The sequence below is a fragment of the Sorex fumeus genome, unplaced genomic scaffold, assembly GCF_029834395.1.
Source record: "Sorex fumeus unplaced genomic scaffold, SorFum_2.1 ptg000086l, whole genome shotgun sequence".
In the NCBI taxonomy this organism is placed as follows: domain Eukaryota; kingdom Metazoa; phylum Chordata; class Mammalia; order Eulipotyphla; family Soricidae; genus Sorex; species Sorex fumeus.
Window position 1 is genome coordinate 29,175,146 of NW_026606143.1, and position 72,089 is coordinate 29,247,234.

Here is a 72,089-nt window from a genome sequence, read left to right on the forward strand (position 1 = left end):
AACATTAGTCTATGTGTTTGATACTGTTAATTAGTTCAATATCAACTGAAGTAACACGGGAAAGAAATGACATCTCTCTCTCTCTACATAAATGCATATACACAGATATTTATAACATTTCTGCTAGTAAATGGAGCGATAGCACAGCAGTAGGGCGTTTGCCTTGTGCACTGCTGGCCCGGCCGACCCCGGTTCTATTCCTCCGCCCCTCTCGAAGACCCCAGCAAGCTACCCAGAGTATTCTGCCCACACTGCAAAGCCTGGCAAGCTACCCGTGATGTAGTCAATGTGCCAAACACAGTAACAACAAGTCTCACAATGGAGATGGTACTGGGCCCGCTCGAGCAAATCGATGAGCAACAGGAAGACAGTGACAGTGAGAGACAGTGTTAATAAATATATAGGTGGGTGATGTTATGCCTTTAATGATTCATGAGTCTTTGTTTAAGGCCTTAAGATCTTACTATGCTGGATTAAATTAGCAAGATACATGTTTGATTTATTAAAATTAGTCAATAAATTTAACTCAACTCTGGGAAAATGTTCAATCCCTAAGAATGAAAATTCTCAAAGCAGCTGTTGTGACAAGTTAGATCATTTGGAAAATGAGGGATTGAATGGGTAAAGAAGCCGAATTTCAGAGACACGCCCAAACTTGACAGCTCACATGTATCAGGCTGTCATTCAAAATGTTAACTGAGAAAAGCAATTAACACTTCACCTGTATGCTAACATGTTTATTCATTAGTAAGGTTAAAAACCCATTTTGTATTTTATGGAAAATTTATGCAAATAATAGAAAGCAATTAAGATGTTTCTTGCCCAGATGTCGCTATCAATTACAAGACAGATTCCTATAGATTGAAGATGAGCATGGAACTTGGAGGAAATGTGAAAGAAATAATTTCTATACCGGTGACAGAAATGTACTGTTTTCAGAATTAAAAAGGGAGAGAAGGAAACCAAAACTCTGAATGGCCTGAAAAGTCTATAGAAAACTACTTCTTCTTTTGTGATAAGGTAAAGCACATCAGACTTGGGAGAAGAACCAAGGAAATAGGCAGGGAATCCTAGACGCTGGCTGAAGGCATGAACCTCCAGGTGAATTTGAATGAGGGCTAGGTAAAGTGAGACTTTGAGAAGCTTTGGAAGGAAAGTGCTGAAGTGCAAAGATAGGAAAGAAAAACGTGTGAAGGGAAAGTTGTAGATAGCAGTTGCAGGAGTGATTCTGAGAACTCTTGAATCAAGGCAAAAACGTCCCTGTCTCTACAACCATAGCTTTAAGAAAAAGCTGGGGACAGTTATCTGACGACTTCCTGAAGTGCCCATGGAGAGAGAGAGAGGAGCACTTGGACATGAGGACCAATAGTGAAGGTGATGCCAAGTCAAATGGAGCAAAAGTCCCATCTCAAAGTTAGGCTTTCTTTTTAGTGTTCAAAAATGTTGAATGAAATTACACAATCATGTCATCATCCATTTTCCAGGAGTGCTATTTTTTTCCCACAAAGACATTTGAATCCTCTTCACTTCTAATTGAGAATGCCCCAGATCCTTTCCTTCAGTTCATTATTTTCATATTAGTGGGTCTGAAAAGCTAGCAACTTTGCCACTGGGAGCACTGGAGATCGATTCTGCCAGTTCCCTAACTTAATTTTGTTTTCTCTTTTCTGGGAAGTATGAAAGGTTATATTCAAACTCTTGAAATACGCTTTATAAATACAGATTAGTTCTGTCGTGGTTTCTGATTCTCTACTTGGACTACACATTAGAATCAGTGGAGGAGATTTTACTCATGATTCCTTCCCGGCTAAATTTTCATTTTCTTACTGTGGTGTGGTACTGGGACTTTGGCACTTTTGAAAAATTCACAGATGATTTGAATATGCAGCTAGCTGGGGGCAAGAAGCACTGGCTTATGACTGGTGGTTATACTTTAAAGTCAGTGTACAATATATGTTTTAAGAAAGAGAAAGATTAAAATTATAGGCATAAACTATAATAATAATACTCCTGTATGAGTACTAGTAAGAGCAATGAGCAAGTTCTGAGAAAAAGATTATTCTTGGGGCTGTAGAGATAGCATAGGAGATAGAGTGCTGCCGGCCTTGCATGTGGCCCATCTGGATTTTATACCCAGCAATGTATATGATTCCTGAGTCCTACCAGGAATGACCCCTCAGTTCAGAATCAGGAGTAAGCCCGGAGCACTGCCACCATATATGACCCCAAAGCAAAACAGAAAGAAAGATAATTTTGATAGAAAGTATACATAATTAGAGTTAGTGCTCATGAAGAGAAGCAAGGATTTAACTATTTTTTATAGGTCCCACTGTAATACTGTTAAAAAATTGTCTTTTCAATATGATCAGTCAGTTAATGAAAAGGAATCAGGAATACTCTCTTATTAATTAGCATATTTCAGTACTGGTAGAGAGAAAGTAAAAGATTGATTCTTTTCTGTGAAAGTATATTTTAAGCATTTGAGGTCTGGTTTCGTTTGGCCAGTCCTGCAGAACGTCTCTGCCATTTGTCACCAGATATGGTATGATGCCACCTTCATCATATAAATCATAGACCAACAGAATTTTCCTATATGGAGCCAGATAGAAAGTACGTGAGTCTTTGTGAGCTATGTAACCTCCATTGTGACTAAATTCTGCCACTGCAGCCTTAGGAAATATATTAATCTATTGCTGTGGCTGTTTTCCCAAAGACTTCATTTACAGAATGAAATGGTAAGCTACTTACAAGTGGTAGGTTGCTTGTTTTCACTGGCTAGTTTATCATCTCCTAATATAAACATGTAAACTCTTTTTGTCTTTGTTATTGAGGTTACTACTCAATTTACTGTGATTTCAGGATTTAGAGTAAAGACATTTACTTTGAATTTCAAATGATCGGTGCAGCATTGTGCTGAAAATAATAACATGCCCCAGTCAGGGAAACTTTGTGACTGAGATAGACCTTTGAATGAAATAATTTCAATCGAATATGTTTTTATAGGAAGAACATTTCAATATCACATTCTTTTACTCATGCCATTTCCTCACATCTAGATACTAACTGGGTTAAATATTTTTTAAAATGGTGTTCTAAATCCTAACATCAGTTACTTTTTGATCAAAGTAATTTTGTCCCCAAAACTTGAAATATAAAATGCGCTAAAATATGACAACACAAAATAGAAAATTTTAATATAGAATTCAGGGCCAAAGCAAGTGGGGCACTATCCTTGCATGCAACCAACGCAGATTTGACCCCAGTGTCACATTGTATATCTCCTGAGTCCCTCCAGGAGTGCTCACTGAGTGTAGAGTCAGGAATAAGCCTTGAGCACAGCAGGGTGTGGCCCTAAAACAAATTCAAGATATACATATACACACGCCCACATATATAATTCCAAGAGTAGCTTCACCCCTACTCTCAATTACTTTACCTGCTGCTAATTTCAGTTTCTGTTCTCTCTACGCATTAAGAGAGATGTCAATTACATATTATACCAAATTATTTTGAAAGCCAGAAGTCCATTTGCTCTACAGGTATATGCAGCAAACATATTTGGTTCTCACTGTTTGGAACTTTAAAGTTCTTGGCATTTACTTTTTTTATGTTTTCCTGTATTCTACTGCCTATTTGAAGTTATCACAAAGAAGATATTACATTTCCGTAGTGCTCCCAGTAGCTTTTAAAACATTTATTATAGTTAAGATAATGCGTTTATAATAGTGTTGACATTTATGGTCTCAGTGTACACAGTTAACTCACCTCAACAACACCAAAGAACCCACAGCATCCTCCCTTTTATACCTCTGAGTCACTTCCTGTCTACCTGCTCCTGCCTAATCTGGTGCTCACAGTTTGCCTTCTGGTACCCTGGATTTGTTATCAGTAGATATTGTCTGTATTCCCAGTAGCATTGGAAACAGTGGATATTGGTTCTGCATTCTGAACACCTCTTTTGATTCCCATTCATTTTTCCTGCCCAATGGCTAAACTTAGGTAGAAAGCCCTATGGACGCATGAGTTTACATAAAAATCCTGTAATGTTTTTCCCTACTGGTGGGTGTGCCTCTCCCTCCACCGGAAGCAAATGTTTACATTTGGAATAAAGCAGATTGTTCTCCTTAAAGTGGCTGCTCCTCATCCAATTGTTTGAAAACCTAAAAAGAACAAAAGTTACCTCCCCCAGGCAAGAGAAATTTGATACCAAACAGCCTTCAGACTTAAACTGCTAATAGTCTCCCTTCAGATTTTGGATTTAGCAAACCTTCACAATTACAGGAGCCAATTTCTCTTCAAAATTACAAATACTCATATATCCACATCCTGTAGATTCTGTTTCTTTGGAGAGCCCTGACTAATACAGTTGACTTACAAGGAAAAGTTCATTAATATTAAATTATACCAGTCAATAAACAAGCATGTGCTTTAGGATATCAAGGGCACACTTGTCCCTTGATATCCTAAAGTACATAAAATATAATCTGGTGATGAGCAACTTATTAAAGGGAGGATTCCATATGGGAAAATGAAATGTGCAACTGAAGGCATTTTTCTGTAATTTTGAGTTTCATCTGGAAATGAGTTTCTTTGAATCAGAAAAGTTCAGGATGAGATTGGGCAACCTCAGTGATGCTTTTTAGGATTCCTGAACCCCACTTGTCTTTGAATATTCTGCATTACTATAGGACTGAAATACATGACTGCAAAAACAGGAGCTCAGGGATCAGGGACTAGGTAAAAGAAAAATTCTGGAAGTAAATAAATTCTGCAGTGAATTGGAAAAATCTCTCTCTCTCTCTCTCTCTTACACACACACACACACACACACACACACACACACACACACACACACGAGATAGAAAGGCAGACGAGTTCAGCTCAGACCAGAAATGCCAGAAGTGTGGCTAAGTTCCCAGTGCTTTACACCAAAGTCTCAGTTATCTCATTCAACGCAGGCCATGGAGTAGAAGGGAACTGTGCAGTCACTAACGGGATGAGCAGAAAAACCTCTCTTGAAAAGCACAGTAAGTCTCAGCTTTCAACACTGTGGCAGAGCTGTGGACTCTCCAGAGAAAACGACAGCCAACAGATCTACCCAGCAAAGAGCAATTAGGGCTCCTGAGAAATAACTCATAGGTGCCTCTGAGGCAACGGGAGACACCAGAGTACCAAATTTCATAACCCCCGTATGGAAAACCAAAGCCAAGGCCTTCTTTTCATGTGGCGGACTTGGGCCTCCAGGCCCACACTGGCCTTTCCCCCTAGTGATTAGAAACAGGAGATGCTGATGTAAAGGTCAGCAGCATGCAGAGCTTGTTTCTACCCTGGTGAGGAGAGTTTTCCCCGACTGAAGGCATCTAATTGGTTGCTGATGAGTCACAGATGCTGAGGTCCACAGGGCGAAGCTTCTGATTGGCTGACACCCTGTTGCAGCATTTCCAGCCACCAGATCTGTGATGAATGGTACAGAGGGAGCAGAAGCTATCATTTGGATCAATTAATGTGATGAGACGGAGAAGGGAGCTACCTTCTCCCACGTACCCAAACTAATTGCTGTTCCTGCTGCTTCATTTCCTCCCAGCTTGTTAGGGAGAGGATGTCTTAAAAAAGGTAGTTCAGTAGATAGGAAACTTTTGAATGCTAAAGGAATGTCAACTGCGTTTTTATTGTTTTTCTTCTGCTTGTGTCAGTGACGTGAGGGTTATAAGCAGCAGGACAAATTCAGAGACAGTCGTGACAAAAAGCCTAAGCTTTCCGGCCAACATAAAGGCTGGAGAATAAGAGATCCTTTGCGACCCAATTCTAATATTAGACTATTTGGACACTTGTCTCTGAAACCTGGAAGAGTCATACTCAGGAGAGAGTTTATTTTTTTTCTCTCTCTCTTTCTCTCTTCTCTTTCTCTCACTATAATGCTGTTTATTTTCAGGGGCCTTGACTCTGAAACCACAGGGTGGGTTTTTTTCCATACATACACTGCCTTCCAAATGGTTAATTGCTACATCGTAAGAAAAGGAATTGGTATCTGTCTAGAGCTTTACATTCTATATTCATTTCGTATTCATGGCAACGCTGCAAGTCCACATTCTTCTTCCTTTTTGTAAGATGAAAAGACTGACAATCAGAATGTTAAGTAACCTTCCCTAAGTTTGGGGGAGGCGGCAATCCTAAAGCTTGCCTCCGGATGGGGGCTGGGAAGGAGGGATAACCCCAAATGGGCAGAAGTCAGTTCTCTGAGTTCCCATTAGTGGATGACTGAATTTGGTCGAGTTTGTCAAACACTTATGGAGGCTTCTTTGTGCCAGATCTTTTGCGTGCTAGAGCTATAAACAGAATTGAGATGTACATTTTGGCCTTCAAGGGCTCATAGTCCGGTGGAGAAAGAAACCAGGGTCCAGTGGAGGATAAAGAAAAAGCAAAGAGGGTAACGAGGGAGCCCAAAGAGGGAGCAGCTCATCTGCTGTGCAGTTGAAGCTTTCCAAACCATTTTGCCTTTGTGGATTCCAGCCTTATCACCTTTATTTGACATATTTGGCTCAGGTAAAGATCCATAAAATGTTATTCCTGGAGAGTTATAGGGAGACTTTGAAGTTCTGAACATGTCTATAAAATTGATATGCGTGTATGCATCTTAGATAAGGGAAGGGCTAAATTCTAAAGATATTTCTTGACCAACAAAAAACTAAAACCTCTGATGAGGTCTCTTTGTCATCTATGAACTCTTCAACCTCTAACAACTAGATGTTTCACTCAGAATCCAGCCAAAAGAGGTCGAAATGAAGTCATGAAATATTAATGGCACTTTCTGGAAAAGTAACTAATATAAAAGTGGTGCATATTTGCAATAACAATTTTTAACAATCTAGGTAACCTTTTAGAAGCCTTTAATTCAAAGCTGTCATGGCTCCCGAGAAGTCATAAAATCTAAAGTTCCTAGTACACAGAGGCTGTGCCTTTGGGAAGGTTTACTTTAGAACTGGAAAAAAAAATGCCCTGGAAAATCCCTGAGGGCCACACCTGGGATCTTTGTATCACTTTCTTTCTGGTAAAAGATATTAAAGACTTCTATTTATTTTGGAGAAGGCAGTTAACCCCACAGAACCATCAGGGCCAATCAGCCATTGAATATAGATGAATCACCCCAGTGAAAGTTAAAGAATGCTCCGAGGGAGGTTATAGAGCATCTTGGCCAAGAACCCTTTTCTAACTCAGAATTCCAGCCAGTCCCTAGTCTCTTTTCGGCAGTCATCCAGCCCTCACAGTTGGAGCCTCCTAACCCTCACCTACAGATTCAGCCAAGCCTGGGCATCTTGGAGACTCACAGCAAAATGATCTCAAGTCAGGGACAAATGAAAGCTCCCAGATCCTGAGTTTGGAAGCACGATGTTTTTTTGACCTTGTGCACCACTATCACCTTGGATCAGCTTATGAGAATCTTGGCTTTGGACCATTCTTTGATTAATAAAGGCTGGTTTTGTCCTTTGATGTGTAAAGTTCTGCTTTGTTTCTGTTGATTTTTCCTAGCAGTATTCTTGAGTGCTTTGTTGATTTTCCGTTTCCTCGTTGACCCTGGGGGTCTGTGAGAGGAACCCCTTACTGCTGGCCTCTCTGAATTCTCTGCTGTAAGAACAGAGACTTATTTTGACATGCTGACACCAGTGGCATGTGTCACCAGTGGTGCGCACTTGAATGTGGCTTAATTAACACAAATTGCAGTGCCCGAATGAATGTGCTAAACTCGCCCTTCTTCCTTACTTTGACCCTCCCCATCACCCTGCCCTCTAATTATGCAACTTAACTGCTCTTGGCTGGACCCTGATTGGTTTGTTACATATCTTGGTTATTTCTTGTGTAGCCCTTTCTTGAGCTGCCTAATTAGTCCTTCTGGCCCACAGGAGGTCAGATGTGTGTCTGAGCTGTAAAACTGAGACACAGTACGAGCCAAACAGTGCGTGATAGAACAATATGTTATGAGAAAGGGCTAGAATTTATCGCATTAAACAAAGGTCAAAAGCATATTTGTGACGTTTAGAGATCAGAAGATCCATTTTAAACCATGAAGAGATGTGAAGGAGTGTTCAGGGAAAGGATTATGCAGCGTTAGAAATGCATAATGGCTAACAAGTCATTACTGACTTATAAAAAGAAGTCCCAACTTGATAAGCATGTGTTATTTTAATAAGTACAATGCAAGAAGCAAGATTAAAGCAAATTAAGGGACCTCATTTATTTCCCCTAAAAGCTTAATGCCATTCCACCCCAAAGATTAATATGTGATGACAATCGTACACATTTACATGGTGTTAAATAAATGGCTTGACAGCAATTACCAGGTTGAAAACCAAGAATGATGGACAGAAATCACTGTCAGATGATGCAGGCTGAGGAATTGGATGCTGAAAATACCATTATTTGTTGGCAGCTCTGCATGTATTGGCTGAATAATGACAGAATATGTGACTTTGCAGATAGTTAAATATTTGCAGTTGGGAGCCAGGAGAGTGTGGCTTATTCCTAGGGTTTCATAACAGCGGCATTTGAAAATTGACACCCTCTATTTAATCTATTTAGACAGAAAACTAAAGAAAGTATGTGCCCTCTACTAGCATTAGGGAGGAGGCATGAATTTGTCGATGAAGAATTGATGGCATTCATTAAGAAAGGCCATACAGGACATAGCATCTACTATTCTGTAGCAAAGGGGGAGAATGAAAAAAACAGATTCTGGGACCAAATATACATAACTGTGTGGTGTTGAGGTACCTCAAGTCCCAGTTTCCTGACCTTTAAAAAGAGATCCTTGGTCAGTATTCTCTCTAAGAAACTCCTGCCTCTTAACAGTTTGTTGTTGATGCCAGGGTAATAGAACATGGGCTAAGGAGCTTGCCTTGACTAACCCAGGATGGATCCCAAGCACCACATATGGTGTCCAGAGCCTTTGGGCATGGCCTCCCCAAAATATAACAAAAAATATTAAAATAAGAACTGATTGTTAAGTTGCTCTAACTTTTAGTCCTTGCTGCTCAGTCTTGGGATGTTCCCTCCCTCAACATCAGGACAAAATTGAAACATACATTTTCTGGTTTTCCTTGTTCTCAATTCTGTTTCCTCCATTTTAGTAACTACTTTTCCCATTCTGGCACCCCTGCTTTGTGTCTAGTAGAAGTATAATTCACATGGAGAAATGAACTATTGGACAAATGAGTCACCCTTCCATGGGCATTGATTTTTTTCCAAAAAAGATTAGAAAGAAAGGCAATGCATAATACCAAGAAGTAGTCAGGGCAAGAAATTCAGGGATAGGAGAAAGTTGGTTGAAAAATGTTTTTGACAGGGAAAACTTCCGGAAGACATGTCTACTACCATAAATCTCTATGCCCCTATTTCTTTTATGTCATAACTTACTTTTGAAAGAATTTATGTTACTTTTGAATTGAGATTCCATGGTTTACAATACTAATAATAATGGTTTCTCATGAACATTTTAATGTTCTGTTGAGTATAAATAATAGTGTTATTCATTATTTCAACTGTGACCAATATTTACACAGTTGTAATAGTTCAAATAGTGGGAAAGCAGAATGCTGAAAAAGAATTGAAATTTCATCTACTATATTAGAAAGCCAAGCAATTAAATTTAATAAATATATTTATAGCACAGCGGTAGGGCATTTGCCTTGCATGCAGCCAACATGGCCGACCCGAGTTCGATTCCTCCATCCCTCTCGGAGAGTCCAGCAAGCTACCGAGAGTATCTTGCTCGCGCGGCAGAGCCTGGCAAGCTACCCGTGATGTATTCAATATGCCAAACACAGTAACAACAAAGTCTTCAATGGAGACATTACTGGGCCCACTCGAGCAAATCGATGAACAATGGGAGGACAGTGACAGTGATATAATTACATTTAATAAGTATATTTATAAATATAAATGTATACATATATCACAGTATTACAAGCATCCTGTTGTTCATCAATTTCCTCGAGCAGGTACCAGTAACGTCTCCTTTGTCCTAGCCCTGAGATTTTAAAAGAGCCATTTCAATGCTCTTTCAGGATTAGGAGAATGAGACCCATCATTGTTACTGGTATTTGGCATATTGAGTACGACACGGGGAGTTTGCCAGACTCTGCCGTGCAGGCAGGATACTTTTGGTACTTTTGGTATGCATATATATCACACATAAATTATAACAACATTTTAAAATCAATTGAACAGGCTAAGTATCATATATTATAGTATTAAGACAGTCTGTTGCAAGGTTCCAAGTGAAGGAAATAAATGGGGTTCTACCATTTTGAAAGTTATACATGATTATAGGAAAGAGATTCAAGAAAAGTAAAAGACAGTAAGACTGTGTTAGATAGTGACAGTGCAGGAAATTTTTTTTAAAAAATGGAGGTGCAGTCTCAGTACAGGCTGATCATTCAACTTGAAATGGTGATTTTGGGGTACAGGTCAAGGGTATTTCATCTAGTACTTGGAAGAGCATTCCAAACACAGGGAACAGTACAAAGATTCTGAGGAGAGATCATCCTGGTACATTTCAGTCTGTTTGAATACCATTCCTCCTGGGTGTAAGGACCAAGGAAACCATTACACTGAAGAATATTGAGTTAAGGGGAGAAATGGGTATAGAAGGTAGAGAAGTAAGGATCCTTGTATGATTTCAAAATATGAAAGTAAAAACCAAGAAAAACTTCTAAGAATTGAATGTAGTGGTATACAGAGTACAGAATAATTAGATGGGGAAAGGAAAAGTGTGGCATTCAGCACTAAAATTAAATGACTGATTAAAAGTTGAAATCAGGGGATGGAGCAATAGTACAGCTGGTAAGGGGGTTGCCTTGCATGCAGCCGACTCAGGTTCAGTCCCCAGATTCCCATATGTTCCCTAGAGTACTGCCATGAGTGATCCCTGAGCACTACTGAGTGTGACCCCCCCCCCAACCAAAATAAATGAAAATTAGAAATCAAAGGACCAAGGATATAGCTCAAAGGGGAGAGTACATGCTTTGCAGTGGGAGTCCTAGGTTTAACCCCTACACTGCGTCACCCCCCAGTGTCCATCAGGTGTGGCCCTATGCCTGGAATAGTTCCTGAACACTACCAAATGTGCCCATTCAATGCAAAATAATCCTCTCACTCCTCTCCTCAAATCTTTGATTTCTTTAGCTGCTCCTCTTGCCCTAGGCTCTCCAGCCCATTACTGCACAGGATACATAGACATTGATTTAAGAATTGTCTCATCTTCTGGTTATTAGTTCTTTATTTCTTTCAGTCCTTTCCTCTTCCCCTCCTTTTGTAATGGAGGATGTGTCAATCTGATTCCATCCTTTCCTGTGGGACTTCTGAGAATTTACTTTTAATGGCTGCTTTTTTCTCAATTTCCCTTTTGCGCCAAGCTTTATCAATACATTTCTATTTGTTGATCTTTTCAGGGCTTTAGTTGGGCCGCTTTTGTGTTCTTTCTTGGTCCCCATTGGCAAGCTCCCTGAAAACACAGTTTTATCATTCATGCTGTTAACTTCTAAATCCATAGCTCCAATTATTTTTATTTTCTTCAGAAGTGTGTGAACTATCACATAGCAAATACCTACCTGTTCTTTTTTTGAAATTACAGTTTTTATTTGGGAGTTTTGAAGGGAAGGAAGGAGAGAAAGTAGGAGAGAGTAACCTGCTCAAGAGAGAGCCCCTACACAGATCACAGCATTAGGCATGAAAGCATGAAAGTACGCATCTCAAGAGGGAAGATGCGGGCAACACATGTGCTTGGGCACCACATGTGCTCGGCCACATGGGCTCAGGCAGCATATGTGCAACCTACCTGTTTTTGATCCATAGGAAACACCAGATCACGGTCACGGTCACGGTCCTCCCCTTGTTCATCGATTTGCTCCAGCGGGCCCAGTAACGTCTCCATCATGAGACTTGTTACTGTGTTTGACATATCGAATACGTCACGGGTAGCTTGCCGGGCTCTGCTGTGCAGGTGAGATACTCTCGGTAGCTTGCCGGGCTCTCTGAGAGGGGCGGAGGAATCGAACTCGGGTCAGTCATGTTGGCCGCTTGTAAGGCAAACGCCCTACCGCTGTGCTATCGCTCCAGCCCCAACACCAGATAAGTGTAATAAAATTATAATCAGCTCTTTTGCAGATGCTTCTCTTCCTGTTACCAATTACAGATAGGTACTGTGATACCGGCGTTTACAGATTCTCAAGTGAAGAGAGAGACAGAGGCACACACATGACAATGTAAAGACAAAAGGAGTTTTATTCCAGTTAACTGGCATTAACTATCTCACCCACAGAGTGGTCTCTTGATAGTGACCCCAACTTCAAGTAGCAAGCACTTTATATAGTGTTTGATTGCATAAGCAGTACATACCTTATTGTTTCAGAAAAATCTTAGTTACCAAACAAAGGTGTTTTGGCAAGTGTCTAGGGTTAACAGTGGTCAGGCAATAGTTAAACACTAATTTCAAGTAACAGTTTATGGTTACATAAGTTACTCATTCTTTCAGAGTTAACAAAAGACAATTCCTGTGGCATTGTGATTGATTGATTGAGCCCACTTGCTGAGCCCAGGAACTTTCCCAGGTGGGTTCAGGTTGGCTATGTACACATTGTTTCATTGCTGGGAAACTGAATGTTTCAGTTCCAGAAACTGAACCTGTGGCCTACCTGATTTTTCTCATTTCTGCTGCCTGTCATGGCGTCAGTTTCACCCTCCCAGTACCACTGTTTGTATAATGGCTAAAATCAGAAAACTAAATCATCTGAGATTGCTTCTTCACCCTTCCATCCATCCATCCATCCATCCATCCATCCATCCATCCATCCATCCATCCATTCAGCACAGTCCATTCTTTATTTTTGTTGTTGGGGGTGTGATTAGGTTTAGTATTTTTTTTGTATTTTGGGGGCCATTTTTAAAATTAAGAGAACTGTGGTTTACAAAGTTATTGATAATTGAGTTTTAGGTACATAATTTTTCCACAGCAATCCTACCACCAGTGTCAACTTCCCTCCACTTGTATTCCCGTAATGCCTTCCCTCTCTCAACCACCACCCCGTCCCTGTCTGTCAACTCGACAGGCACATTACAACGTTTCAGTGGTTGCAGCTTAGGTCTCATATTTTCAGTGTTGTTGAGTCTGTATGCACAGTCCGTTCTCTTTCCCACACATCTTTCACTCCCACCACTACCCTCTTTGCCATTAAACTAGTTCAGACTTTGAGCTCTTTTCACCTGGATCACAACCATATTCTCCTCATAGATCACGGCACCTTGGCTTTGGACCTCTCTATGAGAAAAATAATTGCTCTATTTATGTCAGGTATAAAAGATTTTGATGTAGGAAACAACACTACGTAACTGCTAGATGAATTATAAGCAAAGGATTAGGAAGTTATTAAAGATCATGGGCGCTGACACCGAAAGCGCAAGTCTAACACACAGAAGTGAATGGTTCTCAGTAGCTCAGCAGGAAGCTGCTCAGAGTATCTCATTTTCCCTTTGGTCTTACTGCAACTGCTTTCAGAATGGCTGCTATGCTTTCTTTTATGTGTTCCAAAAGCTTGGACAACTGCTTCTCGTTAACAAACTGTAACATGAAATTATCAGAAAAGTACTCCAAGAATGTACTGATGGGAAAGAGACTTATGAAAAAGTTGTCTTGATATTGAGTTGTCAACAGATAATCCATCTTATTCTTCAAATCTGTTCTCTAAAATGCAGTCAGATCTTTCTATAAATTATGGTATAATAATCACTTTCCTGCTTAATACTTTTCAATAGTCTCCCATTTCTTTTTGGATAAAAAAGAAATACCTTAATATCACTCAAATGATCCTTTTATGATCTTTTTTTACAGATTATTTCTCTGACTTTTTTTTATCTCTTAGATCCCTAACAATCTATTTTTGAATAAATCTTCAAGTGGGGAACCCTAAGTGAAAAAAGTTGTATTATTGCATAGAGAAAATCAGGTTTGGTCAGAGAGGGAAAGTGTTTTGAATAACATTAAAACTAAACAGTGCTGGGTTCTGCATTAAATCTTTGTGCCTCTGGAGCTATGGCTGTGCCAGAGAGCTGCTCACGGGGGGCAACTCGTGACCTCGGTAGGGCATGAAGGACAAGCCATAAGGCCTCCCTTCCCATGAGGTTGTAGTTGCCCCGTCACCGCCGGCTCATACCTGGCTTTCTAATAAGCTCTGAGGTGGCAGCCACCTTGCTGCCAGGGGTGGGGGGAAGGAAGGTGGAAAGGAGCGACACCCTTTCCCTCCCAGGGAGGCATGGTACTGTGGATTAATGCATAGTCCATTCACTTTTCTGCCGCAAGCTGCCAGGCTCTGCATTAAGTCCTTGTGCCTCTGGAGCCATTTTGCCTCCCCCCCCCCCCCCCCCCCAGCAGCAAGGTGGCCACCGCCTCAGAGCTTATTGGTAAGCCAGGTATGAGCTGGCAGTGACAGGGCAACTGCAACCTCATGGGAAGGGAGGCATTCCCGGCTCGTCCTTCACGCCCTACCAAGGTCACGAGTTGCCCCCCCCACAAGCGGCTCTCCCGCATGGCCATGGCTCCAGAGGCACAGAAACCAATCTCATAATTATCTGGTTCTTGGCAGAAATCCCTCCAGACTTACCTAATAAAATATCAGAAATCTAAAATCGCGCAGCCACTATTGCGGCCGTGCGACATCAAATGGTCCTCATACCCAGCTATAGAAAACAAATCATTTCACTATGCCTTTTCAGCAGTTCTGATTGTTGGGTGGAAACTCTAAACATAATGGTGCATCTTTTGTCGAAGTGATGAATGTAATCAAAGTAGATAGAGAGTTAAGTAGAAATCATCTGCCTCACAAGCATTGGGAAGGGTAGGAAGGGGGGTGTATTGGGGTTCTTGGTGGTGAAAAATACTGGTGAAGGGAAAGGTGTTTGATCATTGTATGACCGAGACTTAAACCTGAAAGCTTTGTAACTCTTCCAACAGTGATTCAACAAAAAAAATAAAAAATAAAAAAAAAAACTAAACAGTGCTGGGGCTGGAGCAATAGCACAGGGGGTAGGGAGTTTGCCTTGCACACTGCCAACCCAGGTTCGATTCCCAGCATCCCATATGGTCCTCTCAGCACCACCAGGGGTAATTCCTAAGTACATCGCCAGGTGTGACCCAAAAAGCCAAAAAAAAAAAAAAACCAAACAGTGCTAAACAGTGCTAAACAGTGCTAAAAACTAAATAGTGCTAATAAATAGGTGTGTGATGAAGTGATTATAATGAAAAGAATGCTTTTGAAATTTGGTCTTGGGATACCATGAAGCTACGGTAGGAACTGAAAGAGACATCTAGCTAGGACTTGAAAACTATAAGAGTTATGCAAAGTTTGATGTAAGACAGGCAGTGGTGGGAACCAGGAAATGGAAGCAAATGGGTAAACTCCTCATCAACCTTTCGATGGCAGAATTATGCCTGTAAGTAAAATATACAGAAGAGAAAAAAATTTAGATATGCAAGCTATTAATATTACTGATTTTCTAAGTATGTGTTTTGGAGAAAAATTATAAATGTGTGATATTTGAAGGGATATTGGAACAGATCCAATTATTCAACTTGGTAAATGGTCCAAAGATAGCAGCTATGTATGCAAACACTATCTAGTTACTCTGAATTATTCATATCATTGTGCCAATTCACATCCTAACTTTGCCCACATTAAAATCACCTCATAACTGAATATACTTTATTTTACTCTGTGCCAATACCAAAACATCTTGTTAAGCAGAAAACATTCCCCAGGGCATCAGAGTTTAAGTTCAGTGCTCTTTTCTTTTATGGAACGTGCACTCTTGAGTACTGGTGCTGTCAAATGCCAAAGAGAAGGTTACCTGGATTTGTGTGTCAGGATTTCTCTTTTTGAACACTTTCTCTCCATATTTCAGTATTGCCTGTAATAGAATCAGCAGTTCAAAACAAAAAGTGCAGGCTTAGGAAAATGGGATTTCCAGTTGACAGAAAGCTAATCTGTTTTTTAAGTAAGTGCTAATTAAATCTATAGCAACACTAAAATGGGACATTCTAAAGGAATAAAATTCTCTAACATTTGTTTATGAGATTGGATTAGTTTCATATAAAAACTAAGGGAATCAACCTCTGCACTGTCTATTTCAGAATTTTGCATTATTCTTATTCAGTACTTGAAAGGGATATACATTATTTTCTTTCTCAAATAATCTTTCGGGTCCAACAGTCTTTGAGGAGGGAGGAAGATTTGATGCCTTTTGTCCAAAAAGAGAGCTTCCTGAGAAAGTGAGGGGGAAATGAAGGAAGCAAAAGTCAATTCCCTCTCACAGGTTGTTTTTGTATGGCTTCTGGAACTCATCATAAAGTTCCACGGTACTGTAGCACTATCCTCCTGTTGTTCATCAATTTGCTGAGCGGGCCCAGTAACGTCTCCATTGTGAGACTTGTTGTTACTGTTTTTGCCCTATCAAATACATCATGGGTAGCTTGCCAGGCTCTGCCATGCAGGCTGGATACTCTTGGTAGCTTGCTGGGCTCTCCAAGAGGGGCGGAGCAATCAAACCCAGGTCGGCTGCATGCAAGGCAAATGCCTTACCCACTATGCTATCGCTCTGGCCCATCATAAAGTACTGAACACTATATATGATGAGGTCACCAGAAACTCATAAGGAGAACTTCTTCTGAAGAGTCTCCCTGGCTCGGGAGATGCAGATCTAAACAACAATGAGATATCACCTCACACCACAGAGACTGGCCCACATCCAAAATAAACAAGCAACCGATGTTGGCATGGATGTGGCATGAAAGGGACTCTCCTTCACTGCTGGTGGGAATGCCAACTGGTCCAGCACTTTTGGAAAACAGTATGGACAATTCTCAAAAAATTAGAAATTGAGCTCCCATTTGACCCAGCAATACCACTCCTGGGAGGCAAAAAAGTATAGTCAAAGTGACATCTGCACTTATTTGTTCATTGCAGCACTTTTTACAATAGCCAGAATCTGGAAAAAACCTGAGTGCCCGAGAACAGATGACTGGTTAAAGAAACTTTGGTACATCTATACAATGGAGTACTATGCAGCTTTTAGAAAAGATGAAGTCATGAAATTTACATACATGTGGTACTACACAGAAAGTATCATGTTAAGTAAAATGAGTTAGAAAGAGAGGGACAGACATAGAAAGATTGCATTCATCTAGGGGAATATAAAGGTAAAGGTAAAGGTAAAGGCCCTCCCGTTGATCGTCAATTTGCTCGAGCGGGCCCAGTAACGTCTCCATTGGAGACTTTGTTGTTACTGTGTCTGGCATACCGAATACTCTCGGTAGCTTGCCGGGTTCTCCGAGAGGTGCGGAGGAATCAAACTCAGGTCGGCCATGTTGGCTGCTTGTAAGGCGAACGCCCTACCCGCTGTGCTATCGCTCCAGCTAGAGGAATATAAAGTAACAAAATAGGAGACTAACATCCAAGAATAGTCTAGATAAGTACTACGAGGTTCACTCCATGGCTTGAAGGGCAGCCACACATGCCTGGGGAAAGGGCAGCTCTGACAGAGAACAGAACACCAAGTAAAGGGTGTTGGGAGGATCCTCCCAGGATGGGAGATGCATGCTGAAAGTAGACTATAGACAGAACATGATTTCCAATCAATGCCTCTTTTGCAAACCTCAGCAACCAAAAGGAGAGAGAACAAAAGGGAATGCCCTGCCACAGAGGCGGGATGGGATGGGAGGGGTGGGAGGGATACTGGGATTATTGGTGGTGGAGAATGGGCACTAGTGGAGGGATGGGTACTCGATCATTGTATAACTGAAACCCAAGCACAAAAACTTGTAAGGTCCACAACTGTACCTCATGGTGTTTCACTAATAAAAAAATAAAGGCCCTCCCATTGATCATCGATTTGCTTGAGCGGGCCCAGTAACGTCTCCATTGGAGACTTTGTTGTTACTGTGTTTGGCATATCGAATACGTCACGGGGAGCTTGCCAGGCCCTGCCATGTGGGCGAGATACTCTCGGTAGTTTGCCGGGCTCTCTGAGAGGGGCGGAGGAATAGAACTCGGGTCAGCCATGTTGGCTGCGTGCAAGGCAAACGCCCTACCGCTGTGCTATCGCTCCAGCCCAGTAATAAAAAAATAAAAATAAAAGAGTCTCCCTGTCTCTGCATGGCTTGAGGCCAAGCCAGAGAAGTTACTCCAGGTACCAGCCTGATGATACCTTAGTATACATCAGATGTTTGCATCTGATGTTTTATTTAGAGAGTCAGCTTTAGAAAGGTATTCACAAAATGACAATGAGTATCACCTTATGGCAGTGGGAATAGTATAAATCAAAATCCAGAAAACAAGTTTTGGCAGGGGTGTGTGAAAGACAACTTTTAGTCACTGTTGCAATGTCACCTTACTTTTGTGGAAACAGTATGGATATTTCTCAAGAAAGGAAGCATGGAGGCCCCATCTGGCACAGATATCCCATTTCTAGATATATACTCCCAAACAAAAATTAATTCTGAAAAATATGTATGCACACTTATGTTCATTGCAGCTAGGATACAATAGCTAGAATATTAAGCTCCCCAAATATTCAACAACAGAGGAATGTATAAATCTGTTGTGGTAGATATACATAATGGAATACTCCACAGTGACTAGAAAAATATATGTAAAATCATGCAGTTTTCAGCAACTTGTAAGGAACTGGAGGGTCTCGTGCTGAGCAAATAAACCAGAGGCAGAAGGATAAATAAAGGATGATCTCACTCACCTGTGCTATATAGAGAAATAAAAATCAAGGGTTTGGACAATATTAATTGATAATAAACCCTGAATACTTTTATACAGACCTAAGAGAGCCAAGTTTGGAGTGTGGGATTGAGGAGACTGATAGGTTGCCAAGAAGTAACATAGGAATATTAGTGGAGGGTCTCAAGCACATGGGTGGTGCTACGGGATGTAACACTATGAACTGACACCATAACTGTCAATTAATAGATAACAGGGGAAGGTGGGAAGAAAGGAATTTTGGACCTGAGGTAATACAGGGATTGGAGGGTGGGAATGGGGGTGTAGGGAAATAATGGGTACTTCAGTGCCAGGGGTGGGCAATAACTTTGTACATCAGTACCAGAAACTTGAACGCTATTGCAGTCCTATTATCTAAATGATAATAAAATTTTTTAAATTTTATTTATTATTTTTTATTTTTTATTTATTTTATTTTTTCAAATACCCATCTCTCCACCAGAGCCCACCACCACAGATCCCAGTATCCCTCCCACCCCCCATCCCCCCCATCCCACCCTGCCTCTGTGGCAGGGCATTCCCCTTTGTTCTCTCTCTCCTTTTGGGTGTTGTGGTTTGCAAAAGAGTTAAGCCTGACTTTCAGGGAGAAATGTTGGATGATTTACTTTCCATTGATCACTTTGTATATAAGGAGATGTCACGCGGTCGCATAAGCCACCATGCGGTTCAGAAAAAATGTCCTGGTACCCGCATGCCAGAGCTATGCTTGTAGGAGCTCATGGTCACCGGGGTTTCCTCTGGAGAAGGCGGGATGGCAGCACCTACCCCATCTGGGTCCTCCTAGTGATATCGGCTCTGTTTGGGACCTGGAGTATTCTCCGGGAGCTGTGGGGCCCCCCAGCTGGTTTTCTTCTTTGTTGCTGTGTGCTGTAAGATGGCGCTGGGGGGCAATAAATTATTTTTAAATGGGGATTCATACCCGCAAAAGCACACTCTTTCCTAGATTATAATGAGGCTGCCAATGATGGAGAGTATGCCAACAGTTACTCAAGTAGCTCATGAGGAAGGAATTAATATTAACTATGGTAATTAAAATGATAGTATCTTGCTATTTAGATTTCTATCACATTATGAAGTTGCTTTCTTACTCATTTGTATGATTTTTACAATACTAAGCTTTAGGTTTCCATGTCATCTACACTCAGTATGGAAAAAATGTCTTGGGACTTAGAGCCACGTGATCAGTAAAGGAGTATAAAACCATACATCTGTACTGTTTCTTTAGAGAATGTAGTTGCTCAGTTCCCTTTATGGGTGGAGATGGAATTGGTAATGTAGTCTGGGATGGTGGGTGGGGCTGCTGCCAATCCCAGTATTGAACACATTAGTACTGGCAGAAACATATTTGTATAAAATATATGAATATGTTTTCATATTTATATGTTGGGCTGGAGCAATAGCACAGCACATAGGGTGTTTGCCTTGCAAGCAGCCAACCCCAGCTCGACTCCTCTGCCCCTCTTGGAGAGTTCGGCAAGCTACCGAGAGAATCTTGCCTGCATGGCAAAGCCTGGCAAGCTACCCGTGGCGTATTTGATATGCCACAAACAGTAACAACAAGTCTCACAATTTGTTGTGAGACGTTACTGGTGCCCACTTGAGCAAATCAATGAACAACGGGATGACAGTGCTACATTTATATGTTAATATATAATTGCAGGTATATGATACAACATATACATAAATGTGTATACATACACATATACCTTAAATACAGTTGAAGTTTTGCTAAATTACTAAAGCATATTCCTACATAAGAATTTAAAGAAACAAAAAATATTGTAATTGTAGATTAATGTATTTCAATTCAGTTACAAATTCTCAAACCAGGTGTCTGACTTAATATGACTTGTTAAAAAAAATCAAGAAAATAAACACTTAAACACCAAGCTAATCCCAATGCATCGTCAGCACTCCATATTTTCAATAAACATTATTTTGTGAATTTATTTATAGTTCCTGCTTTTATCCAAGAATTTAATATAGAGCCTTAAGTGGCTGAAAGGCACCCGAGATGCTTGGTAGCAGAGAGTAAGCCAGAGTGCATTGTGCCTGGATCAGGTACTTAAAGACCTAATTAGCTCAGTCGCTTGATAGTATATAACAGATAGACCCAGGGCCCTGTCCAGGTAACCTGGCTCTTACCACCTTGGTACACAGCCTTGACTTTAGCGGCCAGCATCTGTACCTCTGTGTTTGAGAGAATCCTAGTGCTGCTGGACTTCATCTCCTTGCCAATGTCAAAGGCTGGAAATGCTGAGGTCTTACTGTCTCCCAGGAGCAGCCCAAAACTCAAACAATGAGGATATAAAATTCTCAGCTCCTCACCTCTGAGGCATTTATTTTATACTGGTGCTAGGAGTTGTCCCCACAGAATTAAGCTCCAGTCTCCCACACTGACAGTTGCCTTGATAATGTCAACTATATGGACTCTTGCCCTTCCTTGTCTCATTTTCCCTTTTCTTATTGAGTCACTTTCACTTCCTGAGAAATAACGTGACCCTAGGAAGGTCAGCCAGCCACTCAGTATCTATGTAATGAATGACAGAATTTAGTCAAGATTTCTACAATTATAAAATTCTCTAATTTCCCCCTGCTTTCCTTCTGGGCCATGCAAAGATTTTATGGCATTTTTTAACTGAAAATGGTAACTGATTTGTACTTTTGTTATTTTTGTTATCAATCTTCCAATGGGTACAAAATAGGGCAGAATCTCCACTTAGCAGAAATACTTAAAAACTATAGTAATGGCAATTACATATCATATTCTTTCCCGGTTTATGTTTTGATTTTTGTATTTATTGATACCCAAGTTAAAAAGCAAATTTTCAGGGACCAGAGATAGCAGAGTAAGTAAAGAATTTTCCTTGGCATGCAACTGACAATGGGTAAATCTCATCTATGGTGCCCCAAGCACAGCCCGGTGGGTACTCTGAGCTCAGAGCCAGACGTATGCCTTGAGCACCACTGGTATGGCCTCAACACCCAAAGAAAAAGGGAAAAAAAGGCAATTAACCCAGATAGACCTTGAAAAGTCTTTAAATAACTGTGTCTAGAGAACATAATAGATATATACAATATGTAGTCTTTATACAATTTGCATTTTAATCATTTAATTAATCACATCCTTGCAATATGTGAGGGAACAAGGGCTAGGTTGTATAGCCCCAATATCTGGATGAGAAAACTGAAATCTCAAACTGTCAAGCAGCCATTTAGTACATTGAACCTTTCATGTAAGGAATCTGTGAGAAGTTTTGTTGCCATGTTACCACATTCTATTTCATTTTGTTATACAACTGTGTTGTTATATGCTGGAGTTGTCTGTGTTCTCTCTTCAGGATTACTTTTTTCTGGACTGTGGCAATAAGAATGTTGAAAATCTATTTTGTGCAAAGGTCACTTCCCACTCGGAAGATTGGGCTAGAAATGAATGCCTATTACAGATTCCTTTGACACTCCCTGGGTCATTATAGTAAATATCTTCTTAGCCGCAGAATCTCTTAGCACTACTGTTTAAGCTTATTATGCCTACAGTTGGGCAACATACTTAGAGAAGAATTTAGTAAGTAGAGAAAGTAGAGACATATGAAGAATCCCATTTACCTCACTTTCTTCCCTACTATGGATTTATGAACTGTTACATTCTTATTTGTCATTTTGATTCCTGCTAAAATAAAAATATCTTTGATATGTGTCATAGTAGAAGCTGTTTTTGAATGATTTCAAAATAGGAAGGGAAGTTTCCATATATTGTCTCAATTGAAATGGAGGTAGAGGAAACAAGACAATGATAGAAACAAGAGGATGTGAAGTAATACTACGGAATATCTGACTTTACTATTTGCCCGAGTCTAGACAAACTGTCACAGAATAATTTATTGGGCCCGTTGTCATAGTAAAGTCACTTCTTCTCCTAAGATTTTTCCTATATATAAATAATTGGTAAGGAATACATGATCTCCAGGTTCTTTTTAGTTCAGAATCTTATTGATTGATATTTTTTTTTACATACTCCCATGAACATGGTAAAAAATGTGAGTAATAAAATCCAGTTGTTTTTTTTTCTAGAATATTAGCTAGAAAACCCTAAAGTGGTATGATATATTTGGTTTTTGAGCATGTAATCCACGAGAGTTTTCAAAATGAGAAATGAGGAAAGGCAAACGAGCAAGCTAGCCTTTTGTATTATTCATAAACAGCCTTGTATACATGCTTATATTGGACCCATAGAAATTTGATGAGATAGAGAAATTATAAAGGGTCTATCCAGTGTGTTCTGCCTGATTTATCTGTTTCTAACCTAGAGGCAATTGAAGGAGGGTTTGAGACATCTAGCCAGAAGGGAACAAGGTTTGGTTCTTCTAGCACATACTTCTTTCCACTATTTTAAGTGTGATGGACACTGTGATTGATATGCCCTGGATTTTTCTAGTCACAGAAACTGGAAGAAGGAATATTTTTTGAGGGAGGCATATCTGGGGATGTTTAGGGGCTACTCCTAGCTCTGAGCTCAGGAATTAGTACTGGCTGTGCTCAGGGGATCATTGAGAATGCACAGGATCAAACCCAGGTCAGCTGCATGCAAGGTGAGTGCCCTACCCACTATACTCTCTCAAATCCAAACATGAAAGAAGGATTTAAGTGCCAGTAGTTTGGAAGACTTGGATAATATTAGTAGGGAGTTAGGGTCTGGTAAAGAGACAACGGCTAATACAATATGGCATGATAAAGCTAACTAAACTCTATAGATAACTGGAGCTTAATCTGGCAAAGAATACCTAAATAACTATATAAAACATACATCTGTTTCATCTAAGTACTTAGGGTTTAAGTTACATCTTTAATTGTTTGTAGATATCCCTGTGAGTTGTTAATTAGATAGCACTTCTGGTTTATATTTGGACGAACAAGGTAGCACTGCCTAACAACCAGAAAAAGCAACTCCTGCCAAGCAAAAAACTCACCTTAGAAGTTCAACCATTCATGAGCAAATGTGGGTAGGTTGTCAGTGACTTCACTAGGCAGAATCATTTTGCTGAATTTTACGGCATCCTTGAGTTGGATACTATTTCTATATCTTAATAGACACAGATAAATGAGAAGGCTAAAGGAAGAAGAGAGATTATAAGTGTCTGATATGGAAGGGGCAGAGTGCATTGATATTAGATGTTTGGACAAAAATGTGTTGTATTATTCAACCCTGAATATTTCCTTCGGCAAAAAGTAGGAGGAAATGTGTCACCTGTGGCAAACTTGAACTGTATTTCTCAGCAACATTATGACACATCATTGTCATCAATTGTTTATATTCACCCTTGCTCAATAAGTTTCTTGGGTTGTAGATAACTTTGGTCTTTCATTGTTGTATCCACTCCCCCCTCGCCCCCCCACACACAGAACAGACACATGAAACTAACCCCTTTAACAGTGGGTTATGATCCTATATCAGATTATATAACTGAATGTGGGGGTTGTAAAACAATTGTTTTAAAATAATTAATGATTTGTTGTCAGTAATTGATTTATGCAGCCATTTTATGTATCTGGGGTCACATAAATATTTCTTAGGAGAGGGTTTGGAGAGATAGTATAGCGGGTAGGGCACTTGCCTTGCATGCAACCTCCCTGGATTCTATCCCAGGCATGCCTTATGGTCCCTCTAGCACTGCCAGGAGTAATTCTGAGTGCAAAGCCAGGAGTCAGCCCTGAGCACTGCCTGATGAGGCCCCAAAACAAAACAAACAAAAATTCTCAGGTGAGAAGGGTGAGTGGAAATAGTTTAAGAAGCTCTCGACAGAGAAAACTGTCAATGTTAAGGAATTGCTGAGTTGTTTTGTTGAGGTTTTAATTAACAGTAATTCACCCACTCAATGTCTCTGATATTAGAAATTCTACCATGGGCTAAGGAAGCAATAGATACAGAGATGAAAGAAGGGAAATAAATGCTATTCAAAAGCATAGTTATATATGTAATCTTTTATATTTCCAAATATTTCTACCTAATCCACACAAGTTTGGTTAGCTTTTCTGGGTGGTGAGAAAAAGTGATCTTTCTTTTTTAGCTCATTTTACTCATGTGTGATAAAATGCTAAGAAAAATGTAAATGATGACATCTATATAATTGATTTCCTAGTCTCCGAGTGTCTGTCATCTGAATACCTGGTTCTAAGATGGTACATTTTGTGTAACTATTTCTTTGTGGTGTCAAAATGAACCTGCGTCAAATACACATGAAATGTTATTTCTGGTTTGTGGTTTATGCTTTTTTGTGACTGCTCGTGCACCTCATCAGTACAGCCAGGTGAGCAGTAATTTTCTTCGAATTTCTTCTGCATAGCAGAAAGCAGTTAATTTTTAAGCACAAATTGCTTTAATTTCCCCCCCCCCATTTTTAAAAAACAATGACAGGGTCCTCCTGTCAGGGGCTATAATTTTATAAGAGCAAAACTCTTGAAAGTGTGTAGAAGAGATTAGTGGCTGTGCCCAAAATACTTCTCTTAGTACTTTGCACTGCACAAGCCTTAGGCGAAGCTTCAGGAGGTGGTTTCCTTTGAAGACATGGATGGATTTGTGATGAACTCTAGAGAAAACCTCAGATTTTTCTTGGTGTTTTCTCACTGGACTTGGGAAAAGGTTTCCTGTACCTGAGATGATATTTTTACAGAAGAACATACAGACCCCCATCTGGAACCATTTTGTTCTGTGCTTTTCTAAAAGCCATACAAAGTAAATGGCTTTATTTCATTCCAGTCAGAATCTCCCATACAGACCCAAAGAGAAACAAGAGTCATTTCACTGTCCTAGGAAAACAAAGAAACAAAAAAGCCTAATGCATCTACAGGACAAAGCACTTACAGTTGGCCCAGAACCCAAATGGCTTTTTGTAGCTGGCCGTGTGGACACTGTGGCATCACAGCAGCAGGCCAGTGTGTAATGACACTTGCTGAAATTATAAGTGGGTTGTCAGAGTCTGTAGTTTATTTCTGCCGTGTGGTTTATAGAAAAGGACACATCTTAAATACAAAATGACCTACAGTCCAAGTTACAAAGTGGGAAATGCATATCTCATTTGTCTCATGCTTTTTGGCAGAAACATTGCTGGGAAGGTAATAGAGGGGACTTATGAAGAAAATATCCACATCACAGGTACTCAAGCAGCAAATATGCAGTGCCTACTCTTGGATTTCACAGTGATTTTCACTATATAAGACTGAGGTCAAACCCATTAGTGGGTTGTGAAATCAATTTTGGGGGTAGCAACTGGAGTTTCAATGATAGGAAATTAAAAAAGAGTAGACAAAAGTGAAAAGAAATAAAGCACATTGCAACTTGCATTGGAAAAGTTATTTCATGAAATATGTGCCTACATAAGAATATGTTTATAAGTATATATCCATATCCATATATACATATAGATGCATACTTTTATGTAGGAGGTGAAAGGAGTGGACAAATACATGATATTTAGGCACATTTTACTATTTTCTTATTTTTATTTTTAATATTATTTTCAAATATCATTAAAATAGTTTAAATGACCTTGTGTTAGGTCCTAATATAGATACTGTCCTCCTGTTGTTCATCAATTTGCTCAAGCGGGCCCAGTAACATCTCCTTTTTTTGAGACTTGTTGTTACTGTATTTGGCATATTGAATATGTCGCGGGTAGCTTGCCAGGCTTTGCCGTGCAGGCAAGATACTCTTGGTAGCTTGCTGGGCTCTCCGAGAGGGGCGAAGGAATCAAACCTGGCTAGGCCGGGCTGGCTGTACACAGGGCAAATGCCCTACCACAGTGCTATCGCTCCAAATAAACATAAATCATAAACAATCCTTGACCTTCCATATCTTACCAATCTAGTTTGAAATACTATACACAGGAGAAAAAGGAACAAATTGCTTTATTCATCAGTCATCATGGTTGAGGTATAAATATTATCCAAGCTAATCTCAGATACTGTGTTATCGCTATCATCAACTTACAGAATAAGAAATAAAATACTAAAATACCTTGACCAAGATATGCAAGATAGGGCTCACTCTTCAATTACCTTCAGATCTTTACTCAAATATCTCCCTCCCAAATTCACTAAAGTTACAGTAGTTCCCAGTTACCTTTGCTACTCCTTATTGCTACATGGTCTCGTCTGCTTAGCACACATTGTTTGTAGGTACACTTTGAATTTCAATATATTATGTTTTCACCTTTTTTCTGTTGTTATGATGCCTGGAGATCACACACTTTGTGCTAAGAATTGCATATTTTTTTTTTTTTGCTTTTTGGGTCACACCCTATGATGCGCAGGGGTTACACCTGGCTCAGGCACTCAGGAATTACTCCTGGCGGTGCTTGGGGGACCATATGGGATGCTTGAAATCAAACCTGTCGACCGCATGCAAGGCAAACGCCCTACCCGCTGTGCTATCGCTCCAGCCCAAGAATTGCATGCATTTTTTTTTAAAAAAACTGGGATCATAATCAATAACATGGGCCTGTGCTGGTGATCAAAACTGCAGTCCTTATAGACCAAACATGATTGCCACTCAATGCCTCTTTCGCAAACCACAACACCCAAAAGGAGAGAAAGAATAAAAGGGAATGCCCTGTCACAGAGGTAGGGTGGGATGGGGGGTATGGGGGTTGGGAGGGATACTGGAACCCATGGTGGTAGAAAAAGGGCACTGGTGGAGGGATGGGTACTTGATCATTGTATAACTGAAACCCAAGCACAAAAATTTGTAAGTCTACAACTGTACCTCATGGTGTTTCATTAATAAAAATTAAAAAAAAATAAACTGCAGTCTTAATCATGGAAGGCACACATTCTACCACTGACCACATCACATCACCTACTTTCTTATGTATTTATGGACCTTCTCCATCACTTGTTTCTTTATACTCCATGAGTGTAGGAAGTTTCTGGCCTCTTTTGTTTCCTACAGCATCTGTATTATCTACAACACCTCATCACACGACACAATAATTGTTCCTTGAATTTGTGAATAAATTCTAGACAATATAATCCAGAGGTAACACTTTTAGCTATTATGTTAAATGTCTCTTACAAATAAGTTTCATTTATAATTCTTGGATGGAGATTCTTTGAAAACATTTGCCCATTATTCTGTCAAGTTTAACTAGAGTGCAAGTATTTCTGGGCAATTTTGAAGGCTCAGTGCAGAAAAATCACACATGATGTGGTATTTCTTTTTGTTTTGAAGGGAAATTTATATTTTATAATTGTAAAAATGCAAATTATCTGGTTTATCTTGTCAGGACTGCAAAATTTTCATGACAATTTTGTTTCTCCCTGTTTCTCGAAATGTACTGCTATGGAGCATATGTGTGATAGGTGAGATAAATATATCATTTAAATTAGAATATGTTATTTAGTTTTTATTTCATTATTGATTTTTAATACTATATATTTCCTAGAATTTCTTGGTATTAACATTCGTTGCAGTTGGGAAGACAAGTTGAAGTTAATTTGAACTTACTGTCATGGTTTTGGCATATGTGTACTTAAAATAATTGCCCAATCCCTTTATTTTATTTTATTTTATTTTTGTTTTGAGGCTACTCCTGACAATGTTTTAGGCTCACTCCTGATGCTGTGCTCAAGCATCACTGCCAGTCATCTCTTGGGATGATATGGGATGCCAGGAATCGAACCTGGGTATACCATATGCAAGACAAGCGCCTTACCACTATTTTATTACTCTGGTCCCTCAATTCTTTAAAGAAATATATTATTGGACCAGAGATATAGTAAATCAGGTAGTTCACTTGCCAGTCAGCAAGATGATGATCCCTGGGACCATAGTTTCGATTCCTGGCACAATCTAGACTCAGGCGTAAGCCTTGAACACAAGGGGGTATGGCCCCCGAACCAATAAAACAGTGAATGCATTCTTTACATTTAAATTTTGAATACTCTATCTCAGTACATATTCTGAAAATTTTCAGTGTATGTTAAAAATGCTACTTTTGGAAATTTTCCTTTTAATGGTGTTTAAGTGTTCAGAATCCTGCCCAATTTAGACATCTCATAAAAATATTGAAAGGCTGTGTATATTTGGTAGATCTTAAAATGTGCAGAAAATTACAATCTACAGTTGTCCTTAACCCAGTGTCTCATTATCCAAATGACAAGCTAGAATGTTAATAACATTAATCTCTGTCCTTATTAGTGCATTTGTACTTGGTGCTAATAAGTACCTTTTTTAGAACAATAAGTTTTATTTGATGAAGATGTTCATTAAAAATTAGCCCAGGGCAAGTTTATTAATCTAAGTCCTTATACATGGAAGCAACAAACTTTTTAAAATAATCAATCTTTGAATAAAGCAGTTCAAATACCGCCTTCTTAGTTCTTCTAACATTTAAAATGATTGATTTAATTGTGTTTGATAATTCCAAGTTTCTTGATACGTGTTGAAAGGACTTATGTTCTGGCTTAGGTTAAAGCAGCGTTCCCCAAAGTGCATTTCACAGAATACTAATTCTACTAGTGTTAATTGGTGATGTTCTGGGGAAGAAAAAACAGTCCCCATAGTCAAATAAATTCTCGAAATGCTTGGTTAGATCAAGAACAAAGTTTGACAAGTTGCTTATTTGGAGACTTTTTAAACCTTTAATAATGTAAATGATGAATTCCAAGAAGAGAGATATAACATTCAGGCATCTAAAACTTCTTTCACCGTGGAAAATATCTTTTGCTATCTTACCTAGCTGTGATATATTCCATTGGTCAGAGTATGGGAAGTAGTGGATTAAAACCTTAGCAAGTGTATAAGTATTAATAACAGGAAAAATATTTGCAAAGCACTTTAAGTTCCTGTTATTTAGCATTGATATTTCTGTTGTGTATGCCTGTAGTGATACACTCAACTTGAAATTTTAAATATTTGAAATTCTCTTGGAGGGAAGGATGACCTAGCTGTGATAAAGTGAGAGACTATACAGGACAACGACAAAGCATTTTTTGCATACTGATTATTCTTTTAAATAATCTTCTGATGTCTTGATGTCTGTGCATTTTTTTCTCTGTGAGTTAAAGGTGGTGAATTCTGATGAGGCATATCTCAATCTCGTCATGTAGGAACTTCCCAATTCAGTTCTTCTGCTTAGTTACCAGAGTGATTATGCCATGGTATGCCCAGTCAAATCCATATTGTACCCAGTCAAAGGTACAATAAAATGTCTACCTTTATTTCTGCATATTAGCTAATATTATTCCCACTCCAGCCTAAAATTAAGTACAATTTAGGGTGATAAATGATATGGCCATCTTCCCAATTACCCATGTGTGGCAGAGTATGTCTTCCAAAGGAATTGTAGCAATCTCTCCTATTCCTATATCACTCTTCTATTGAAAGATGGGATCTAATATATTTTTCTCAGAATCTGGGAGGGTCGATGATACACTTCAAAGCGATAAATGACAATAGAAGTGAGATTGCCTGACTTGCCAGTTGAAGACATCAAAAGAAATTTGGCTGAAGTGTCAGTGAAAAGCCCACGCTTCAGCCTAGGCTGCCTGCATGCCCACTCATCTTCCTTCTTTCTCTTGGCTTCAGTTATTTGGATGCCAAGTGACTGATTTAGTCAGACAGAAAAGTTGGAAGAAGTTATTAACCCTTTTCCAAAACCTCACTATAGAAATCCTCCCATGAAAATCCGTATACAAGGCCATGTTTTGAGACAAAAAGAACCTGGATCCCAAAGTTATACCATCAGGGTAGATGCCAAAGAAATTCATTTGTCTAACTGTGATGTAACAAAGAAATAAATATTCTTCTAGCAAATCACTTAGTTGTGGATTGGTTCTGTTCTTAGTGAAACAAGGTAGATTTTATTGAATAAAACTTGCTTAGAAAGCTGGGGGAGGGAAGAGCCAAAGAGGGGAAATACGTCCTAGAGAGAACACAAAAATCTGCAGAGGAAATATGCAAGAGACAGACAAACAATTGAGATCCATGTTCAAAGGTGAACAGGGGCTTGAAGAACAAGAGCAAGTCACTTGATTTTAGAGTAGCATGTCAGCAACTTAGTCTATTCTGACCCCAAAATACAATATAGGTTCCCAAGGACATTACTTTGACATTTTCTTTTTTCTTTATTTTTAATTGTATTTTTCATAAAGTATCAGAATTTTTTTGCAAAAAGATAATGCAAGGCAAAACTCTAAAAAGAACAACAAATATTATTGATTAAATCATTATTCAATGTTTATGTATCTGACAATGTACATATTACCTAACAGTGTACCAAACAATATATGAGCAATGTAGACTGGATTGCTAATATCAACCCAGGAAATAGGTTCTATCTCATCATCCCCCTAAACTTGTGAAGAACTTGAATTCTAGATATGAGAAGAAACGTATTCAAGATTCTAGAGCCAGTAAAATTCATAGCTATACTTGAATTCAGGCCCTTCATTTTCCAAACATTGCACTGTGAAAAGTGGTGCTTAACTCAACTCTCAAAGATTTTTAGGACTAATCAATCAAAAGTATTTTTAAAAAAGAAGCAGAGAATGGTAATAAAGAAAAATGGTTATTCTAACTTGAAAAGTGGTTAGGTGCCTATCTCACAGTGATTCAATAAAAAATTAAAACAAAGGTAAAGGTAAAGGCCCTCCCGTTGATCATCGATTTGCTCGAGCGGGCCCAGTAACGTCTCCATTGGAGACTTTGTTGTTACTGTGTCTGGCACATCGAATACTCTCGGTAGCTTGCCGGGCTCTCCGAGAGGGACGGAGGAATCGAACTTGGGTCGGCCATGTTGGCCGCGTGCAAGGCAAACGCCCTACCCGCTGTGCTATCGCTCCAGAACGCGCCGGATCTCCGCTGATCTCGGAAGCTAAGCAGGGTCGGGCCTGGTTACTGCTTGGATGGGTTAAAACAAACAAAATAGAATGAAAAAGGAAAAGAAGGGAAGAAACAGTGATTGAAAATATTCTTGTATTTTCCTGCCATATTTCCCACATTTTTGTTTCCACACAGAGAGTAGGTATAGTGAGGTTATATCTGTGTTAAATTCAAAAGTCCACTGCCGTGTTGTAGGCGATAATTTGAAATGACTGAAAAGAGTTGTTGAGACATTGTAGTTATTTAGGTATTCCAAATTACATATGGAAGTTGATATGTGATTTCACTTACTTGAATTTTCAAATTACATTCATTAGCTTTTGATTAATCTCAAAAGATGGAGTGGTTCAGATAACTTCAGAGAATCTGAAATTCATTTATATTGTAAACCTACTGGGTTTTTAAAATGTTGCTTCTAAGTAGAATATTTTCATGTCGTCTTCTGAATGTGGAGATTTTTTGTTTATAAAAGCATCTTTTAATAAATTAGAGGACAACAGGACCAGTCTGTATGGAAAAGAATATAGCGTGTAAGAAGCCTTTCAGAATACTGTAATACAGTATCAAAAGAATAAATTATGAAAGTTAAATGGAAGAGTATAGAGATCATCAGAAATAAAGGCAGAATGAAAGTTTACATTTAGTAAGGAAATCATAAAGAAAGGATTGTTTAAAAGGACCATTATCAACTAAATTTCTGTAAAGAAATATTTTAGGAATAGCTTTGAAATTTCTCTATTATTGAGGGTTTAAAGAAACAGTATGTAAATGTTTTTCTTACCTGAGGGAACAATATAGATTAATAATTCAACCTCCCCAAAGAATAATCTAAAACCATAGATAATCCTAAATCTGTTATTTTTTACTTACCCTTGGGATTCATTTAGAGGTCACTGTCTCTGACACATGCACACACAAACACATGTGTTTTGCCTCTCATTTTTTTGCCTATTGGAAATAAATGGGTGTGTAAGGAAGAATCTACCCCCACTGACATCCACTATCAATACAGATAAATCACTTAAGAAGGATGGAATTAATATGGTTGCTTTATAATCCTCTGTAAGCTATAAAGGTTTTCCTTTTGAAAAGCAGATGGGATAATATGCCTATGGTATCAGGATGATGTTCCCTGTCAGCAGAGGGAGAAGGGAGAGAAGAGATAAAGTAGAAGTCCCTTTAATCTGAATTACTTTGTGACTGGAAATTCACAAGTGCAGCCTGAAAGGTCTGGACAGCTACTGTACTGCTGCACACTCAGGGCTGATAAGCTCTGCAGTTTATTTCCATCATCTGGGGTTTACCTTAGGAAGGCCACCCACAGGCATAGGTGCAGGAAGGAAGGAAGGAAGGACAGGAAGGCTCAGAGACTATCTCTTCTGATAATCTGGATTGGATTTACCATTCATTGCTATCTTTGTCTTTATTCCTAACACACCCCACCAAGTCATCATCTGCACCACCCACCTTAGTGCACAAATGAAAGAGTTAGTATAGCTGACTGGGGAAAATTGGGGTGAGGCACTTAATAGCAGTCATTGACTCCAAAATCTGCCCTTGGGTTTATGCCTCTGTCTAGCAGAACTGCAAGGATGCAGTTCACACACAATAAGAGTTAAGTTTTCTTTCTCATTGCCTCTGCTCATTCTAGTCTCCAGTTTACTAGTTTGGTTATTTAAGGCTGACACAGAGGGATAGGTTAACTAAATGTCTGGATCGAAAATTGAGATCTTGCTTCCCAATGAAGCAGGATATAAACACCAAGAGTTTGAAAACCACAAACCCATGATACATGCAATGAAATATCAAAACCAAGATTAGTCATTTGGACCACTGTTCTTTCTCTTACCATTTTAAAGAATGAGAAGGAATATGTCTTTTGTTTTTCCAAACTAAATTCTAATAAAAGTATCTTTATTGTGATAGTCTATCCCATACTTTGTTGCCTTATATTTTTCTAGAAATAAACCGACATTAACAGTGACAAAAGCAGTCATGCTTGTACATTGAAAAATTATAGCCTTTGGTCAATAACAAGTAATTTTTTACATATAATTTATATTGTACACACCACAACTTTTAAAGCAGTTAGTATTATCCTTAACTTAAGACTTTCATATTATAATTAGATAAACTGAGTAAGGGCATTGTTAAATTATCAGAAACAAGTTTAGTATATTTACTAGACCTTACTGGAGTTTCCATTGATCTTTGCTGAAAAGTAACTCAGAGATTGCACTGTTGCCTTAATAAGCACAAGCCATGGGGCCAAAGAGTCAGCGCAGCAGACTTGCCTTGCATGCAGTCAAACCTGGTTTGATTCCTGGCATCCCATATGGTCCCCTGAGTACTGCTAGGAGTGATTCCTGAGTGTAGAAGGATGAGTAACCCCTAAGCAGTGCTCTGTGCCCCCACCCACAAAAATGGCTTGAGCTAACCATAATATAACTGAGCTGGAGAATATAGATGACTCATCTTTAAAAGAATTTATTATAACCCTTTGATTTACCAAATTGTTCATAATATAGTTGTTTTAGGCATTAAATATTCCAACACCAATCCCACCACCAGGTGCTCTTCCCTTCACCAGTGTCCCCAATTTCCCACCCACTACCCCAACCTGCCCCCCTTATAGGCACAATCAAATTTACTTCATATTGTTTGTTACAACACAAAGGCAAATGAAATGATCAGATCTTAGATCAATTAGAATTCATTTGTGATCATTGTTTGTGTCTCACCATGTTGTTACTAAAGTCACAGAGGAATTACCCTGCTGCTTAGTGCTAGTTGAGCCTTCTATGTGATTGTTTAGGCTCATTGAACTTGGTAGGCTTCTATGCAACTTTACAGTCAGATTTGCTGTGATCCTACTGGGCCGATAGTACTACCAAAATTGGAGGTGTCACTATGGAGAAGCTTTGGATCTGGAATGGTTTGGTGGTGTCGCAGTTTAATGAGGTTCAGTTGTGGACCTGGGCTATTTCTAAGTTGGAGTGTGTTGGGCATTACTACAGGCTGCTAGGCCTTCAGGCAGAATGGGGAATCTATCTGTTCTTATTTCAAGAAGGCCCCAGAGTTCTCACCCTGGACCAGTCTACCTGGGAAGATTAAGTGGCATCCATGTTCTCTGAGAATGTTACACTGGGTCTTTTCTCTGCAGCAACATGGCAGATGTGTTTAAGGGTGGGGGGTTGCTGGCGGGTCTCCTTATGGTAGAGGTTGTGTGGTGGGATTCAGCCCACACCCAATCTAAGGATATATCAGATATTTCAGTCCATATACTGGTCCCACCTGGAAATATTCAGCTGCTCATAGATGACTCATTTTTATGCTCACCCCACCTTTGCCTGCCTGTAGCTAACACTATCAAGAACTTCCTTATGTTACCATTTAAACTCATCCAAATAAATTAATTGATGGAAAGATATTGGAGATTATGTAATTACTTCCTCTGGCTCTGGTGGTGTTGCCATCTGACTTCCAGGCAGCAAGATGAGATCTAAATTAAATGCAAATAATTGTTAACAATTAGGAAATGAAATGCCTGGAGAACCCCATGGTATTTTAAACAAGCTGATGTACTTTCCATCGATCAACAGTTGAGGCTTTCTAGCATGTACTTGGCTTGTATCCCAATGATGACTTTGTACATAGCAACAAGTTCCTATTCTGCATCAAGGTAAATAATTCCCAAGGATGCATCCTTCTGGAAGAGATAAGATTTTCCACGCATATGTGCATATGAAGTATTCTATTTGTGAGGGTTTCTAAGGGTTGATTTCATGTCATAATGTGACTTATATGTTTACCTAGATAATAATTTTAATTAATCATCCTGGACTTCTTTGGCATGCTAGAGAATCTTGTAAGGGAAAAATATGCCTAGTTTTCTTTCAGGTTGTTTAGTTGCTCAGGACCCTTGATGGAGACCTTGATATCCATAGGTATCTTTGATACCCAACCAAAGGATCTAACCATACCTATGGTAACCACATCTAACCAATTTGAAGACGTCGTTGTCTACAAGCACGCCAGAAAAAAAGCTTGTTTTTCAAAAGAGTCAGGAGCAGAATTTGGAAGGGAAAACAAACCAGAAAGAAGAAAATGTTTCCAAAGAAAATGACCTTAATAAGCTAACAGCTTAGATGGGCACATAGGTTTTTATAAACACTATTAGTATTCATTTAGTATAGGTAGCAGACAGCAATAATCATTGGAAAGTAACTTGAATGTGAACAGTGAAGAAATAGAGAGAGGTAAAAAAAAATAAGCTTCTTCCTGACAGCAAATCTTAGAGTCACCAGAGAGCACAGTTGGAGTGTTCTCCTCTCCTGATTAGCAACAATCTAATCAAGGACATGGAGTGTCTTCCAGATCTGTATATATGTCATGCTGAAAAACAGAATGTTCCAAGCCATGTATTCAACCTATTTTATATACCTGGTTAAGAAAAAATTTTAAAAGCAATTATCTGAGAAAAATTGGGGAGGTCTTTTTTATATGAAGAGAAAGCCTTTTCAGAATTATTTTAAAAATCCAAAACCTCAACATTTATTTGCTGTAGTTAAAGAAGGGAGGCATAACTATAAGACAAAGGGAAATATAGATATATAGATAGATAGATATACTTCAACTGCTTTATCCATATATTTGTATATATTAAATGGAAGTTTAGTATATACTTAAAGAATATTTGGGGAATTTTTTTTCTTTACTAATGGATAATTATCTCTTTTTGAGAAATTCCAAAGGAAAAAAAAGAAGCAAAAGGGTTGGTTTGGATTAGTAGGGTCCAACAACAATAATGAAATAAGACTTTTGGAAAGGTTGTGTTTGTCTTTTGCGCAGTGATAATATAATTAAAACTGTGTTCTTTACATTCAAATAAGTATAGGTCAAAATTAGAATGATCTTTCTAAAATGAAAACTTACAATATTCCTCTTCATAGTAAAACTTGCTATTGTCCAAACTTCTTAACTCCCTACCCCAAACATATTTTATCTTTCTCTACTTTTTTTTGCCACATTTCCCTTCTTATCCCCTAGACAGATTCATTCTACATTTCAGCTTTATATAAACTCAGTTTTTTCTTATCACACTGCCCTCTCCCATCTCTTTAAACCTTGTACATAACCATTGCAGAGATTTGGAAATCTCCTTTCCTATATCCATCTTTTATATGAATGTTGCCAAAACTTTCATATACAAAAGTATCCATTTCCTGGGATATCAATTGTATATACTCTAAGACTCACCACATATGTGTTAATTGCTCATATTCTTTTCTATATCTGACAATGAATTTATTGCTTATCAAGGATAATCACTGTATATTATTGATCTTTGGATCTCAAAAGTCAAGTAAGTGTCAGGAAGGTTATATTACACAGTTGTTAGAGCAAAATCCCTGGAATCAGACAATTGGTTTCATATTTCTTCTCTTTTATTGACTGTGTGATCCTGGGAAGGTTTCTCTGAATTTCAGTCTTGCCAGCTATAATGATTATAATAATACCTAAATTTTATGAATATCATATTTATCAGGTTGGATTAGATGAAATAATACTTGGAAAATGTTTACCATATTTCCAAGCATATAGAAGTATCTAGTGAATCATAGCAAAATATAGCCGAGGAAAGAAAGTTGATCACAAATTGAAGAGGAAGAAACATGAAGCAATGACTAAAAGAAAGTCAATGTTCAAGTGTCACATCTGTAGAAATGAGAACAATGGATTTGACTCAAAATGAATTATGAAATAAGATGAGTTAGATGAGAGTCCAAACACTTAAAATATGTGGGAGAAAAACACAAAAGATTTTGTTAGTGACTAATCAGATAAGTTTTTGAACAATTCTTTACAAAATTGTATTAAAGTATTTTAAAATACAGTAGGAAGAAACACTGTAGCACTGTCCTCCTGTTGTTCATGGATTTGCTCGAGCAGGCCCAGTAATGTCTCCATTGTGAGACTTGTTGTTACTGTATTTGTCATATTGAATATGTCACGGGTAGCTTGCCAGGCTTTACCATGCGGGTGAGATACTCTCGGTAGCTTGATTGGGTCTCTGAGAGGGGCGGAGGAATCGAACCTGGGTCTGCCGGGCTGGCCACTTGCAAGGCAGATGCCTTACCACTGTGCTATTGCTCCAGCCCAGTAGGAAGAAAAACAAACAAAAAAATGCCAAATGTCTTGTTGCTAAAAGTTTTATTAACATCAGGTGGATTAATCCTACAAAAAAGGATCTAATATCCCCATATCTCCATTTTATTGAAGGGAAAAGTTCAGTTACATCCTTGAGTTACTTACTTCAGGATGGCATATAGAATTTCGCCTCAAATCCATGAGCATTACCCATATTGCTCATTAACAATAATAACCACTTGTTTTTTAATTTAATTTTTCACAGTGAGATACACAATTACAAGGGTGTTCACGATTGGATTTTAGTCATATGCTGTTCCAATACCCCGTCCTTCACCAGTGTATGCCAGTGTACACCACGAATGCCCCCAGTTTCCCTCCTTCCCCTCCCCCCCCGGCAGACACACCTCTCTGTCTGTCTCTCTGTCTGTCTGTCTCTCTCTCTTTCTCTATCTATCTCTGTGTTTCCTTTGGGGCCTTATGATTTTCAGTCACTGTAGATACTGAAAGATTATCAAGTATACCCTTTTACCTACTTTCAACACTCAGGCCTGGTCCAAAATGATCATTTCCAATTATTATTGTCATACTTGTCCCTGGTACTTTCTCTCTCCTTACTTACCTTTGCCTCTCACATACTTGTGACAACCTTCCAACCATTGGCCAGTCCTCCTGGCCCCTGTTTTTTTTCCCTGGCCTTGGATGTTAGGCTCATAATAGTTTTTTTAATATCCCACAAATGAATGCAGTAATTTTGTATCTCCTTCTGACTCATTTCACTCAGCATAATAGTCTCCATGTCCATCCATTTATAAGCATATTTCATGACTTCATTTTTCCAAACGGCTACATAGAATTCCACTGTGTAGATGTATCATATTTCTTTATCCAATCATCTGTTCTATAACACTTGGGTTGTTTTCAATTTCTGGCTATTGTGAATAGTGCTGCAATGAAGATAGACGTGCAGATGATGTTTCTGCTGCGCTTTTAAAGAAAAAACATGACTAATACAACAAAGGATGATGACAGAGTTAAAGTGACTAGGTGGCCATCTGGTTAGGCCTCTCTCAGAAGAAGCACTTGGACTGAGACCTATGTTCTGAGAAGGCATCAAGAATACTCCAGGGACTATAATAAATGCTAAGAATCTGAAGCAGAAATTTGTAATGTTAGGTTTAGAGAGGAAAAAATATGATATAAAATCCATGTTGTTTCATTATATTGCCCCAATAACAGATAAGAATCCAGATGAGCACAAAACCTAGAAAAGGCCTAGTGTTGTGTGTAGAAATATAATTGGAAAGCATAAAGCATCATTAAAACAGGACTACCCCTAGGCTGTGGTCCTCAGCTTTGGAGATGTAGAAACCACGTTATATAAAGGTCTTCAAGTAAAATATTTGGTGAGACTTGCTTACAATGATACTACATAAGCCTGGAGCCTATACCCTGCATTAGATTGAAGTGTGTAATAGTGCTCTCCAGCTCCCTTTGCCCACCCCAAGGGACTGCAAGTGTAGAGGAATTTTCTTCCTGATATCATAGTAAATAGGAAAGCTTCTTTGTGAATAAAGAATGCGGAAGAAGAGAAGCAATTCAAAGATTTCTTGCATCATTCTCACATGGTCTCTAACAGGGATATACCTGCCAGATGGGCAAGTGTTAGCATTTGCTTCCCCAGGCGCTGCCTCTGTTCTGCATTTGCAAAAGCTTGAATAGTTGCTGGCTTCTCAAGCATTCCCTTTTCTCCTGGTATTTCCAGTGCCTGCCCAACATTCCCTGCAGCTCAAAAATCTCAGTAGTGATTGAAGAGAAAATTATTAAATGAATGACCTCTTCTTATTGACATCCTTTTCTTTATATTCTTCTTCCCTTGAATCATTGTTTTTATCATGAAACTATATTCTTTGCCTTACTGTGACTTTGCATTTCTTACTCTGTTCTAATTCTGTGCTTGTATGTATGATATTCAAGCTGAATTCTGAGCTAAGAAATTCACATTTGGGGGGAAGACAGAAGAAATAGGAAATCTGGTAGTCATTTATGGCCCAAGAGAGTTATATTTATGTAAAATACTGCAAGTACCACTCACTTAAAGGGAATTTCAAGCATCTTAGAAATTCTTTGATTTTACTCATAAGTATTTTCAATCTTTACAAGCTGACTCTAAACAAAGATCCTATATTAGTCCCCGCATGTTTCTCAAAAGAACTGGTTTTAGGATTATCTTGGATTTACAGGACTAGTCTTTCTATAAGTAAAGTAAAGGCCCTCCCGTTGATCGTCGATTTGCTCGAGCGGGCCCAGTAACGTCTCCATTGGAGACTTTGTTGTTACTGTGTCTGGCATATCGAATACTCTCGGTAGCTTGCCGGGCTCTCCGAGAGGGGTGGAGGAATCGAACTCGGGTTGGCCATGTTGGCCGCGTGTAAGGCGAACGCCCTACCCGCTGTGCTATCGCTCCAGCCCTAAAGGTAAAGGCCCTCCCGTTGATCGTCGATTTGCTCGAGCGGGTCCAGTAACGTCTCCATTGGAGACTTTGTTGTTACTGTGTCTGGCATATCGAATACTCTCGGTAGCTTGCCGGGCTCTCCGAGAGGGGCGGAGGAATCGAACTCGGGTCGGCCATGTTGGCCGCTTGTAAGGCGAACGCCCTACCCGCTGTGCTATAGCTCCAGTTCAGTCTTTCTATAGAGCTACTTATTACTTTCTCAATTTGATTTTCAACTTTCAATTGTACTCAGGTCTGCATGAAACTAGAAAGATATACTATCCAAACTAAAAAGTCGTGTAAAAAGTAGCTGGAGCGATAGCACAGCTGGTAGTGCTTTTGTCTCGCATCTGGCTGACCCAGATTTGATTCCTCCATCCCTCTCAGAGAGCCGGGCAAGCTACTGAGAGTATCCAGCCTGCATGGCAGAGCCTGGCAAGCACCTCGTGGCAAATTCAATATGCCAAAAACAGTGAAAAAAAAAAGTCTCACAATGGAGATGTTACTGCTGCCCGCTCGAGCAAATCTATGAACAACGGGAGAACAATGTTACAGTGCCACATATACCTCATCTCTACACCACTAATGTGCCCGAGGCCCCAAATCCTGACTTATTTCTCCCTACATTTTTATCTTTAGACAGGTTTAGAAAAAATATATATATGGTAAAGGGAGGACATGAATTTCTCAGAGTGGAAAAGACTCCACTTCTTTCCTTCCTTTTCCTTCTCATTTTTTTTAAAATCTAGGGTCCAGAGTCATCTAAGAGCTCCCCTTTGATACCCTCCATACCCTTGTCATGTTATTCTATATGCCACAGATAAGCGATATCATCCAGTATCCGTCCTTCTTCTGATGTCCTAGAGTTAACTTGATGCCCTAGAGTTCCATCCAAGTTGCCGTGAATTGCACGATTTCTTCATTCCTTGCAGCTGCATAGTGTTCCATTGTGTATAAAATAACACTTTCATTATCCACTCACCTGTTATTGAATTTGAGACAAATTTTAATTAAAGTAATAGTACATCAAAACATTTGTTTCAGGTGTATTTCACTAAATAGCAACATGCATGTATGCTACATTAAGTTTACCACTGAGTTTTTCCAATTCTCTCATCACATAATTGTCTTCAAGGCTGTCATTTTTTCCCCCTGTCACTGCATTTCCTGATTTTTCTAAACAGACTTGCTGGTGCTTACTCCTTTCCCCAAAAGAAAATTATTTAGGGATTTTTATTCTGTATTTTTGTCCAAAATATTTAAAAGATTATAGATAATTATAATAGTTAAAAATACTCTGAGACAAACTTGTTTAATGTTATTTGCTTCTCTTTTGTAATATTCTTCATATTGCAGAGGCTGGAGAGAGAGTACAGTGGGTAGGGCATTTGTTTTGCACAGAGGTGACCTGGGTTCTATCCCTAGTATACCCTATGGTTCCCCACCCCTGCTCATCAGTGATCCCTGAGTATAGATCCAAGAGTAAATACTGAGCACCACTAGGTGTGGCCCAAAAGTAAAAAATAAACCAAAGAAAAGATTCTTCAGAGTGCTTTTCAGATTCCCTATAATGATATGGCCATAATTATTATAATTATTATAGTTCCTTGATGAGAAATGCTGATTACTCCATTTAATTGAAGACATAAACCACTGATACTCTATTTCTATGTGACTCTAATATACAACCAGTACCTCAAGATTTCTTGTTCTTTAAAGATTTATGTATTATTTCTGTCATGCTTTTGTACCAAGTTCTATTTATTTCCAAGAATTTGAAAATCCTCTATAGTATTCCTTAGTTATATTTCAACCTCTGAATCTACTCTATTAAGATAAATTATAGTCATATTTTATTTTCTAGCTATATTATCATATTTGTATGTACAAAGTGTTTTCCATGTATAAGAAGAAATATAAAGTATACATAAACACAACCAAAGAACTTTAATATCTGGCATAAAATGTTATCCGTACAAATATCTCCCTTAAAGGCCTTGGTACATTTTGAAGAGAGGCTCAAAATAATTTCAAACAGATATGTAAATATGTCAAGTAAAAATGAAGCTAATATTTATTTGCAAAAGCATTTACTTCATTTAGATGCACAAACATTTGACCATTTTTATTCTTCCTTCAAATTGAATGACAAATTTCTTCCAAAGACCACAGAAAAATCATGGTGAAGAATGTTTTCCGTGAATATGTCTCAAAACAAAAAGGCTGTTTATTTGAAGGGCAGTTTAAGTCTTGAGAAAACACTGAGAATCTTTCAAATAATCTAAGGAGGAAAAAAAATTATCTCCGAACATAAATGTCTTGGAAAAAGTCCTTTTCAATTCTATCTCTCTGGTACTTTAATGTATCTGGGAGAGAAGCAAAATACAATTTTTAAAAATTATTGATGTAGATTCTGTGGTTTACAATAATGTTAATAATGGTTTCTTTAATTTATCTTTTTAAATACAATATTTTTAAAGAATGCAAATTAAAAAATTTTACTAATATTAGTGTAGAAATGGTACCCATTGGCTGGAGGCAGAATTCTAAATGATGATTTTGTTCTGGATCCATCTGTCTGCTTTGCAAAGCTTCCTTATAACCTGGCACAATTTTTTGTATGTTGGGATAAGAAGTTAAGGAATTGGAACTTCTCATGATTAGTGGATAAACATCCTTTATTCTCATTTGTTTTGAATTATAACTTATCATGAAAGGATTGAGCACTCTTAGTGAATAATTTTCTGAGTCTAGACTGCCAATTTTCAAAAGATTAATCCTTTGCAATGCACTCATCCATGTTCTTCCTCTCTTGCCTCTCTTGAAAACCAAAGTCAATCACCTATGCTGGTTATCCTAATGAACTGATTCTTACTGTAATCACAGTTACCTCTGATGTATGTCGACTTGCAGATTATAAGAAACACTTGCTTTGTGCAAATAAACCAGCATCTTTTTTCATGTTTTTGGTTTATAGAACTTCCTTCTGTGCTTTCCCAATGCCTGTCCTTGACATCACTTAGTAAAACACAGTGCTGCCATACTAGATGTTTTGTAAGATTCTTCACTCTGTGTGTGTGTTTGCTTCTTGCTAGGCACTAGTGCATGAAATGAGAAAACAAATTTGATATTCCCCTGGAGTTATCTGTATAGTGAGAATTACATACGTGTACATATAATTGTGGATGAGTATTTACTGGCAATAAAATTAAATTAGCATAAAGTGCTATGAGTATATGGAGAAGTTCCAAAGAAAGGTCCTCAAAGAAGAATTATGTTTTAATTTTGTTTACATTTGTAATATAGAAATAATAACAATAATTGCCTAGTACTAGATACTTGATGCATTTCAGACACTGAACTAAGTACCTGATATAGTTTCATTTCATTCATTTAATGATCTGAGAGATAGTATCATTTCTTCCATTTACATATGAGAAAACTTGAGCGTGAAGACCTTAGATAAATTATTACTGTCACACATCTATTCAGTAAAACTAAGGCCTGGTTAGGTTATCCCCACTGTTGTTATTCTTATTATTATTATTATCTTTTCCTAATCATTTTCCCCCTGTTGTTGTTGTAATGGGCTGGAGTGATAGCACAGCAGTAGGGCGTTTGCCTTGCACACAGCCAACATGGCCGACCCGAGTTCGATTCCTCCGCCCCTCTCGGAGAGCCCGGCAAGCTACCGAGAGTATTCGATATGCCAGACACAGTAACAACAAAGTCTCCAATGGAGACGTTACTGGGCCCGCTCGAGCAAATCGACGAACACCAGGAGGGCCTTTACCTTTACCTTTACCCTTACCTTTGTTGTTGTAATGTTCCCAAGGCTAACACACATAGTGTGGTGACTACCCAACATCTCACACCTAATTGTGCCACTCACCAGAGGTCAATTGTGTGACAGTATGACTCACACACATTGGTTGTAATGCTTGCCAAAGCTGTTGTGCTAGCAGGAACCACAGTGTCAGTATCTGTGAGATCCTACTCAGTGGTATGGAGTGCCTGGATCAAAATTGTGGTCTCACACCTAGAAGGTAGACAGTATACCTCTGAACCACAACCTTTTAAGACTGGGTAGCATTGTATTAAGCATCATTATTTTATATGGTGTTAGGAATCCAACACTACCTTTGATCTAACCCCCATCTGCCAATTGTAGCTTCTTATTTTTGAAATCATTATACTTACTCTTAAAGAAATGCTAATTTCCATATATTCTTATTTAGATTTCCCAGTAGTAAATATTTTATTATACCAACTTTACTTTTTTCTCCCCATTCTTTTTTTTTCTTTCTGGATCACAACCTGCGATGCACAGGGGTTACTCCTGGCTCTGCACTCAGGAATCACTCCTGTCGGTGCTCAGGGGACCATATGGGATGCTGGGAATAGAACCTGGGTCGGCTGTGTGCAAGGCAAATGCCCTACCCACTGTGCTATCTCTCCAGCCCCCTCTCTCCATTCTTTATAAGCATATAGTAGATGGCAAGGGAGAGAAAGAGATGGATAGATAGATGGATATTTACATAGATACATAGATTTATAATTTTTTCCTCTGAACATTCTTTCAGGAACTATTTCCCCCTTATCTTTACTATAGAATGTGCCCCACCTAAATTCATGTTAAATATCAACTCCCAATGTGATGGTATTAGGTGGTTAGCGTCCTGAGGGTGAAGCTCTTGTTAAGAGGATTTGTGCCCTACTGAAAGAGAACCCACAAAGCCTTATGTCCCTTTCACCATGTGAGGACATGGTGGGAAGATAGTCCTTTATCAACTAGGAAGCCAGTTTTACCACACATCAAATTAACTTGAATCTTGACCTTGAATTTTCTGGTCTCCATAAATGTGAATGATAAATATCTTTTGTTAAAGTCTTGCAGTTTATGATATTTTTATTACAGCAGCATCATCTAAGATAACATCTTAAAACTTCAGGTTATTTCTAAAATTACAGGGATACTCTGTAATCAAATTACAATCACCAAAGTCAGTAAATTACCATTGATTTGGTACCATTATTTAATCAATTGACCTTATTATAATTAAGATAATTGGCCCAATAATTTGCCACATAGTGAAAAAGAAAAGGTTATTTTTTCTTTCTGTTTTAAGAGGCAGTTCATCCAGACCAATGTGTTTTGTTTAATGGTTGTACTTCTTTGTTCTGCAAAAGTTACTCAGACTTTCTTAGTCTTCTATGACTAACTTCTAATCACTATTGGATTATCATTGATTTACATGATTATGGGATTTCAGCAGCTTATCCCCACACCTCCACATGGGTATAATATATACCATACCCACCATCTAAGTTCCAGTGCCATCTCATCAACAATAAGACATTTCTATGCTTTCCTCCCCCCAAGGCCCTTTTCCATTGGTAACCACCATCATTTTCACTGAATCTAAGAAGGATTTTGCTGTTGTTGTTGATGTTTTATCAGTTCATTTGCTTTATAATTAATGTTCTACATAGGAGTGATACTATTAGATAATTATCTTTCATTTCCTTATTTCACTTAGCATAATCACCCAGAATTCTATCAATGTTGCCTCAGAGGGCATATTTTCATTATCTTTTTTTTAACTAGTAGACTAGTTTTCCATTGAATATGTGCTACTGATTCTTTACTCGGTCACATGTTTTTTTTTTTCTTTTTGGAATACCCAGTGATGCTCAGGGCTTACTCCTGGTTCTGCACTCAAGAATTACTCCTGGCTCTACACTCAGGAGTTACTCCTAGTTCTGCACTCAAGAATTACTCCTAGGGTCCTATGGGATGCTGGGGATTGAACTCAGGTCAGCTGCATGTAAAGCAAATGCCCTACCCTCTGTTCTATCACTCTGGCCCCTCGGTCACATGTTAATGGCTATTTAGGTTGATTCCATGTTTTGGATCTTGTCCATAATGCTATTATGAACATAGATGTGCAAAATAGCCTTTTAAGTTTGTTAATTATGGATTTTATGAATATGAGCTTAACAGTGGTATTACAGAATCATAAAAAATTATTTTGAGGACTACGATTCAATCATAGGATTCAGATTATGCACTTGGGCTTGGAATACAAAGGAAAAGATGTTAGGTCTTTCTCAAGTGTATTCTGTCAAGAGACTGTGTCAGTTTGTTTTACTACTGACAATGTTAAGCTTTACTTGGTGAAAGTGGTATCCCCAAAGTTGTCCCACCATAGACATTATTGTTTTTTCCCCTTTCTAATTATTAAGTATAGGGGGTGTATACTATTCCTCAAAATATATTTACCCACTAGTTTTACATGAAAATTATTATCTGAAATATGTTTTGCTTTTATAGTTCTCAAGTACTAACTTTATAATCTCATTATTTTATCTGCATTATTAGTTGTCTAAAATTTAGAACTTTGCCTTCTTTGTTAATTTTTATATGTATATTATTATTGAAATCATAAAAAATTTTTTATTCTGCAATTCTAGTTTGTTATCACTACATTATTTTACTTTTCTGATTGTTGCAGATTTTACTTAAGGCATCCTCTTCAAACTAGTCTCTGTGTTCTCTGAATATGTGTCTGTCATTCAGGGACATTATTTTAGCTTCTGGTGCCACAAAATATTCCAGGTACACCTTAAGCTTTCCCTGTCCCAGCCATGAAATGAATTATTTTTCTGAGGTCACCCTTTTTGCTTAAAATCTCTTTCTGACCACTCACCATTTATTTTTATGCATATGTAAGTGTGGATACTACAAGTGTTTTAATACCGAGAAATATCTGTTAAACAACGATTTTCACATTTACTACACTGATAATAAAATTCACTAAGTCAGCGTGAATTCGGTCTGTTAATCCCTACAATATCCTCTAAGTCCCCACAAAAAGAATGACCTGGGTCCTAGGTATGATAAAAGTAAAGGGGCTGGGAGTGGAGGGAAGGAGAAAAACAAAAATAGTCATTGAAACAGAATTGTTTAAGTGCTCATTTAATAGTGTCAAATATAACTTCTCATTTTGTCTCTCCACAACTTCGCAGCACAGTGATCATGGTGCTCACGTCATAGAAAAACGTAAGTCTAGAATTTCTGTGACTTGCTCTTACAAACTTTGTAAGGTAGAGAACAAGGAGTTTAAGCTATCTAGTTCATCTTTTAAATCAATTTTTTAATTTAATAACTGTTTTGTAGAAGTTTAATGGTAATTTGATATTCTACTTTTTTAATTGGCAATCCCTCTACAGTTTAGAGAGTTAGGTCTTTATTTACCTATTTCCCAAGTACCAGTATACCTTATGCTCAGACAGATGATAAAGACTTCCCTTAGCTTCTAAGAACAACCTGTTACAACAAACATCTTTTCTGGAATTGGGATTCACCACCTACTGTTTTAGGTTAGCTTTATTTTCTGAACTGTGAGACACAGTACTTTAGAAGTGCTTGACAAGTAATAGACATCCTTTATTCACTAAGCTGTTATTAATGCCTCTTGTAATGAACACTATACTTGTATATGTTTTTTCGAATAGTATAAAATTTGAGGTTGGGGGAAGCAGTTCACTCATCAGTAAAAAATTTTAAAGTCTGGGGAATTTTTATTTTTCTATCAGAGCAGAACTAAAATGTCTGCTTATATAGCAAAGCAAAGTGATGGTTATAGTGTTTATTCTGTGCATGAGTTGATTATAGATCCAAACCAAAATGCATTTACAGATATGACCAAGCAAGTTAAAAAGTCAGGATTCAGGTAGGATTATGTGAAACCTTTGCTGCAATATGAGGGAATACTTTTGAATAGAGAATAGCTAATGTTTGCACATTTTAGACAGTGCATTTACATGTATTTGCATCTCAAAATACTCTGTAAAGGAGAGTGGGTGCATCACTTCATCTTCATTTTGCAGATACACAATCTTGAGTTTCATAGAGTTGAAGTGTTTCACCAAAAACTTCACAGCTAGTAACTGGCAGTTGATAACTCAAACCCTGCCTACTAGTCCTTATACAACACTATAATTATAGTCCTGCAAAGATTTTTGCTGGAATCTCTCTGGGCTTAAACAAATCAATATGAGCATATGGCAATTAAAAGTAAACCATTCCCATTTTGTTCCTTGAAGTCTATTTATAAAGGATGGAAGACACGCTTTGGGGCCATTCAGGCCAGCCTTTTAGTTTGTTTTGTTTTTGAGTAGCTTATAATAAAATGTATGAACTACATTTTAACCCAATTAATAACTTCAGAGTACAGAATTTTAATTTTAAAAACTGTATCATTGTTTCGGAAGGGAGAACATTGGGAACGACATATCCATCTGTGGAATTTGGTATGTGGGCAGGTGGACATGGCTATCGAAGAGATCTGAGTAGAAGTCAAAAATAATCTTTTCCATTGCCATTCTGGAAGATGTGATAAATCCATCAGGACACCGGAGGGCCGTCATTTTGGTCTTATAGTTGGCAAAGGACAGGCAGGCATTACGGATATTTTTCCTGGCTTCAGCCGCATCTACCAGCACTTCTGCTCTTCTCTCTTGAGGTCTTCCTTGATCGCATCTCTGCACTGCTTTGCGAGCTCAGACATTCCCTTGCGGTTGCCTGAGGCATGCGCCAAACCACATTGGCGAATAAGCTCAAGAGTTTTCGATGACAGGCTTTTTTTTGTAGCTATCTCTCTCTTGGCATTCTTCGCACAATCATGAAGGTGCTGAACCAGTCAATCGTATTCCTCGTCAATGTTGTCAACAATGGCGGCGTCTTCCCATGTTGCAGCAATAGTGCCAAAGAGCTCCCAGTTGGTGGTCGTTCTGGGAGTTCTCTTCTTAAACTTTGCAGCCCTTTCTGCCTGCTCTGTGGAGTAGAATTTTGCATGAAGGAGACGGTGGTCCAATCCCATTTGAATTTTGGGACAACAGTGACATCAGTCAGGCAAGACTGTGGATTGAATAGGATGTGTTCTATTTTGTTGTGGAATCGTCCACCGGGAGACTCCCATGTCCAATGTTTAGATTCAGCCTTCTGGAACTGTGAGATACCATGGATGGTCTTGGTCGACATGATGAACTCAGACAGTCTCTCACCCTGTTCGTTCCATTCTAGGCCATGGGTCCCGATGTGAAGTTCTTCGGCTGATCTCGGTCCTATCTTAGCATTAAAATCATCCATAATGATCTTGCAGAAGGTGTGTTCTTCTTTATAGAACTTCTCCAGCTCCATGTAGAACTTCTCAATTTCTCCTTCATCATAATTGGATGTTGGTGCGTAGACAATGAAGATAGAAACTGCCGGCAGTGAGCCACATCTATTCAAATGTAAACGTCCGATTCGGGTTGTTAGGCATTTGAATGAATCAATGCTCATGGCCAAGTTCGTGTTGACAAGGACATCGATGCCTCTGACACCTCTTTTATCGCATGTTCTGAGGAACAATTCTTCTCCAGTGTCGAAAACAGCGTGATGTGATTGGTGCCTTTTTGTCACGATCAGACCAATGATGTCGTATTTGATCTTTCGCACTTGTACCCTCAGGTCCTTGATGGATGCATCTGATGCTAGCGTATGTGCATTGAAGTACAGACGATCATTTTTGTATTCCTTCGTTGTGACAGCCTAGATCAGCCTTGAGATTTTATCAGTCTCTCCTTTCTCATCCTTCTCAATGCTGCTATATTGCTGATGCCTTCAGGGTCAGGGGAATGAGACCTTTTGTAATTACTGGTTTTGGCATATCGAAAACACAGAGGATAGTTTGCAAGACTCTGTTGTGCGGGCGGATTACTCTCGGTAGCTTGCCTGGCTCTCCGAGACAGATAGAGGCTTTTGGGGTGGCCTCTAATCGCCCTTGTAGGTGTCCCCATGGTTCAAACCATATTTGAACACTATCAAATAAGGTACGGCAATTCTGGAAGATGGATATTAAGTGACTTATAATGTGTTGCATGGCCGCTTTGCGGCCACATAGCCCAGAAAACGACCTGTAGTGCGGCAGCGTCTGGAGGTAGTTCTCCCTTCTGAAATCTGACATGCCATTTCGTCGATAAAGAAACGAACAGCACCCGGCCCAGACAAGGTCAGACCTGAACACCTGAAGAACCTGCCGTCAATACTCATCAATATGCTGGCTCGGCTCTTCACACGCTACCTGTCTGAATTCAAGGTTCCGTCCCAATGGAAAACCAGCAGGACTGTACTACTGTACAAGAAGGGAGACATCCACAACATTGACAACTGTCGTCCAATCTTCCTATTGTCTGTCATCTACAAGCTGTTCACTCGAGTCATCCTGAATAGGATTGGCAGAACACTAGATGAAGGACAACCATGTGAGCAAGTCAGGTTCCACAAAGGATTCAGCACCATCAACCATATCCACATGATAACCAAGCTCATCGACATTTCTCGGGAGTTCAAGATGCCACTCTGTCTAACGTTCATTGATTTAAAGAAGGCCTTTTATTCTGTTGAGATGGAAGCGGTCATTGATGCCCTAGTCAAATCAGGGCATTCAAACTCAATACATCAGGATCCTGCGTGAACTGTATTACGGATTCACTACCAGGATCTCACCATTCTACAAAGAAGTAATCATTGATGTCAAGAGAGGGGTTCAGCAGGGTGATACCATTTCACCAAAACTCTTCAGTGCCACCCTCGAGAACATCATGCGACAACTGGAATGGGAAGAAATGGGAGTGAAGGTCGGCAACTACACCACCTTCGCTTTGATGATGACATGGTTCTAATAACACCAAACATTAGCCAAGCGGCACAAAGGCTGGCTGACTTCGACTGTGAGTGTGGAAAGGTCGGACTACAGCTGAATCTTACGAAGACAATGTTTATGAGAAACAGCCTCATTCCTGACACTCCATTTGCTCTCAATAGAACAACCATCTCCGAATGCAACAGTTATGTGTACATAGGTCGAGAAATCAACATGACAAATGACCTGGCACCCGAGCTGCGCAGGAGGAAGAGAGCGGCTTGAAACACCTCCAAGAGTGTTGAAGAAATATCTTAGAAGATGAAGAACCTCCAGCTCTGGGCACATGTCTTTGATTCCACTGGTCTTCCTGCATTAACATATGCCTCAGAGACCTGGGCCCTACAAAAACTGGATGAGAACACTATTCAGGCCACGCAAAGAGGAATTAAAAGAGCTATGCTTGGAGTATCACGTTTCACTCAAATGAGAAAAAGAATCCGGAGTTCTGACCTCCGTCGACGATCAAGAATCAGGGACGCTGTTTTGTTTGCTAAGGCGTCAAAAATCAGATGGGCTGGACATGTAATGAGATTTAGAGATGACCGCTGGACTAGAGCCATTACTGGCTGGATTCCACGGGACTTCAAAAGACCACGTGGCTGCCCACCTACCAGATGGTCAGACTTTTTCATCAAGATCATGAACGACCGGTTTGAGGCTCTTCATGTTTCTAGAATGAACAGATGTCATTGGGCTACACTAGCACATGGCAGGGACAAATGGAGATGTTACTGGCGCCCACTCAAGCAGATCGATGATTAACGGGAGATCAAGTGATTAATCTTTCCTTGTAGCAATCAAGGATTCACTGTAGCAATAATGAACTCTTCTATCATGTGACTAGAGTGAAATAGAAATTGTTCATTAAGTAGAAAGAATTGAAGGGGCCTCCTGAGATTGGATGGTTGGCCTACACACAGACACACACACACAAGCACACACGCACACATACATACACATACCACTATCACTCTTACGAACTAAAATTATTAATTGATAATATGACTCTGGGGCATTTGTGTATGTATTAGTTTATCATGTTATAGAAGATTTTATATATATCATGATCACGATCATCCTGTTATTCATCGATTGCCTCAAGCAGGCGCCAGTAATGTCTCCTTCATCCTAGCCCTGAGATTTTAAAAAGATTTTAAAGAGATTTTAAAAATTCAAGGCTTTTTCAGGGTTAGGAGAATGAGACCCATCATTATTACTGGTATTTGGCATACTGGATACACCATGGGGAGTTTGCCAGACTCTGCCGTGTGGGCAGGTTACATTCGGTAGCCTGCCAGGTTATCCAAAGTAAGAACGAGAAAATAAGATGTCGCACAGCCACAAATACAGCTGCGTGGCTGCGCGCTTCTGGGAGCTGGGTTTTATTGTCTCTGGGTCTTGGCCGTTGATGGGATTACCTGGCACTGGGGGCAGTTGGTGAGTGTGACCCCTGCCTACTGGAAGATGGAGGATCTGGGTGGAGGATGCTCAGCCCCGATCTGAGCAGGCTTGGAGATCTCAGCCCTGGGACCCTCATGCCTGTGTTCCTCTGCCGGTACCTTCATGCGTGTGGAGAGTGGTCTCAGCATGGTTGTGGCTGGTTCTGGAGGCCTTCGGCTGCTGGGGCTCTGCTCAGGGCAGGGAGGGAAACCCAATCCGCCCCCCTCCAAGGGCCCCGTTGAGGACAGCCAGGCACGGGGACAGGAGACTCTGCGCTGTTCTATTTCAGGAGCTGGGTTTTATAGTCTCTGCGTCGTATATGTATATGTATATGTACATGTATACATATATTATGGTCATTATATGTGGAGCTTATCACAAATTCTTTTTCCTGTGTTTTGCATAAATTAGTTGTTTAGCATAGCATAGCAATGTTTCAGATAACATATCTACAAGTCTTTTAATACTCTCAGTCTTCCAATAGCCATTTTGACTGTGACAGCAGAAGTGTTATTATAGGTCCAGGTGCCCCTCCTCTGCTTGATCAACTGTAGAATAACATTGCCACAGGAAGCTTAGGTTTATTGAGTTACACCCATCACAGTGCTCCCTAGTCACTCCCATTCCTCTGTTTATCTGTAAACTCTTCTCTGCTCTCCTTCCCAGCCAGTTAATCACCTTTTCTCCCTAATCAGATTCTATTAGCTTGTAAGATCAGATCCTTCTAAGGACACTGAACTTGTATTGTAAGTTATATCCTTTGCATAGTTTACCTTAAAGCAATTTCCTTTCTGTATGGACACAGGAAGACAGTTAATATTATGCTTTGTAACTTGGAAATTGATTGACCGACCCGAGTTCGATTCATCCGCCCCTCTCGGAGAGCCCAGCAAGCTACTGAGAGTATCTCGCCCACACGGCAGAGCCTGGCAAGTTCCCCGTGACGTATTCGATATGCCAGACACAGTAACAACAAAGTCTCCAATGGAGAGGTTACTGGGCCTGCTCGAGCAAATTGATGATCAGCGGGAGGGCCTTTTAATATTTACTCCTGGGCATCTACTTTCTTGACTCAGTTGCCCTTAGTTCCTAGCACCCCAAAAGCAGGGTCCCGACGAGGGACTTAGTGGACCCAGAGCAAGCTGTGAGCTACCCTGGCATCAAAATGGGCCAGGCCAAAACACCATGATACTTAACTATAAGTTGAGGGCACGATCATGGACAAAAGCTGTCATGATCCAAAAGTAAGTAACGACGAGACTAGGACCCTGCTGGGGCTAGGAAGACTAACGTGTCCTGAGGACTGTATATATATATATATATATATATATATATATATATATATATATATATATTGAGATGTCCTCAGGAAGAACCAAACTGCAAGTTTATCTCTTACTGTGCTCATACAGAATGCCATTGTTAGAAATATTGGAAGTAGACTTACTACAACTATTTAAGTAGATTACTATCTGAGGAAAGAACACACCCTTGTTGGGATCCCACCCTTGAGCAGATCTCCTGGTAATCTGGAATAATCTCTTTAGATGAGATTTTATCCTTGAGTTAATCTCCTTGAGGAGTGGTCTTACTTCTCTTTGCTGATTTGTTAATGTTCAACCCACCTTTGTGTCACCACCCAAGTGATTGCTATATAAACTAAGACTGTAAACTCTAGGTGGTTTGAGCTCTAGAGAGGGAGAAGGCTCAGGCTGAGGAGGAGGTTGAGACTTAGACTCAGGCTCAAGCTCGGGCTCGAGAGAGCAGAGACTGAGGCTCAGGCAGAGTCTCAGGCTGAGGCACGAGCTCGGGCTCCAGAGGGCAGAGTCAGAGGTGAGAGTGAAGATTGGAATAAACTACAATTGATACCGACCAGCCTGGCCCTCGTTTCTTCCTTCGCCTGCCCATCGCCATTGACCTCCCCGGGGTGGGGAAACAGCTCAAGACTACTGAACGTGGGCGGCGGGAGAGACAGAGGGCCGTAAGGTCTTCTGAAAACACACAATCCACCATAGTGCCTGATGCCCACGGCTCATCTGTATATGTATACTTGGTGTGCTGGATGATTTCAGTTTTCTTCACCATCTTCTAGAGAGAGGAACCAGAACATACCCCATATTTACCCATGAACCCCACTTTCTTGCTGTATTTAGCCATCTCACTATTATCCAGCAAAGGACATAGAGAGGAAGGCCAAATTCTTAAACTGTCACTGTAACTGTCCTCCCGTTGTTCATCAATTTGCTTGAGTGGGCCCAGTAACATCTCCATTGTGACACTTGTTACTGTGTTTGGCATATCGAATACATCATGGGTAGCTTACCAGGCTTTGCTCTGCGGGCGAGATACTCTCAGTAGCTTGCTGGGCTCTTCGTGAGGGGCGGAGGAATCGAACTCAGACTGGCCAGGTCGGCCACGTGCAAGGCAAACGCGCTACCTGCTGTGCTATTGCTCCCGTCTGAAATTCTTAAACTATTAAATGTAATTATCACTATCAGATATTCAGTGCCTTATGTGTCCATTAGAACTCAGACAGTTTTTTGATCCTTTACCATTTATTATTAAAGCTAAACTATTTAATGGACATGTTACATGGCCGACCCGAGTTCGATTCCTCCGCCCCTCTCGGAGAGCCCGGCAAGCTACCGAGAGTGTTCGATATGCCAAACACAGTAACAACAAAGTCTCCAATGGAGACGTTACTGGGCCCGCTCGAGCAGTTATTTATCCTGGTCAAGTTCTTAAACTAAATATAATAATAACTGTCAGGTACTCAATGCCTATGTGTCCACTAGAACACAGACAGTTTACTGGCACTTTCTGATTTATTATTAGAGATAATTATATTTAATGGACGTGGGCCCGCTCGAGCAAATCGACAAACAATGGGAGAGCCTTTACCTTTACCTTTACCTTATTATTTATACTGTTTTGTAGATAAGAATACGGATGCTAACATACAGCTGTTAATTGGAGTTCCGGATTAGAATCTCACTGTGTTGAATGCCAAAGTCCTTGACAACTTGGTTATACCACACAATTAGAATGTTGTAGATACTCTGTTAGATATGAGATCACTATTGACCTACAACCTTACTCACATAGGAAGTTAATGAATCACCTTCAACTAAACATACTTTGGCTTCTCCCTCACTTATCTTTCATTTTATTGTGTTACAGTTTTTATCTCTTTTTTTATGACTTTCTTCTGGGTTCACTGAAGATTGGAATATTCCTTTTGCAGTAAATTTCTAGTTAGCTCTTTTCCAATGATTGAAACTATGCTGGCAACTCTTTCTATACATATGCTTTTTGTTCTATTATGTAGTTAGTCTCTCTTGATGACTTAGCTTCATCTTACTGTTACTACTATTATAGCACTCTGGTATGCTGTGCTCCACTTATTTTTTTATATTAAAGAATCATGATTTACAAGGTTATTCACCGTTGGGTTTTAAGCATATGATGTTGAAGGCCCGATACCACCACCAGTGTCAACTTCCCTTCCTCCATTTATGTACCCAGATTCCCTCTCATACCCCAAGACCCCTTAGCTTGCCCTCTTGCCAGTCATGTTTTTAAAATACTAAAGATTGGGTCACTGATTTTAATGTTGTTGACTTCACGATTTGGACATTTAGCTCTATCATTCCATAATGCCATCAGTGTCTCAGGCTTTTTTTAAATATAATGATAGGATTTGCCACTTGCAAGGGTTAGGTTTAGGTCTCTGGAGGTTTTAGGTGTTATCTTGTTCTATATTAATATATAAAAATGAAACTTATGTGTTGAGAGATAGTTAAACTTTATAAATTTGCTAGGTTTTGGTCTTCTAAGACATCTATGCCTACTTTGGATTAGAATTGGGTTATGGTTATGGTTTAGATGGTTTGGAATTTGTAAGATTCAGTTGAAAATTGTAGTTGTGTTCCAAGAATAAAAGAGGAGTAAATTAACTAGCAATTTTTAAGTTTGTTAAAGCTAACGTATTTAATTTTTAAGTTTATTGAAGCTAAACCTACACTATATTCGGGTTTATTATAATGATAGAAGTAGATTTGGGCAAGTGTTACGTTTCTGGAGATTTTATCTGATGTTGTTCTAAGTGTGAATTCCTAAAAATGAACGTAAAGTTAGAGAGATCATTAAACTTTGCAAATTTTGTAGTTTTTGCTCTCACTAAAGATATGGTCTACTGTGGGTTAGGGATAGATTTTGAACTGGAGATCAGTTTAGGGTTATAGTGAATGTATAGTTTGGGAGGGAAATATTTTTGTGTTCCAAGATAAAAAGCCAAGTGAACTGTGATTATTACTGAAGAGATAGAAGTATTACTGAAGAGATCGAAGGAGGTATTACTGAAGAGATGGATGATAGAAATGATAGGAAATAGAAGAAATATTTTAAAAAAATTATTAGTGAAACACCATTAGGTACACTTGTGTACTTACAAATTTTTATGCTTGGGTTTCAGTTTTACAATGATCGAGTACCCATCCCTCCACCAGTGCCCATTCTCCACCACCAAAAATCTCAGTATCCCTCCCACCCCCCACCCCCCACCCCACCCCGCCACTATAGCAGGGCATTCCTTTTTGTTCTCTCTCTCCTTTTGGGTGCTGTGGTTTGCAAAAGAGGCATTGTGTGGCAATTGTGTTATGTCTATAGTCTACTTTTAGCAAGCATCTCCCATCTTGGGAGGATCCTCCCAACACCCTTTATTTGGTGCTCCCTCCTCTATCTGAGCTGCCTTTTCCCTAGCATGTGCGGCTGGCCTCCAAGCCATGGAGTAAACCTCCTGGTACTTATCTCGGCTATTCTTGGGTGTTAGTCTCTTATTTTGTTACTTTATGTTCCCCAGATGAATGCAATCTTTCTATGTCTGTCCCTCTTTTTCTGACTCATTTCCCTTAGAATGATACTTTCCATGTAGTACCACTTGTATGTAAATTTCATGACTTCATCTTTTCTAACAGCTGCATAGTACTCCATTGTGTAGATCTACCAAAGTTTCTTTAACCAGTCATCTGTTCTTGGGCACTCAGGTTTTTTCCAGATTTTGGCTATTGTGAATAGTGCAGCAATGAACATAGAAGTGCAGATGTCATTTTGACTGTACTTTTTGCCTCTTTGGGATATATTCCCAGTAGTGGTATTGCTGGGTCAAAAGGGAGCTCAATTTCGAATTTTTTGAGACTCGTCTATACTGTATAACAAAAGGGCTGAACCAGTCAGCATTCCCACCAGCAGTGAAGGAGATTCCCTTTCTTTTCACATCTATGCCAACACCGGTTGCTTATGTTCTTTTGGATGTGGGCCAGTCTCTCTGGTATGAGATGATATCTCATTGTTGTTTTGATCTTCATCTCCATGATGATTAGTGATGTGGAGCATTTTCTTATGTGCCTTTTAGCCATTCGGATTTCTTCTTTGGGAAAGTTGCTGTTCATTTCATCACCCCATTGTTTAATGGGGATAGATGTTTTCTTGTAGAGTTCAACCAGCACCATTTGTTGAAGAGGCTTTCCTTGTTCCACTTCACATTTCTTGCTCCCTTATCAAAGATTAGATGTTCATACTTTTGGGGTTGTGTATATGGTTATTCCAACTTGTTCCATTGGTCTGCAGCCCTGGCTTTGTTCCAGTACCGTGCTGTTTTAATTATTACCGTTTTGTAGTGGAGTTTGAGGTTGGGGAGGATAATGCCTCCTCATGTCTTTTTCCCAAGAATTGCTTTAGCTATTTGTGGGAGTTTGTTGTTTCATATGAATTTCGGGAGTGTTTGATCTATTTCTTTGAAGAATCATGGGTATCCTTATAGGGATCATGTTGAATTTGTATAATGCTTTCCAGAGTATTGCCATTTTGATGAAGTTGATTCTTCCTATCCATGAGCTGAGGATTTATTTCCATTTCCTCGTATTCTCTTTTATTTCATGGAGTAGCATTTTGTAGTTTTCATTGTAGAGATCCTTTTACCTCTTTAGTTAGGCTGATCCTGAGGTATTTGATTTTCTGGGGCAAAATTGTGAATGGGATTATTTTTTTCATGTCATTTTTCTCTCTCTCATTATTGCTTATAGGAAGGCCATGGATTTTTGAGCGTTGATTTTATAGCCTGCGACTTTACTGTACAAGACTATTATTTCTAGGATTTTCTTGGTAGAAGCTTTAGGATTCTTGAGCTATAGTATCATATCATCTGCGAATAGTGAGAACTTGATTTCTTCCTTTCCTACCTGGATGCCCTTAATATCTTTTTCTTGCCTAATCACTATTTCAAGTACGTCCAGTAATATGTTAAACAGAAATGGTGACAGTGGGCATCCTTTTCTTGTGCCTGATCTTAGAGGAAAGCCCCTTAGTTTTTCCCCATTGAAGATAATGCTTGCCATGGCATTGTCGTAGATGACTTTGACTATCTTTAGGAAAGTTCCTTCAAAACCCAGTTTGGTGAGTTTTCATCATAAACGGGTGCTATATCTTGTCAAAAGCTTTCTCTGAGTCTATTGATATGATCATATGGTGTTTATCTTTACTTTTGTTGATATGATGGATTATGTTGATTGATTTCCAAATGTTAAACTATCCTTGCATCCCTGGGATGAATCCCACTTGGTCATGGTGTATGATCTTTTTGAAGAGTTTTTAGATTCTATTTGCTAATATTTTGTTGAGGATCTTCACATCCATGTTCATCAGGGATATTGTCCTATACTTTTCTTTGTTGGCAGTGAATTTGTTTGCTTTAGGTATTAGGGAGATATGTGCCTCATAGAAGCTGTTTGGGAGGGTTCCTGTTTTTTAAATTTCCTGGAAAAGCTTGGGGAGAACTGGCAAAAGGTCTTTACTTGTGAACCTGTCTGGGCCTGGGCTTTTGTTTTTGGAAGACTTTTGATTACTGCTTCAATTTCTTTGATATTAATGGGTCTGTATATTCAGGTATCCCAAGTCTTACTGGTTCAGTCTTGGGAGATTATAGGAATCCAGGAATTTATCCATTTCTTCTAGGTTCTCTTGTTTTGTGGCATAAGACTCTCAAAGTTGTCTCTGATGATCTTTTGGATTTATTGTTTTCTGTTGTAATGTCCCCTTTTTCATTTCTGGTTCGGTTTATTAGGGTTCTCTCTCTTTCTTTGTGAGTCTTGCTAGTGGTTTATCAATATTATTTATTTTCTTAAAGAACCAGCTCTTGATTGACCTTTCAGATTGTTTCTTTGGTTTAATGTCGTTAATTTCTGCTCTGTTTTATTATTTCTTTTCTTTGGCCAATTTTGGGTTCCTTTTGTTGGTCTTTTTCTAAAATCTTGAGCTGTGTGGTTAGGTTATCTATGTAGGCCCTTTCTTCTTTCCTTAGGAATGCTTGCAACCTTATAAATTTGCCTCTTAGCGTGGCTTTAGCTGCGTCCTATAGGTTTTGGTAGCTCCTGTCTTCATTCTCGTTTGTTTCCAGGTATCTTTTGATTTCGTCTTTGACTTCCTTCCTGACCCACTCATTGTTCAACATTGATTTGTTTAATTTCCATGTGTTTGATTTGTTTTTCAATGTCTTTGTGTGATTAACTTCTATCTTGAGTGTATTGATGTCTGAGAAGTTTTTTGATACTACTTCTATCTTCCTAATTCTATTGAGGTACATTTTGTGGCCTAGCACGTGGTCTATTTTGGAGAATGTTCCATGTGCACTGGAGAAGAATGTGTATTCTTTCATTTTGGCGCATAAAGACTTGTAGAGGTCTATTAGCCCTGTCTCTTCTAGTTCTTCCTTCAAAGCCAATATTTCCTTGTTGAGTTTTGTTCTTGTTGATTTATCCAGAGGGATAAGGTGATGTTGAAGTCTCCAACTACTATTGTGTTGCTAACAATGTCCTCCTTAAAATCTGTTAACAGTTGTTTTAAGTACTTAGCTGGTCCCTCATTAGGTGCCTATACATTTAAGAGTGTGATTTCTTCCTGTTGTACGTGTTGTACGTATCCCTTGATAAGTAGAAAATGGCCTTTGCTGTCCCTTCTAACCTTTTTTAACCTGAAATTTATGTTGTCGAATACTAGTATGGCTAACCCAACTTTTTTCAGGGAGCTGTTTGCTTGCAAGATTGTTTTTCATCCTTTACTTTTGAGTCTGTGTTTGCTCTATTGTTCAGATGAGTTTGTTTTAGACAGCAGAATTTTGGTTTCAGTTTCTGAATCCATTTTCCCATTCTGTGTCTCTTGATTGGTGCATTTAGACTATTGACATTGCGAGAGATTATTGTCATGGGGTTTTGTGCCATCTTTCTGTAGGGGTTGGTTATGTTTATAAGCGTTTTCCTTTTTATCTTACAAGAGCCCCTTTAATCCTTCTTTTGTATTTGGTTTTGATTCTATGAAGTTCCTGAGCTGTTGTTTATCTATAGAATGGTGTATGATTCCATCAAGTTTGAGTGAGAGATTAGGCGGATAGAGTATTTTTTATTAGGCATTCATTTTATAGAATTTTTTCATTATATCCTACCATTGCCTTTGGGCTTGGAGGGTTTTCTCTGATAGGTCTGCTGTGAATCTAAGGAGTGCTCCTTTGTATGTGATATCCTTCTTTGACCTTGCTGCTTGTAGTATTGTGTCTCTGTCCACATCATCCAGCATTCTGACTGTGATATGCCTTGGAGTGTTTTTATTTGGTTCTCTCTTAGCTGGCACCCTTCTGGCTCCGTGGATCTGGATGTCTGCATTCTTTAACTCCGGGAACTTTTCAGCAATGATCTTTGACTGTGGCTTTTTCATTGGGGTTGCCTCCCTGTCCTTTTGGTACTCCAGTGATTCTAACGTTGTTCCTCTTGGCGTTATCCCCTAGGTCTCTGATTCTCTTTAGAGCCATTTTAAGGTCTTTTTCCATTGCTCGTTGTTCCCTATGGGATTTCAGTTGCTCATCTTCAAGCTCACTGATCCTGTCTTCAGCTGAATTCATCCTACTGCTAAGGGCACTTACTGAGTTTTTAATTTCATCTACCGAATCCTTTATTTTGACACTTCTTTTTGTAGCTTTTTAATTTCTGCTCTCATTTCTTCCTGTATTTTCTCGACTATCTGTTCTATTTCTTTCATTTCGTCCTTTAGTTTCCTGGATGGATCTCTCCTCCATTGACTCTTTGAGTAGATCCTTGAACATCCACTGCATTTTGTCTCAGAATTCTTTATCAGAGAGAACATATTTGTGGATAACCCCGGTTGAGGATTCGGGACTCTTTTCTTCATATTTTCCTTGTAGTGGAGATTTTTGCTGTTTCTTCATGTTGTTTTGGTTGTCTAGTTGTCAAAGCCTGAAATTCACTAGTACTGTTCCCTCTTACCGTGGGAAAGGATTCTGGATAAGGTGAACGATGGTGGTCACTCTTCTCCCTTTGTAGAGTCTGACCATCCTCTCAGGCCTTTTTCTTTGGCGTATGACGGGCATCTAGTGAAGCTTTGGAGGAGGTGCTCTTTTAATATTGGGCTTATACAGCTTCTTTGCGTACTGGTCTTTTGTTAGAATCGGAATAGTCCAGTGGATTATTGTTGTATTGTAGTGAGGTGGCCAGAATTTTTTCCACAGGTTTAGGTGATAAAGACTGGGATGAAAGTCCAGAGTGCTGAGTGGGGAATATAACTGTGGCCACGTGCAGTGACCTGCTCTAGAGAAGGACACGCCCACTTTGAGGAGGCCACACCCACTTTTGAGGCGGCCACGCCCCTACAGTGGTGGCCACACCCCAGCCAGTACAGTTGCTAGTCCACAGACCTATTTGGTAGGGGCAGCGACTAGTTGGGATAGTGCTCACTGTGAAAGTGGAGGCAGATGCCCCATGACGGGGTCCTGGCTGTCTACAGTGGCTGACTTTTGGTTTCTGAGTTGGGGAGTGGGTGCCCTGCTGTACCTGTTTGGATGGGGCCGCAATTTGTTGGGCTGGCGCTGCTGCGGAATTGGAGGCAGATGCCCCAGGCCGGGTCCCCGGCTGCCTGCAGTGGCTAGCTTTTGGTGTTCCGAGTTGGGGAGAGGAGTGGGCGCCTGGCTGGTACCTGTTTGGGAGGGGCAGTGACTAGTTGGGCTGTTGATTGCTGTGTCAGTGAAGGCAGATGCCCCAGGCCTGGATCCCCATTTCCTGCTGTGGCTTGCTTTCGGGGTTCCGAGTTGGGGAGGGGAGTTGGCACCCGGCTAGCACTTGTTTGGGAGGGGCAACAACTTGTTGGGCTGGCGCTAGCTGTGGAGTTGGAGGCAGATGCCCCATGCCGGGGTCCCGGCTGCCTGCAGCGGCTGGCTTTCAGGGTTCCGAGTTGGGGTGGGGAGTGAGAGCATAGCAGGTACCTAGATTCCTTGGTATGACTAAACTACCTGACAGTGCGTGAGCAGCTGCTGGCCCGAAAATAGGCCACGCCCACTTCTACAGAAGCTTGGCCACGGCTTTTGAAGAGGCCACGCCCACACGGGTACCTGGTGTGTGTGTGTGGGAGGGGTTACCGGCTGGGAGCGGAAGAAGACCAGCACCGCGTTGGGAATGAACAGGGAGAGGCTCACGGATGCTGGGCGTCCCAGGGTCTTAGAGGATGCCTGCACGCGTGTGCGGAGAAAGCCATATCCGAGGTGCAAGTACTGGCAGGTTAACTGACCTAGGAGGGGAAGAAGACTGGCACAGTATTGGGGACGAGCAGGAAGAGGCTCAGGATGCCGGGTATCCCAGGGTCCTACAGGACTCCTGGGGCGTGTGCACAGAGAAAGCCAAGCCCCGGGTTCGAATATTGGCAGGTTAACTTACACGAGAGGGTAGAAGACTGGCACAACGTTGGGGATGAACCAATAGAAAGAGGATTTTTAATAGAACAGTGTTTTAAAATCACTATCGTCTAAATATAATAGTTTGCACAAAATTATAGCAACAGTATGTTCAGTAAATAAAGGACTTATACTGTATAGTGGTACAGTGAAATTTGAAAGTGGACTTACATTAGCATTGCAGATATGGACTGAACATTAAATTAGTTAAAAATTAAAAGTATAGTTGTGTTCCTTAAAATATAGAGAAAATCAAATACTATAAAAAATAAAACTGCACCGATGAAAAAAATGTTTAATTTAAACAAAACACAAGAAAACACTCACTATATAAATAGGATAATATGAGAATGACAAATATACAATAGGTTTTTTGTGTGTTTTTGTGATTTTTAGGGACCCACCTGCTGTACTCAGAGCTTTTGACTGTGTTCAGGGGTCAATGCTGGCATGGCTCAGGGGACCAAATGTGGTTCCAGGGATTGAACCTGAGGTCTCCATGTACAATGCAAGTGCTCTATTTGTAATGCTAGCTCTCTGGCCCCAGATAATATTTTTAAATATCATAGATATTAATCTAATCTTATTTTTAATCACTTTAAATATTAATCATCTGAATACTCCAATTAGTGGGCCAAGATATTTCAGAATTTATTTTCAAGAAATAAAATTTCACTGCATGTTGTATACAAGTTAGCAATTTTTGTTCATCTTTAGTAGAACTAGAGAGTATGTTAAGCAAAATAAGTCAGAGAGTGAAGGACAAATACTAGATGATCTTACTCGTCTGTGGTATATAGAGAAACAAAACAAGTGAATAGATAGTATCAAATGATGAGAAACCCTTGTTGATTGATTATAAAACTGAAAGTAGCATGGTGAGGGGAAAGGAAGAAATGGACAAGAAGTGACAGGTCTTGGGCAGTTCAGTGGTGGTGAAGGGGCAATAAATTTGTACATCCAGAACCAAAATCATAAATGCCACTGTAACTATTAACCTAAACTATAATAAAGTTACAATTAAAAATCTATTAAAATCACACTAGATTAAAAGTGATAGAAAAGTTATCTAATATTAATCAAAAGATTGCTAGAGTTAATTATTAATTTTCCTTTATGGATGGGTATATGTAATGATAAGGGGATCCATTCTCCAAAAAGATATAATATTCCTAATGTACATGCATCTAACAAAAAGTATCACTATACATAATAACTGACCAACCCATAAGAAATAAGTGAAACCCTGATTATAGATGAAAAGATTTAATACGCATCTCTCAGTAATAAACATATTTTCAAGTCACTTCATTAAGGATATAAATTAATAGTCAATTAATTGGAACAAATCAGCATCTATATAATACTTCATTAATAACAGCAAAATATATTTTACTCTCAAATTCACATGAAAGGCTTTTCTTTCACATTACTATCCAGATGAACACAAACATATCTTTATTTTTATTTGCCTTTTGGGTTACTCCTGGCTTATGCACTCAGAAATTACTCCTGACGCTGCTTTGCGAGACCATATGGGATGCTGGGAATTGAACCATGGTTGACCATGTGCAAGGCAAATGCTCTACCCACTGTGCTATCTATCGCTCCAGCCCCCACAAACCTGTATTTTAATAATCTAAATTAATATTTTAATATTCATATTTATATTTTTAATATTCATATTTATAATGTTTTGTTATTTTTTATATATCAAATTTATTTCTTTCAAAAATGTCTTAAATCACAAAATTATAAGCCCAGCTATAGTTTTAAAATCACTTCATTCTATCATCTAGAAATCAAATCGTTTTGGCATTTGCTCTTATTAAATGTGGCTTTTAATGCATTCTGATCACCATTTATTTTCTTTATTTTATTTTTATTTATTATGCTCCTCAAAGTGAATGAATAACACATGTTGACCCTTAAAAGAATCTTGCCCTTCATCCTATCCTATCTGAATATGTGATGTATCTTTCTACTCATGTCCAACTTTTTTCACATTGTATGTTCAGATACTTAACCTAAAATTTCCTCACTGAGGCACCTTTTAGTGAAGTGAAAAAGTTTCTCATATAGGTTTTCTTATCATTTTTTGGGGGGGAGTTGTTTGTTTTTTCCCCTATCATTTTATTTGAAACGAGAAGATTTTTCTTCGTCAGTATGTCACATCAGATATATTTATGTCTGACTAGATTATGTGAAATTTAATGTTAAAATGACCAATATAACTTTAAATATTGTCTATTTCCTTTATTTCTCACTTTTATTCATTATGATCTTTTGTACATCACTCATCACATTTTATTTATCTAATTCCGCAGTATAGGATATGTGTCATGAATGATGAGAAATATCTTTTGGGAAGAAAAATTCACCCACAGAATTAAAATGAATAGAATACAAAGGGCACCAGCAACAAATAAATCCCTGCCATATTGAGACACTGTGGGAGATTTCCGTGCTGCCCAGAGATGCTGTTAAATTCATACTGCCTGTTTTTATGCCACGTCAATTAGAATTTACAGCAATTGACAGAAGCCAATTCAAGTTTATCCAGGCTATTCTCCGCCTCACCTTCCATATTCTTAATGTTCCCCAAAGTTATTGTTGGAAGGGATTAAAGAAAATAGATTTAAAATATTTCTTCTTTTAAACCTAGTGTGAAATAACTGTGTCTGAGGGAGTATTTAGCTTCTACATAAAAGTATAAATATCAGAATGAACTCTTCAGAAACTATTGATTTACAAACATATTTTTATTTATTTTTTCATAGGGGCCACAACCAGAAGTACTGGGAGGGGGTGAGTCCACTCCTAGTGATCCTTGTCCCTGTGATGTGGACCTGACCATTTGCTGCTCAGGCCCAGCAGAGCTCAGAAGTCACCAGGATCACATTCAGTGGTAATTGGGAGCCAAAAGAACTACACCCATTAGTATTTGGGCATCATGTGGCACCATGGATTAAATTTAGCATCTTGCTCATGCCACACATGTGTTCCACCATTTGAGCAATCTCCCCAAGGCCCTGCAAATCTGTTTTGTAAAAATGTTGCAGTACAAGGAATGGCAAATTTAGTGAGTGAAAAGAGTCCCAATTTTTTTTTAACTGAATCACTGTGAGACACAGCTACAAAGCTTTCATGTTTGAGTTTCAGCCGTACAATGATCAAACACCCATCCCTCCACCAGTGCACATTCTCCACTACCGATGTTTCCATTATACCCCCCCCTTCCCAATTCTTCTCCTCCTCTATGGCAGACAATTTCCCCCATATTCTTTCTCTACTTTTGGGCATTATGGTTTGCAATATAGATACTGAGAAGCTATCGTATTTGGTCCCTTATCTACTTTCAGTACACATCTCCCATCCTGAATGATACTTCCAACCATCGTTGACTTAGTGATCCCTTCTCTATTCCAGCTGCCTTCTCCCCCAGTTCATGAGACAGGCTTCCAACTATGAAGCAATATTCCTGGTCATATTTCTACTGTCCTTGGGTGTCAGTCTCATATTGTTATTTTATATTCCACAAATGAGTGCAGTCCTTCTATGTCTGTCCTTCTCTTTTTGACTCATTTCACTTAGCATGATGCTCTCCATGTATAAGCAGATTTCATGACTTCACCTTTCCTAACAGCTGCATAGTATTCCACTGTGTAGATGTACCAAAGTTTCTTTAAACAGTCATTTGTTCTCAGGCACTCGGGTTGTTTCCAGATATTTGCTATTGTGAACAGTGCTGCAGTGAACATACATGTGCAGATGTCATTTCTACTGTGCTTTTTCATATCCTCGGGCTATCTTAGAAGTGGTATTGTGGGGTCATATGGAGCTCAATTTCTAATTTTTGAAGGAATGCCCATATGGTTTTCCAAAAAGCAAAAAAATTTTGAAGTATACACATCAAAATGATCACACCAATTGAGATGCTTCTGGTTAAAAGAAATGAAAATTTTATCCAAGAAAATGTTTAGAGGTGATAATGATATGTAGTGTAGATGTATCTGCCCCTTAAAATTCCTAAGGATCCTTATATTTTTATCTTTTGTGTGCTTTTTCTCCCCATATCTTGGGATTGTTGACCTTTAACCTTTCTTTGACATAATGATGGCAATGAAGATCTATTGTTTCATCATGGAATTCATTATCAAATACAGGAGATGGGCAGTGACTTAGTGTGGCCAGTGTTTCCCACTGTATTGGAAAAGAAAAATTTTCTAGGATGGTGCCACGCAACCTCTCACATCTCATTGCTAATGCATAGGTCATATGATCACTTAGAACATCACAAACATCTTTAGACTAATTCGCTAATGTTTTTCTTCTTTATAGTGCAGGAAAAAAAGGTAGAAGTAGAAGGTTGGGATGGCCATTAGGCAAAACAACCAGAAAGTATGCCACCCAAGCTAAATTCACTGGTTTTTATGAATCCTTGTCTCAAGTACCATTCATGAGATGACTCTAAAAGATAAATCCATAACTGCAGGCACCAGGGAATAAAATGTCCTGTGACATTTTGTACTGATAGGCTGTTCTTTCTGTACATTAATGTTTAAATTACCTAGCAGGGGAAAATAGACACATGTCTTAAAAGTAATTTCTGCGTCCACGAATGTGTTTTAGTGTCAGAGCACCTTTCTTACAGTTCTGAGGCTGCAAGTTCAAGCTCAGCCACTGCCGCTTGTCAGGTGCAGTTCTCATTGGCCCTGCCTGGTCTTCAGTGGCCCAATGAAGTGTGTGATCTCTGGTACACCAGAGCCTACAGTTTTCAAGCACTATTTATAGTGTGCACACAAACCTCCTACCCCCATGAGCACGGTAGCTGTGTGAATACTACAGTCAAGTATGTAAGCCCCAAGAAGGTACCACAAATAATGTGCCATCTCTGAATATCAGTCATAGAGCATCAATACCAAATAGAAGGAAAGGGGGAAATAAGTAAATAAAGCTATTAAAAATGATCGATTTTACTTCACTGACAGTGAAATGCTATTCTATTAAAGAGAAAATATAATTTAATTGCTGGAAAAAATTGAGAACGTTACTGGAATTGTTTTTTTTTTTCTGACAGGAGTAGGTTGGTTTTTGAGTTCAAAAATTGATAAATAAGCTCCAATCAAAAAAAAAATTCAAGTTTAAAGCAAAGGCTAATGTCATTGTTTCAAAAACAATGTGGTAAATAGAGATTTGAGAAATTAAGTGGATGTCATTGGAATCTATAATCATTAGATTTCTAATGAGTATGCCTCTGACAATTAATAAAGCTTCACTGGCTTGAATGAATCATTTTTATTCTTTGAGTTTGCTATTTATGCGACATTTGCTTTTAAGTTTCAGATTGAATATATTTCAAATAGTGTTACTAGTAATTACTGATGAGTGACTTGCACAGGATTGTGAATTTGGTTTCACTTGGATAAGAGAAGTCAAACAATTGAAAATTAAATTCATTCCAATCCACTGAGCTTCTTGAAAATAGGCCTGAAATGGCATTGAAGAATCTAATTTAATTTCTTCATATTGTATGCTAATATAATCATGGTCAAAAGATTTACCATCATGGATTAATATTTGAAGTTAAAGAAGAGTTTAGATATCATTTTTGGCACCCCAGCTATTGTAATGGAAGTAAATAAGAATTAAAATTAATTTCTTTAATTTTTCAGGAAAATAATTTTAATGTTTATAAGAGATTAAGTAACTTTACCAAAATACTAGAACTAATTAGTTAAATCAAGAGCTAGAACTAGATTGGTTTAACTCCCTCAGTTAACAAACTATTCACTAGTTTTACAGTTTTCTTTTTGAAAATGGTCACATAATTATTATTTTTTTGCTTCCTTACATTCTATTTCTGAAAACCAATGGAAATAAAATTCACCATGAAGCTGAGATTTGTAAATAGTGTTAATACATGAGGGCTATGGGGCTTAGGAATCTGCATAATATGTAGCCCAACAATTAAACAATAATCCATGTAGCTAAAAACAAAAATATTGCACTTTAAAGAAAAAATGCAGGACATCTCATCAAAATCAGATAACAAAATAATGCTTCTTCATTGTATTCCTTCTATATTGTAAGAAGTGTTTTCCAAGAAATCAATTCCAGGGAAGGACAATAGAGGACACTGAAAATGTTTGTGTGACCAAATGATTGAGTTCTCATCTGGGGAGTTACAAAGGCAGTTAGATAAATAAAGGTTTTCTATTAACCCCATCTCTATTCTCTTATATTTGCCTTGTCAAAATTTCCTTGAAAGGCTAAAAATAGTTGTCTGCCATTTTCCCCAATAGGTATTTTTTCTGTGCTATTCATTACTGAACAATGTGGTATCTAAAATTTAGTACACTTGTGTGTGTTAGAAACTGCATAAAGTACTTTGAATGATTTTCTTGCTTTATTTCTATACCACTTCTATAAAATAATGTGATATTCATTAGAGTTATTCAGATTTATTTATTTTTTATGGTCTTCTGAACATGGTAGAATTGCACTTCTCTTTTATTTTGTTAAGGATGATCATATGTCGTGCTTTTAGTCAACAGAATGTAATCAGAAGTGAATTGAAGTTTTCATGGTTAATAAGCAGGAGATAATTCAATGGGCTAGAGTGTAGGCCTGACATGCATGAAGTCCAAGTTAGATTCCCAGCACTGCATGACTTCTTGAGCATTTCCAGGTGTTGTCCTGGTAGTCCTTTGGACTGGGTGTGGCCTTGATAGCCCCTAACAACTCTGAACCTGAGTAGCACCTTATCAGCAGGCCCAGCACTGGCCAAGTATCAGTGGAAGTGGCCACTATCATCTGAGCACTGCTTGGGAAGCCTCGCCCTGACCAAAAAAATGATGATGATGAATTTGTAAAGAACCAGTCTGCAATTCATTAAATCTCACTTCTGTTATTATAATTAGCAGTGTTCCAAAGAGTCATAGTCTATTAGCCGCCATCACAGAGTAAAATTTTCTGGAGCACACAGCTTTTAGCCCCTTTGCAATAAAAATGTATTGGGAATGAGAGATAAACTTTGTATTAAGTCACTGATATTTTAAAGGTTATTTATTACCATAGCATAACCTATTCCATTCTGACTAATAGAGATATCTTTTGTCCACAAAGGAAGAAAATTAGAATAAGTGATTTGTCTATGATGTCAAGAGTTGTATAAAACTTAATGTGATTAAAACCAAGCAATCTCACTCTATTATTTACATGCCTAGCTACCCTATTATATAGATACACACAATTTTACATGCCTGATTATTTACATATTGAACATCTGTTATGTGCCAGATTATTCTAAGCACATTCTAAAAGCACAACAATGAAAAATATTTCTTTCCTTCATAAAATTTATGTTCTTATGAAGGAAAACAAAGATGTATAAATATAGTGCCCATCATACTATAATTGAATACTATAATTAAAACAAAAGTATGCAGAATTATAGGGACTCACATTACATCTTTTCAGTGATAATCAATTAAACCCTCTCAGACGAGGTAAGTTTTTTGCATAGACTAATGTGTATAGCTTTATCAGTATTAAAATTGGGATTTACTTTGCATTCAGCCAACCCAGGTTTAATTCTTAGCACTGCAGTAATTCCCCTGAGTAGAAGTGATCTCTCATTGCAGAGCCAGGAGTTAGCTGTGAGCACCAATGGGTGTAACACCTCAAAAATATAAAACTGAAAAATATTTTAAAAAAACATGTTCTCAAATTCCTTCATTTTATCAGAAGATCAAATGGAATTTTTTAAATATTGGTTGGTACAAAGACTCAACTGTAAAACTGTTGAAATTTGTGAATTATTGCAGTAAAGATGAAGGATAAAGAAAGTCAACATAATACAATGGGCTATTTTTATATATAGTGATGATGAAATTTCTGAAAAAGAAATGATCCCACTCACAATAGTATCAAAACAATAAAGTATATTTAAACAAAGAATTTAAATGTCTACATGATGAAAGCAGTAAGGCTCCTAAACAAAATCATTGAAGACCCAAATAAATGAGGATCTATCTTGTATTCATGGATCGGTAAAATCAATGTTGTTAAAATATCTAAAATACCCAAAGCCATCTATGGATTCAACAAAATTTCCATCAAATATCAGTGACATTTCTATATAAGTAGGAAAAAGATTTATAAAAATTTTATAGAGCCACAAAAGATTCCAAATAGTCAAAGCAATCTCAAAGGAATAATGCTAGGTATCAGACTTCCTGACTTAAAACTACACTATGGAACAATAGTAATAAAAATAGTATGATACTGACAAATTAGAAAGATCGAGGTTATATGATAGAGAGACATAATTGAGACCCTGTTTATAAGATTAACTGATACTCTCAAAGGGATCTGAGAACACCCAATGAGGAAAGGTTATCTCTTCAAATGGTTTGCAGAAAAATTACATGAGGCATCTGTCTTAGACTCTTACAAAGATTAACTTGTAATTGATCAAAGGCTTAAACATAAGGCCTGCTAGTATGCAACTCCTTGAAGAAAATGTGGGAAAGAAGCTTCTAGATATTGGTTTTGGCAATGCTATTTTGGATATGACACCAAAATTACAAACATCAAAAGCAAAAATCAAGAAATAGGACTGTATCCAGCCCAAAAGCTTCAGAAGAACTGAAGAACAGCAAAGTGCAAAGGCAATCTGCAGAATGGGAAACTTTTACAAACCATGTATTAGACAAGGGACTACTATCCAAAATATATGAATAACTCATATAAC